The sequence below is a fragment of the Protopterus annectens genome, chromosome 2.part1, assembly GCF_019279795.1.
Source record: "Protopterus annectens isolate FY-2018-M chromosome 2.part1, PAN1.0, whole genome shotgun sequence".
In the NCBI taxonomy this organism is placed as follows: domain Eukaryota; kingdom Metazoa; phylum Chordata; order Ceratodontiformes; family Protopteridae; genus Protopterus; species Protopterus annectens.
Window position 1 is genome coordinate 1,931,394,661 of NC_056729.1, and position 72,089 is coordinate 1,931,466,749.

The following is a 72,089-nucleotide window of genomic DNA, read 5'->3' on the forward strand; positions in this document are numbered from 1 at the left end:
TAATTTTATCACAAAAATATAATATATCACTAAAACATTGGATATTCAATACCAAATACATAACTATACATAATAGACAGCCTCAACACAAAAATGCAATTTTAGTCAACCAGTAGGTTTTAACAATGGTACGTAATATTGAGACCCACATGATAATCTAACAAAAATATTTTTTATCAAAAAAAAAATATGATATTAAAATACATTAACGTATGGCAATTTATATTAAACAGCCCAATAGGTAGATTCTGTTGCCATCCACCAATAGGCTTTAACAATGGCAGCATACAAATATAAGGCCCTCTTCGTTATCTAACACATATATACAAATAATATTTTATTTGAAATATGTCAACATGCGTAGATAAGGCATGAACAATGTAAATTCTATAATAAACCACATGGATGAAGGGCCCATATCTTAGTTCTATAAACATAATTCGTAACTATATATCATATATATATATATATATATATATATATATATATATATATATATATATATTTTTTTTTTTTCTTCCTGGATTTTAAACATGTCTTGTATGTATTATGGTTCCAGCATGTGTTATCCCATTTACCTTTCACTAAAATATATTATAGGTGGTCATTAAGACCCGGGGGAAATAATGCCCCAAGTGAATGATCCATTATTTTTCTTTATGGTTCAAAATACTATGCCAACCCTGTTGATTGCTCCTATCACCAGTAATTTTATCAATAATCATGAGCATAAATCTAGCATTGGTATGTTTCAAAGTGTGTCTGTAGAGAGCATTAGGGCAGGATTCACAAAGCCTCCGTGTAAGAGTTATAACTCTTACACGGAGGCTGCAGTTAAACGGAGTGATGTCAGCATGCTCTGCATATTCATGAGGGCATGCTGAATCACACCTAAGTCTAACACGGTCCGTGTAAGACAGTAGGGGGCGTGTCCGTAGGCTGAGCCCTGCAAGCGGACACGCCCCCAGAAGAGTAAAAGTGCCCAAAGTAAACACCCACGACAGAGTCCACAGAAATGTGAATAAACACAACACAACACATGCCCCCACAGACTATGAACAGAAAATATATAAATGAACATGTTATATATTTTATTTAAATTGTAAAGATGTTTGCTCGTGAGTGCGCTCGTTTGCGCGGGCGTGCCCGTAGCGCAGCTACAGTTAGCAGTCAGTGGGAAAGCATATAAGAACTAAATATGCAAAGTAAGCCAAGAAGCAATAGCGTAGCGGTAGAGACATCAGCTGAAGAGCAGACATTCATGGTTCGAGCCCCCACACCACCAACTTTTATTTTTAGCAATATAAGCACGAAACAAGTCCCTGACAAACATGCACACATATAAAATCACATTTTATGTAAAATGTAATGAAATAGTCCATTTGTTTTGAAGAAATGTGAGGTAACAAAACAATAAAAAAATGCCAGATGTGCCTATAGCTGAGCTACAGTTTAACAAGGTGAGTGCATCTGCCCGTAGGTGAGCAGTGGTTTAACAGGTGCAAAATGAGTGCCTGTAGGTGAGCAGTGGTTTAACAGGTGCAACATGAGTGCCCGTAGCTGAGCAGTGGTTTCACACGCTCAAACTGTGTGCCCCTAGCTGAGCGTACTATGCGTGCTGACAGCCAAATGAGGTGTAAGCCAGCACACCCCGTTTGCACGGAGCTGCGCCCCACGCCAACAAGCTAACCGACGGGCAACGTTGAGCAAGCTGTAACAAAACTGCCTTTACACAGACACACCCCTTAGCCTGTCTAGACAGTCATAAAATATAAAAAGCAGTGGCCAGGTTCGAACCCAGGACACCATGCACCATAGTCAAGGTACTGAACCACTAATCTACAACAGCTGTACTCAGAAATGCAGTAATAGCAAATATATAGGAATGAATAGAAAGTGGAGCATGACAAAGCAGGTTTTGTGAAGTGGATACAATTCCAAAATGGCCAATCACAGATAAGTGCGGGAAAAATGGCATATATAAGCCCCATAGGCGGGAATACACAGCATAAACGATTGTAGAACTGACTTGCAGCCAGAATGTCAGGTGTAGGTGAGGGTAGTTGCTTTCGAGCACAGAGGTGGGGTGTTGAGGAGTCCAGATACATGGTCTGGCTCCTAGTCCACAATCATAAGGCCCAACTCATGCAGGGTCAGGTCCTGTGGGGAGCATATAGGGCTGAGGCGTGGGACCGGTTGGCTCATGATCTTACCAGTGCCACAGGGATTCCAAGGACTGGTGAGCAAGTCCGTCACCACCAGGCGGACCTGAAGAGACGCAAGCAGGACCAATTGAACCTTTGGATCCAGGAGGCCCGGCAAATGCCCAACGCCCCACTACTGAGTAAGTTACATTTAATTATGTATGTAAGAAATTAAATTAGCTGATATTATGGAGATGTGTATTCCAATATTACTTCATTTATATTACAGCTGCAGGTGTCCATTCTGTGAACCGCAGAGCCTATGGCGATAGGCTGGTAACTGTAAAGAAATATAAAAGTATGACAGTTAGCAAAAGAGTGCAGTGTAGTCACTAAGTAATAAAATGTGCAAGTAACAGTGTAAAAGTGTTTGCAAGTATCGCTTGATTACAAAAGTGTGTTGCAGTCTGAAATCCAAACAGAAAAATGAAAATGTCTGAAATAAATTCTGAAATAAAGATGCCCCACCTATAATATCATAGTGCACAACCTGCAGCAGGCTGAAAAGTACAGCTGCAGAAGATGAGCAACTCACATGTGTGAAATATATCCCTGTTGAAATACTGAAACATGACAGAAGTGAGACTGCTGGAAAGGATTGTAATAACTATAGGTAAAACATGTCAATAAAGCCTAGAAGTAAGTACCATCCTGAATAGTAAAATAAAAACAAGTGAGAGGGTGTGAGAAAGAGTTATGAATCCACCAATAAAGTAGTAATAACCCCTGTATAAAGTATACTGCAGTCAGTACAGAATGAAATGAATGTGACAAGTAGAACCAAACTGTGAAATGTGTCCAAAGTGTTGCTGCAGCTGGAATGTGTATCCCAAAATCTGGATATGTTGCTCTCAGTCTGCAATATGCAGATAGTATGATTGTCTGAAATATCAAACATCCACAGTTGTCTATAGCTATATAAAGCAAATGTAGCAGGATGATGTAGCTGAACAAAGCCAGATATTAATGTGTATGAATAACAATAAAATGTATATTGATGTAGCAGTAACAGTCCTATCACCAAAGTGAAGTAGTTATCATATAGGAAACTGTAGTTAGAACAGTAGTGTGTATATATCTGTAGCTATTAGAAATGTACAGCATATGTATTGGTATTCGAAGGTGTTAATAATATTTTCTTCACCCCACCCTATAACCACATATAATCCATTCCACGTGAAAATGGTATGTGCAATCACAATTAACACCCCTGGACATTTGTCCTGATGGGTCCTAAATATTTGCATATCCATTGATGCATCTGCCCTGTTCATACATCCAAACCTGATGGCCTGTTGCCATCAATCAACCCTACATGTTGTTGGACTGTGTATTGCTGTTCAAATTATGCATGTGTTATGCTTGCTGTTCAATGGTGTGAATATCTGGGTGTTTGGTTAATGGGAATACTAATGCATGCTGTTACAACTAATTGCGAATGGTATTGTATGTTACTAACCCAAACTGTCATGACATAATGCAAAACATAGAACGACAGGGAAGGCGGGTTCCAGCGGACCCACCTCTCCCACCTCAGGTGACGAGTGCACCTGGTACTAGTGCCCAGTCTGGACCCTCCTCCGGTGGCCCTGTGCCACCTGTGGGTGGAAGCGCTGCAGGGGAAGGGGCCCGTCCCCCCTCTGCAAGCGTGGCCGGAGGAGAACCACCAATCACCCTCCGTAGCATCCGGACTGTAGTGCGTAGGGAGATCCGGGACTCTGTTCTTGAGCCCCTACGCCAGCTTGAGGCACAGGTGGCACAACTTATGGGCATGCCTGTTGCCCGGCCTACACAGCCCCCAGCACAGCCCCATCCTGGGCAGTGAAGGAACAATGGCAACTGCCCATGGGTGGGGATATCAGTTCCACTGTTGCCATCTGTGGGCTCATGGGCTCTGGATATCCAAACCTCCATCCCCGTCAATTGTGTAACCCCCCCCACACGTGTCATACACCACCCCTGTATGCGTCTTGTTTGTCTTGTCTGTTGACCTACCCAACCTACCTCCTCAGCTATACCGACTTCCTTCAGCTGACATACCACTCTCACCTGAAAAAAAAAAAAAAGGGCACTCTGTACCCACAAAAAAATTACGCCCCATACATAGCTGCCCATTCCGCACATATGTCTACCAGACATGGAAACTATCAATTACAATTGGCTGTACAACAAGTATTATTGTTGTCCTTACACCTCTCTCAGGGGTGGAAGGTATCAAATGTCACACCAAATTACAAACATATGCACAGCTGTTGCTGATGAAGGAATGGGCAGCTATGGGCCTTACCTACATCCCTCCTGCAAAACCCAAGCTTGTTTCCCTATTGTCTTACCCTCTTTGTGACCCCTTTTTCACCACTTTCCTGTCTCCCCATTTTCATTTCTTTCAAAGAAAATAGTGCGGGTTGCACAAGAGTAAGCACGTTTAAGCGGTTGTAAGCGGGTGTGCGCATGTGTGCTCAGAGCTGAACGCCAGTGCACCTGTGTGAGCTCCGCGCAAACCAGCGCTAACCCGGTTACAACTGCTTTAAAGTGCCTTAGTCACTCTGATTGACAGGTCCTGTAGTCAGTTCAAAAGCAAAATAAAATCCCACTGTCAGTCCCGAACCCAGGAACGTGGAAACAGTAGTCTGCATGACTTACCACTAAGCCATGACTCTTATACAAGAACATTGTGCTAAAATAAATATATCATGTAATAGTAGGAATTAATGTAAAGGGAATATAGGATGTGTAGTACACAAACATGTCATTTAGAATTACTGTCAAAACTAGTGGATTTCCATAATAGTAGTGTGTGAACAGAAACAGCCATGCTAGTTGGTAGCTAGTAGGTAATAATGTCACTGTAGCACCTTGCAAGCCACACACATACTCACAGCAGGATAATCACTGCCCATACCCCAGAACCTCTTACAGGAACACATCCAGACCACGTAATAAAATATGTGGAGCAAAGGCCCAAAACCAGGGACACATTACAAATAATGTTACAACAAACGCAGACAGTTCAGAGAGTAACAGGTTCTGCATTTTGTGGGATGTTTGGAAGGGTATGAAGTCTGAAACTTGATTGTTTGTCACTATATTCTGACTTGAGCCCAGAGTGATTTGCCAGAAAAAGCTGTGCATGAGATATTGACCAAAATATGAGGCAGAAATGTGGACAACCTGCAAATATTTGTACACATGAGAGGTCTGACACCACCATATTTGAATAGTTAAGAGCCTAGACATAGTAACAGTGAATGAGTTACAGGGATGCCCCACAGACTCCATGTGAAATGTACAAACAGTAGGCAGAAAGGTATAACAACACATGCCATGGTAACTATGGAGTCCTGAAAGTATGCACCACTTGCATGGCAGAAAAAGTGTAGTAATACATATGCTCATGCTAACCCACAGTCACAACTGCAGCATACCAGACAATTTAATGGGTGTACCCCACTGATATGTACCATTCCATGAGGCAGATAACAGATGAACCTGAGAGTCTCTGGGGCCTGCTCAGCAGCATATTCAAATACCCTAATAGATGTCAAGGCCCACACCATGGCCAGACCACACTGTATGCTGTAACACCCTAGCAGATATAGCAAGCATTCCAAGGTGTGAATCTACATGGAAAATAGGAAAGCCACAGCAGCACACTACAGTCAGGACTCCAAGCAGGCATACAAGTAGTGACTGTAAAGGGCAAATATTTAAGCCTTAGCAACAAAGAGCAAGCAAAAGTGAAAGGAAAGCACACACACACATTAACAGTAGTAGTAGTTGTAGGTGTCAGTGTACATACACAGTTAGTGCAGGAAACTGGAGAAATGAATGTAGGAATGTTAATCTACAACACAGCTGGAAATAGGAGAGAGATACCAACGTTTACACTCACAGAACATTGTCCACAGCATACCAGCATGGTCCCTGCCCTTAAAATCTGAAAGGGCTACGCCTATCTCACATACCTTTTTATAGCACTGTTCTGAAATCACAGTGAGAACAGCAATCAGTACACAACTGGCTGCATGGAATTAGCAAATGCTGGCTAACAATTGGTGCAGAGGCCATCACATGGACATATGCAGATACCTACAAAAGTATACTGTACTCCCAGTCCACACATGCAATACTTTCATTGCACACTGAGGAGGACGTGAGAGACAGACAGAGAGAAAGAGAGAGAGAGACAGCGACAGAGACAAAGACAGAGAAAATTGGAATTAAGCAGACACAAACAAAACTGTTCAGCAACAGCCACCTGAAAGCTGACAACTGGCAAGGGGAGCAGCAGGACAGAAAACCAGACGGCAACACAAGCAGCTGTGACAAACACAGGTAATGTAAAGTAATACTATAAAGGTCTACATACTGTGAACCCTCCATATGTGTCATTGGTCTGTATCCATATGTATATGAAGATGTGTAAAGGGCAGGGGACATACAGCAACTATCAGTGAAGGCTGTACATACATTTGTATGTGAGAGCATCTATGTGCACATATCAATGTAGGTGGACTGTAGGTTGTAGTGCAATGTACAAAGTAGGTTTCACAGTTATGTATGTTTAGCAGTATGTTAGTGTGTGTATACAGTATGGTAGACAAACATGTTGATATACCTGTCTATCATATGGATATGTATGTATGTCAAAGTATGTATGCATGTATATATATATATATATATATATATATATATATATATATATATATATATATATAAAAATATGCATATATGTATACATACATAGAGAGAGATGTAGGACTACATAGACAGATGTAGATAGATAGAATATGTACAAACATATATATGTAATGCACACATACAGATATAGATATATGTAGATACATATACATAGACAGACTGATCTGACTATCTACAGGTATGACTGTATATGACGACCCCAACACCCCCTGTCCCACCCCCTCTGTCACCCTCACCCCCTCTGTGCCCCCCCTCTCCATATCTATAGCAATATATGTACATCAATATATATATGTGTATATGTATACAGACATATATATATATATATATATATATATATATATATATATATATATATATATATATATATATATATATCTATATATATATATATATATATATATATATATATATATATATATATATACATATAGATATATCTATATACATATATATATATATATATATATATATATATATATATAGAGAGAGAGAGAGAGAGAGATGTATATATATTCTGAGTGAGGCACATGTGTACAGATGTATTGCAACAGGTGCCTGGTGACAAAGGCATGGACTGAACACCAGTGTCAAAACCGGAGTACCATACCCCATTTCAAATCACCTACACCAGTAACCACCAGATATGTGATTGGCTGCCCACCACTGCATGTGTCAGGGGTGAACAGGGTCATAAATGTGTACAATAGTGTCCCAATGATATTCACACTGGCACACTATTCCTGGAATACCTGCACATGGTATGTGTCAGCAGACATGGTGTGTCAGCTATGGACATGTAGGTCGGTGTACCCCTCCACACCACATAATGGATGCCATGGTATGGACCTCACATGACAGCTACAGATATGGAGAAGGACACAGTGACATGTACAACACTGTGACAATGCACTCAAACACATTACCAATGCACAGTGACTGACAACACCACAGAGTACACACATATTACCCACATAGAGGTTACGACTCCCGGATTTACATACGTAAGTCACACCCATGACAGATGTCCAACAACCATAGTAACACCTCACACCATCCACAACCTAAATGACTGCTGTGTGTCGTCCATGCCACTGCAATAGAGAGAACATGTGTAGGTAAAGGTTCCTACCCACAGATAAGACATACCCTGCAATAAACCACACAGTGTTAAGAAGCAAGACTCCCCATGAGTACATGTCACACATACCCCTGCTGAATGTTAGTCAGATAGGTAATATGCCATATGAGTTACCCTGTGTAACTGTGTGACAGCAGCAGGTACCATCACACCACATGTGTCACAATGGTCAGGGGAGCAGAACAGTATGCTGCTGTACTCCCAGGGGCAATAGCATATTGTATAGTATTTATTGTAATGTAATGTATTGTGTTGTATTGTATTGGTATGTTGAGGTGCCTCCTTCGTGGAGTGAAACCACTGCTGCTGTGCACCAGTATACATGTACATATCCTGTAGTCAGGCTAGTGTTACATAGCACTTCTATATGTGTGTTTAGCTCCTGTCAGAGTTTATGTAGCATGCAACTGGGGATACCATCAGGCCCCAGTCATGTTGTGTATTCTGCTTTCATGAGGGCGGCTCTCACCTGGACATCTGTGATGACAGGGAGGTTACAGTCAGCTGGGATAACTATGTCTTATTTAGGGGGAGAGGATGGGGTGACACCTGCACTGAACCTGTCTGCCACAATGTTGTCAATATCTGTGGTTTCAGTGAAATATTTGTTGTTGTGTACTAACTATGGGCATAGAAGATGGATTCTGACCAGGTTGCTAACATAACTGAAGAAGGCCTTCTGGTTATCTGTAGTGTCCCTCTTGATTTCCCTCTCAAAGTTGCCCATGGATGTTTGTATGAATGAAAATAGATCCTTACTAGTGCTGCTCAGACATGCCTTCCCTTAATGGAATTATGCTCTGTCTTGCAGTAGCTTCCATCTTTTGTAATACAATCTGTCTATGGCTGGGGTCCACCAGACAGTATGCTGTCCCTTTGTGGAGAGTGTCTTACTCATATATGGGATTGCATGATCCATGCATTCTCGGAGATGTCTGTAGAAAGCATTTGTGTAGGGGTCAGCATTGTGGGTTGTATCTGCCACTGGCCCAGTGGGCTGAAAGGATACCATGTCACTGTTACAAAGTGTAAAGTTTGCATCTGCATTGTTATTCACTATAGTCGTTTGTGCTGGTGGTGGAGGTGGGATATGTATATCCAGGGCAATTAGTGTGTGGTCAGCTCACAGTAGTTGATGATGTAGGCCATACAGTACCTAGATAAAACCCCCCAGAGTGAGGAGGTGCTCTGGACCTGAATCAGTGTTCTGACTGCTGGGGTTTGGTAGTATGTCGTAATGAGTGTGCCAGGTACTGTTGCACAGTTGCTGGCTGAGCACTGATACCTGGCCATTTACATGTGTATCCACCAATAGACAGATAGATGCTATATATGTGAGATATGTTGTATCATAACAGTGAAGTAGCATGTGTAGTATGTGTGCCAGATTCTGCTGACATATATTGCTGATATCAGGTTATTTTCTGTTTCAGGTACATGGCTCACCCGGGAAATCCTGCTTACTCCACAGCTGAGGATGAGGAGATACACCAGAGCCTGGTGCGGGATTATGCAATACTCTTTTCCTGCACCAGCCAGAATCAGCAGGAGAGGGCTGCACTGTGGCAAGACCTGGTCCGTCGGGTAAATGACATAGGCATGCATAATAGGACATATGAGCAGGTATGACATCACTGCAGTGATTTAATCAGAAATGTCCATCAGCGTGCGTCGGATATCCACAGGCAACAGGTCGCCACAGGTGGTAGGGTGGCTACACATCCCCCACTCACCAGACTGGAGGGACTACTCATGAGTGTAGTGGCTCCAGTCTGCCAGCAACAACAGCAGCAGACATGCATTATGATGGAGGGTGGAGCCACGCAGCAGCAAGACAGTGAGCGTGCAGGTAATATGCCATATGTATAGTTGACTGTTGTGTACACTGGTAGTTAATGCATGTGTGAGGTGTGTCCTTGGTTTGTAGATGTCACCATAGTATTTAATGTGCAAGTGTGATATCCTCAATATTAGCAGCTGACCTGTGAAAGGCGACTGTTGTACTACTGACCTGTATCATACTCAGTAACAATGGCACAGTTGTGCCCACTGACATTAGTTTCTTCATGTCTGCAGGTCCCTCCGGTATAACAGCAATGCAGCCTATCCATGCTGGTGAGTGTGTATTAACAATACCTGTAATAGTCTTGATAGTAATAGTACTATTAGGCTCACTTAGTAGTGCTCTTTGTATGCATGTAGGTGTGTCTGTGTGTTGATATCACGCATACTGAGTAGTGTACAATTGTGTGCAACTGTGAGCATGTGTATGTGTGCATGTGTGCATGTGTGCATGTGTGCATGTGTGCATGTGCACATGTGCATGTGTGCATGTGTGCACCTGTGCATGTGTGCATGCGTGCATGTGCAAATGTGTGCACCTGTGCATGTGTGCATGTGTGCACCTGTGCATGTGTGCATGTGTGCACCTGTGCATGTGTGCATGTGCACATGGGTGCATGTGTGCATGTGTGCATGTGTGCATGTGTGCATGTGTGCACCTGTGCATGTGTGCATGTGTGTATGTGTGCATGTGTGCACCTGTGCATGTGTGCATGTGTGCACCTGTGCATGTGTGCATGTGTGCATGTGTGCATGTCTGGACCTGTGCATGTGTGGATGTGTGCATCACTGGTAATGTGTAGACATTGTAAACTGTGTTTCCTGTTTCCCTCCCACAGGTTCTGGTGCTGCTCTGGTGTCATGCAGCAGGGAACCTGAATCAGGTGCCATGGGTACTGATAATGATGACATCTGTGTAATGGCACAGGAAGGTATGCCAGGGTCCGCCATTGGTCAGCCGATTGACAGTACACAGCTGTCGACCCCATCAATGCGCACAGTTATCCTGCCAATACACCCTTTGTCACCAATGTCCCTAGGTGATGGACAGCATACAGTGGGCATCGACCAGGGTAATGTGGTATCTGTGGCACATGCCTCCCCACACAGCAGCCATGGGCATGGCCCAGAGATGGTACCACACAGACAGATGTCCAGGGGTTCTCGTGGGAGCATCCGTGGGCGTACTGCCCCTGTCAGACATGCCCACAGAGGTCTTACAACCTCAGCTATGTTTTGGGCTGTCATGCAGGCACAGTCACGTATGGAACGATACACCAGACAGGGTCTGAGGGAGCTGACAGCATGTCGCACAGCCATGACTGTCAGTATGTGTGACATTGTGGCTGCCATCTGTAATTTCACCGATGTCATAGACAGATGTTGTGTGGACATATTGGACCGGTTCCACAACTACATGTCCATGAGCCAGGGCGATGGTGGACGGTTGAGGCATCGACGTGGGCGTATGCCAGCAACAGCAGCAGCTGGCAGTCATCGCGGACGACAACAGGGCCGCAGCCGCCCCCATAGTGCCAGAAGCAGCACCAGCAATGCTGGGTCTGTGCTGTCATCAGACCTCCCCAGGAGACCAGGTGCACGTGGCACTGGCCAGGCCCGACAGGGATCTGTGTCCAGTCAACGAACACCTGCTTCTGATGACAGTACCCAGTCTGGGTTGGTACCGGATATGGTCCGTAGCACCCCTGCAAGGCACAGGTACCATGTCTGTGGCCAGAGACACTGATCTGTATGACCTGGTAGGTACAGTCTGTGGCTGTCCACAAACACCAGTATATGGCAGCCATGAGGTGGAACTGTGTGCATCCATACACACATGCGAATTGACAACACCTAGGGCTACCGCATACACGCACACACTGCATCAACATTGCCCCACCTTGTACTGCTGTCCCTCACCAACACACATACATATACATGTCAATCGGTGGTATCGGTGGCTGACTCAGGCATACCAAGTTCACACCCTGTGCGTATGATGAAACTGTGCCACCTCCTGCAATCTGTAACATCTGTGCAGGTACAGGTTAACATGTTGCTGATGCACAGGGTGACCACATAGACGTGTAGTAATAGTATCATGTTGTTAACAGTACTGTGTGCTGAATTAATTGTGGGTATATCACAGCATGCCTGATGCATTAAGGGTGTGATTGTCATGCACTGTTGTCTACACCCATGGTAAGTACCATAGTATATCATCTGCACATGTTGGCATACTGGTGGTAAGGATGTCACCAAAAGGCTACATACATAGGTAGCACAGGGGATAAGGTAATGAATGCGGTAACATGCAATGATGGACATGTAAACTGCAAGTGGCATGTTGCCCACACTGGACTCTGCAATGCGGATGTTTGAGGATGTTGATATGTGTGCAGTACTACACGACTGGTACAGGACACACAGGAGCACACTAGCACTGCAAGCTCACATCTCATACCATGCTATGCAGCCCCAACACACAAAACTAACTGTCACAGGAGGGAGAGTCCCCATACATGTCAGGGATACTGTGGTGGCAGGCCAGGTAGCATACATCCTACTAAGTATGGAACCACTGAGTGAAGGCTCAGTGTCTGTTATTTGACATGTGTATTACTGCAGGTATGAGCACATGGGTTTCCATCCAGTTATTGTACATCCTGACAGTACATGGTCTGTACACTTGTGTGCGCTGTGACTGGACCCTAGCCATCTGACCTGTGTATTTCCATGTACATGTGCATAGTGCCTGCATATTTGCAGTGTTACCTACTGGAAGTGGTACAGCTTGTTTGTTGTACAATAGACTACATGCAGCCCTGCTTACTGTAGCCTTGTTTGCATGCATGTTTGCTTGCAATTACCCTGGAATACTGATCCCACCTGCAATGCATAGTTACAGAGCTCCTGTGAACTCCTAGTGACATCTGCATAGCTTACTATATGTATGTCCATGTCTCACTTGACAGAATGTCACTGTTTGTCCTGTTCACATGTACATTGCCTGTGACACATTGCATATGACTTACCTGGCATGTGTCCACGTGAGCAGTCATATATGCTACTGCTAACTAATCACAGGCACTACACCCTCACATATTCATCTTCTGTTGAACCACCTGCTTCGCTAGGGACGGCCTGCACCTGTCACCCCTGGGCTTTCAGATATTGGCAAAGGCTCTTGCTACCCCCATAGTGCCTATGTTAGGCAAGGCTCAAATGACAAACCCACCTTCATAGGTATCACAAGGGATAAGAAACTAAGAGTAATGCTACCCAACGCCAGAAGTCTAAACCTCAAGATGCATGCACCCGAAACTCTCCTTGGCATGGAGAACATCGATATCTGTGCAGTAACAGATGCCTGGTTCAGGGCTACTGAGAGCACACCAGCACTACCAGGTTTAACCTCATACCATGCTTTTCGGCCCCAAAACTTGGAACAGACCACAAATGGAGGGGGAGTATTGATATTCATCAAAGATACCCACGCCTCCAGGTTGGTGGCAAAGCACCAAGCATCAGACACTATCCACGTGCAACTAACAATGGGTGAAACTGCCTTCCAGGTTATAGCCTGCTACAGACCACCCTCCCAAACCCAAGAACTGCACTCGGCCGTCCTGTGAACAGTGGAAATATGAAGGTCTCTCCAAACACCATTATATTGGGCGACGTCAACTTCCCAAACATGGACTGGGAGCATGACTCTAGCTCCAACACCCTAGGCCAAAGATTCCTAGAATATATGAGCTCAAATGCTATGGAACAACTTGTTACCACTCCCACAAGAAGGGGTAACATACTGGACCTGATCATCACCAACATGAGGACTCTATGCTCCAGACCAGAAGTGTATCCCTCACTGGTAAGATCGGACCATAAACTAATCTCACTGGATATTCACATCCCGACCCCACCCCCTGCCCAGAACACCACAGTGAACAACTTCTCTAAAGCAAATTCACACTCCTCAAAACTGAGGTGGAAACCTTCAAAGGCCCCGGGTCTGTGGAAACTACAGACCAGACCTCAGATTCCTCTATAAACGCATTCTATGGACACCTTCAGGAATGCATGGATCATGTGATCCCGAATAAAACCAAGACCCAATCCTCCAAAGGCAGACGTCCTGTCTGGTGGACCCCAGCCATAAACAAACTACACAATAGAAGGAGGAAGCTACTAAATGATACAACAAATTCCCAAATAGGGAAGGCATCACTGATCACTATTAGCAAATAACTACAGGCACTCATAAGATTGTCTAAGGCCAGTTTTGAGAGAAATTGCACAGGACACTAAGGATAATCACAAGGCTTTCTTTAGTAATGTTAGGAACCTGGGTGGTAATTCCCAGATATGCTCAGAGGTAGTCCAAAATGTCACTAGAAACACCAAACCCACAGACATTGCCAACATTCTAGCTGACAGGTTCAGTGCAAACTTCTCACCCCCCTCCACACTGAAAGGGCAAATATGTATCCCAGCTGAGTGCTGCCCCTCTGACATCTCAGATGCTCAGGTAAGAGCCGCCCTCTCCAAAGCAATACACACTGCATAAATGGGATGAAACAGTGTCCCGGGCTGTGTCCTACATGACCTCCAAGACGTGCTACAACCAAACATAAACCTACTGTTCAATCCCAGCCTTACTACAGGATATGTGTCCAAAGTGTGGCGTATAGCAACAGTGGTCCCTCTACAGAAAGGTGGTGCCTCAATGGATCCTGGACACTATCGCCCCATAAGCCACACTAGCTTGGTCTGCAGAGCTATGGAAAGGATCATCATGGACCACATAAATATAGATATTGGGGACCTACAGACACTGGTTCATACCCAGTTTGGCTTTGTTAAGGGCAGATCCTGCCTCTCAAACCTGGTTGATTTCTTTGAAACAGTCACCAAGGCCATTGACGAGGGGAAGGTGGTTCACACAGCCTACCTGGACCTTGCAAAAGCCTTCAAAACAATACCCCACTCGGGAATTCTAGAGAAGCTCACCAGCTTAAATGTAAGTCCCTATGTCACTAGATGGATTGCACACTGGCTCAAGGACAGAACCCACATGGTTAGAATTGCTGGAGCCATGCCAGACTCCAAACCAGTTACAAGTGGTGTCCCACAAGGCTCAGTCCTGGGACCTCTCTTGTTTGGTATATATTTATCGGAGGTACAGGCCAACACTGAAGGACTGTGGCTAACCAAATATGCAGATGACTGCAAACTGGCCGCCATAATCGACTCTCCAGCCGACACAAGCATCTTCCAAAGGGGCATCATAGAAACAGACAACTTGTGCCAGAGCCATGGCCTCCAGCTGAATGCAAAAGTGTGTATAGTCATCCCCTTTGGCAAAAACAAAGTGCCCACAAAGTACCACATAGGTGGTACTCCATTACGTACAGAAGAAGTAATTAGGGACCTGGGGACCCAAGTTGATAGCAATCTCTCATTCGACAACCACGTGGCCAAAGTGGTTAGAAAGACATTGTATATAGCCCACCCCATCATGAAGGGATTCACATCTACATCAGGGGAGGACATCGTGCCTCTTTACTCATCCCTCATCAGGCCCATAATTGAGTACAATCCCCCTGTCGGGATGTACCTTACCAGACACCTGCAGAAACTGGAAAGACCCCACAAGTACCTCACCAAGAGGATCAAAGGGCTCAAACAGATGCCATATGCTGACCGGTTAAATAAACCCCAGCTCTACTCAGTGACATACCGCCTGTTCAGAGGCGATCTGTGCCTAATGTATAACACCATGTCGAACCCGGAATTAATGGGCATGCTGCACCTGAGAATATCCAAATACCATCGGGCTACAAGCTTGAGAGACCTGAGCCTCAGCACTGAAATAAATAGGACATGCTGGAGGGACAGATTCATAACCCAGAGGCTCACTTCACTCTGGAATAAAATCCCAGTCCAGGTTAGGCAGAGTCCCTCATTGACTCTCTTCAAGAGGAATCTTGATGAGTGGATGGGACATTGTAGGTTTACCCCGGGTATCAGTTCTGTGTCACTGTTAGACAGAGGCACAGTATACTAACCTCAGAAAAGGGCATGGCAAGATATATTTACAATGGATGGTGACAGCCAAACACATTCTGGCTAGGTTCTTAAATGCCCTAGGGCAGATTGCCTAGTATGACGCTATGAACCTATGAACCTATGTACCTTGTTCCCCATTGGCCCTATGTGCTGTTAATCACCATGGCAATCACAATACCATGGTAGCATGTTCAAAGGTCAGTTGTCAGTCACCTCTATGCTGTGGAATATGTGGGTCATGTGGCAATGTCACAGCTGCCACATGTACACAGTCAACCCTCTCCCCTACACATGGACGTACAACACATGTATGAGATGGAACCACATAGCCAAACTGGGAACTAAGCACTCTGAACCCAGTACTGGCATAACCTGTCAGGTGGCATGCAATACTACAGTGACTACAATACCAGTCTGATGTAGACCTACACTGACAGCAATACAAGCACGTGAACACACTGGGCCATTCGTGGAGCCTTAGAATAGCATCCTGCCTGAGCAGCACACAGGCATACGTTATGCCTGAACACATCACACATAACACATAGCACACAAATCCTGTGTGCCAGTCACAGTAGACAACACACCTGCCACAGTTGTGTTAGCTACCTTTATTGTCCGGTACAGTGTGGTCATGCTCACCAGGCTGGACAAGGTGAAGGTCACAGTGATATGCCTGTGGGGCACTATGGTCCACCACATAACACAAGCATACAGGTCAGTCAGAGGCATGGACACATATGACTCAGTCATTGTCCATGCCACATACCTTCTCCTGCTGTACTTGTAGGGTGCTGACATCATCAGTGTTTAGAAAGGGGAATGTGCATCCTGTAGTCTGTTCTCCTAGTTGCCAAAAGGGACATTTCCCTCACACACACTAACCCTCTCATTCAAACACACACACTTGCAGGATTCAAACCCCTACCTAGCTATGTTATGACACTCAAGACGGACGCATTAGCGGAGCACGCTATTCGCATTACTGGGAGCTTTCCCTTCTCCTGCTGTACTTATAGGGTGCTGACATCATCAATGTTTAGAAAGGGGAATGTGCATCCTGTAGTGTGTTTTCCCAGTTGCCAAAAGGGACATTTCCCTCCCACAAACTTGCACACACACCAACCCCACTCACACACACTGAGCATTTGCAGGATTCAAACTCCTACTTAACTATGTTATGACACTTGAGACAGACACATTAGCGGAGCACGCTATTCACAATACTGGGCAGTTTCCCTTCTCCTGCTGTACTTATAGGGTGCTGACATCATCAGTGTTTAGAAAGGGGAATGTGCATCCTGTGGGGAGGCAGACACCAAGCACACTCTGGCTAAGCTGTCATTCCCTAAGACAAGCAGCCTAGTGTTGACCTCTACACCCATATGTTTAATTGTCAAATGCACATTATTTGTTGCTGGTAGACTGTTTGCACGTCTTTATTGCCATAGCATTCCCTGTTTGTATGAACAACTTGTGTATCTGTGGAAGATGTTTGCATATGGGAGGGATCCACTATATCACGTATGTCTCTGTAGTCATTTAACTGTGTGCACTGGGCAGATTGCTGTAATGTGGTTGGTTCCTGGAATAACACGTAAAAATACCAGATATGTGTGGCCAACTGCTAAACTGAGATTTGGCCTAAGTGTGTGAGCATGCCCAGTTCAGCCTTCCCATGGCATGTTGTCTGACATATGTCTCATTTATCAAAGTGTGTGAGCATGCCCAGTGTGAGCTTTCCATATGTTGACCTCTGCAGCCCACCACATTTGTGGATGAGTGTGAACTTCAACAAATATCTCCCGTTTATGTGTGAACACAACAGAATTATACTGTGCCTGCAGGGTTTGCATGGGATACTTTGCATACAGTTGTCAACATCCTTTCACACTGACCTAACACTGTAGTACTGTATAGTGTACTGGTTCAGTACTTTGACTGTGGTGGACAGTATCCTGGGCTTTAGTCCTATCACTGCTTTACATTTCCATAGTGAGCACAACAGCCTGGTTAGGGGCCAGTTGTGCACATATGACCATGTTGCATTATGTTCAGATATGAACTACTTAAACCAGGCTTGTCCAACATTGGTAGTGTATTCCACAACATAGGTGTACATTTGCAAACACTAGCGATGTGCCCTAGGCCATTTCTAATGCTAGTCGGAGAGTGTGTTTGTCCTTCGACACACATTGTAAGTGGAGTTTGCCATGACATATGTCATGGTTAGTATACTGTGCCTCTGTCTACCTGTGACATGACAGTGATACCCAGGGTAAAGCTACCATCTCCCATCCACTCATCAAGATTCCTCTTGAGGAGAATCGATAAGTGACTCTATGGGTAGCCTGTACTGGGAGTTTACTCATGGGTGGGGGTGGTTTCTGTGTTATGGATCATGCAGTACAGCTTGTCCTATGTAAGTCAGTGCTGGGGTTCAGGTCTCTCATGTGCATAGCTCACTGCCATTTAGATTGTACAAGGTGCAGCATGTTTATTGATACCAGCTTGGACATGGCTTTATACATCAGGCACAGCTTGCCTCTGGGTGGGCAGTATGGCAGTGTGTGTAGCTGCAGTTTGTTTAATCAGGCAACACATGGCATCTGTGCAAGCTCTTTGATACTCCTGGTGAGGTACTGTTGGGGACTTTACAGTTGATGGAGGTGTCTGCTGAGGTACATCCCACAGGGGCTATTGTAGTCAATTGTAACGCTGATGAAGGATGACTGCAGAGCCACAATGACCTCCCCTTATCTAGATCTGACAACCTTCATGATTAGGTGGGTATATGGTATGTTTCTGTAAATACTACAGCACATGTTTATCCAATGCAGGATATCTATCATCTTGTGTCCCCAGGTCTGTCATTACATGTTAAGTACGTAATGGGTTAACACCTATGTGGTAATTGGTGGGCACTTACTGTATATCCATGGGAGTTGACTATACACTTTTCTGCAATTAGCTTGCTGACATGGCTATGGCACTGTTGTCTGTTTCTATGTGGCTCTTTTGTGGGATGCTTGTGTCAGCTGGTGGATCATATATGGTGAGCAGTTTGTAGTCCTCTGCAAACATGTTCAGACACAGTCCTTCCATGTTGGCCTGTACCTATGGGACATATATACCAGACGAGGGAGATCCCAGGACCAAGCCTTGTGGGATGCCAGTTATATCTGGTTTGTAGTCTGACATGGCTGCAGCATGTCTGACCATGTCTGTTCTGTCCTTGGTCTGGTTTGCAACCCCTCTACTGACATAGGGGTTTATATTTAAGCTGGTGAGCATATCTATAATGAACACGTAGGGTATTGTATAGAAGCCTTTGCAAGGTCCAGCTACGCTGTGTGGACCACATTGCCCTCATCAATGACCTTAATGACTGTTTCAATTGAGTCAAACATGTTTAGGGGCAGGATCTGCACTTAAGAAAGCCACACTGGGTAGGGTCCAGTGTCAGTAGGTCCCCAATATCTTTATGTCTGAGGTACATGCTGATCCTTTCCATAGCTGTGCAGACCGAGCTTCTCAGGATTCTGGGGTGGTAGTTTTCAGTATCCATTCAGGCAACACCTTTGTTGAGAAGGACCACTGTTGTTGTACACTGCTCTTTGGGTACATATCCTGTGGTAAGGCTGACATTGAGCAGTAGTGTGATTTGGCATTCCATTCGTCTTGGAGTCCATGTTGGACTCAGCCCAGGACACCATCTCATACCATGGCTGCTGTGTGTTTTGCTTTGCAGATGCTGGCTGTTACCTCAGCATCTGCAATGTCAGGGGGCCAGCAGTCTGCTGGGATAGATATTTTGCATTCTGGGGGGGGGGTTGCACTGCACCTGTCAGGATTTATGTTGGCAATATGTGTGTGCGTTTGGTATGTTGTTTGTGATATTTGTGTGATTCAGAGCATATCTGTGAATTCCCAACACGGTTCCTACCATCAGTCATGAAAGCCTTGGGATTATCCTTAGTGTCCTGTACAATTTGTATCTTCATAGGTTCATAGGTTCATACTAGGCTATCCACCCTAGGGCATTTGTTAGCCTAGCCAGAGTGTGTGTGGCTTTCGCCACCTCTTGCTGTGTGAATATTATGGCCATTTATGATTTGCTTTGCTGTGCCTCTGTCTGGACATGACACAGTGAAGACCCCGCAGTGTAACTCTACGATCATCCATCCACTTGGCAAGATTCCTGTTGAAGAGTGTCAGTGAGGGGCTCTGTCTAACATGGAGTGGAATTCTGTTCCAGGGTGTGGGGAGCCTCTGGATTATGTATCTGTCCCTCCAGCACATCCTATTTCATTATGTGTTGAGGTTGACATCTCTCACTCTCACAGCTACGATGGCTTTGAGTTTTCTGGGGTGGAGCATGTCCATTACTCCTGTGTTGGGCATGGCCTTGTACAACAGGCATGCAATGCCTCTGTGTAGGCAGTATGTGACTGCATTCAGCTGGGGTGTCTACAGCCAGGCAGCATATGACATATATTTGAGACCCTTTATCCTCTTGGTGAGGTACCTTTGAGGTCTTTCTAACTGCTGCAGGTGTCAGGTAAGGTACATCCCATGTGAGGCATTGTACTAGATTATGGGTGTGATAAGAGAACAGTATAGGGTTACAATGACCTCTGTTGACATAGATGTGAATCCTTTCATGATACGGTGTCCAATGTAGACAGTCTTCCTAGCCACATTGGCAATGTGAGTGTCACATAGGTTACTGTCCACTTGTGTCCCTAGGTCCCTGATTACTCCTTCCATACATAATGGTTTACCACCTATGTGGTAATTTGTGGTACCTTGTTTGGTATTTGGTGGGACATTCATATTGTCCAGTGTCTTCAGGACAGCTGGGTGGGGTTCCTGTGTGTGAGAGTGTGGTCTGTAGCATGCTACAGACTGTACAGCAGTCTTGCCTATTAGTTGCACATGGGTGGACTCCAATGCCTTGTGCATTGTCAGTTACCTGGACGTATGGGTGTCTGTGCTGAATATGGATACTCACCCTCCTTTTATGTTTTGTTCCAGGTTTTGGGGCCATGACGCATGATATGTGGTATAACCTGGTAGTGCTGGTGTGCTGTCAGGAGGCTTGCAGCAGGTTTCTGTCACTGCACAGACATCGATGTTCTCCATACTGGGGATGGCCTCGGGAGCATGCATATTGGGGTTTACACATCTGGCATTGGTCAGCATTAACCTTATGTTTCTTTCCACTTATGTTTTCTAGGGTGGAGGGTTAGTCTTTTCAGCCTTGCCTACGAAAGGCTCTATGGAGGTGTCAAAAGCCTTATCCAATATCCAGACGCCCAGGGGTAACAGGCGCAAGCCATCCCTGGAACAGCTGCGTGGCTTGTCAAGCATGACATCCCAAGCAGACAGACATTGGATCCCCCTTGATATGACACCAGTAAGTGTGCCACTTGTTATAACTGATCATTCCGTGTTTATACTGTGGCATCATTTTTGGTAAGGGTAGGATGCTGCAAATGGTGAGTGTCATACCAGCCTGGACTACATAATCAGAGAGCTCATCTATGTCTCTTTTCATGTAGTCCAGGGAGGTACATCTCAGGTCATTCACACCAGCATGGACTATGACTGCATCATATTTCTACTTGCTTTGGGGTGACCTGCATACTTGTGTTATGTGGCGTATTGTGGCAGCCTACAGGCAGCTTACTGCACCCTTTCCCTTGTTCAGTCTGGTGTGAGGGACAGCAGTGTGTCTCGCTATGGAGTCACCTATTACAACTGTATCAGGCATGTCATTTCTCCTTCTGGCCTGTGACTGTTTGGCACACTAGCTTTGTGTACTATGTGTTGCATGTGCTATGTTTGGAGGTTGTTTGATTGGGTGTCTGCTTTAGAGGCCTCTGTTGGTGTGCTGTGTTTGTAATTTGTGCCTCCGGGAATGTTTTTCTGTGTTTATGTCTTTGGTTTGCAGTTGTGATAGGTCTATGTGGGACTGTGTTTGTGGTGTGTGTGGTTACCTTCTCCTCCTGACTAGTTTTGGGAGTACTGAGTTGAGGGAGCTCAGCCTCCAGTTTGGATAGATGGTTGCATCTCTCACATATATTTGTATTTCTTGGGGGGAGTTGGGGGTTGTCTGTGTACTTGAGGCAGGTGTAACATTGCCTCAAGATTCACAGATTCAACTTGTTGTGGCTGGCCTTAGTGGATTGTATGTGTGGACATATTTTATTGCCATACTACTGATCAGTGATTACTTTATTGTTTATGTTTGCTCTATCATGTAGTAGCTTCCTCATTCTCTTGCATGGTTTGGTTATGGCTGGTGTCCACCATGCCAGATGCCTGCGTGTATGGCATTGTGTCTTGTTTTAATTTAGGATTGCATAATCCAAGCATTCCTGGCAGTGTTCATGGAATGGCTGTATTACAGGTTCTGAGGTGTGGCCCATATTTTGCACCTGCACAGGACCTTTAATGGATTCCACATCAGTTTGGAGGAGTGCAAATATTGCTTTACACATGTTTTCCACTGTGGTTTTCTGGCCAGGGACTGTGGTCAGGATTTGTATATCCAGTGTGATTACTCTATGGTCTGGTTTTACCAGTGAGCAATGCACTTCTCGTCTTGCCATCCAGTACCCATGTTGCTGATTATTACATCCAGTATGCTTACCCCTCTTGTGGGAGTGGTACGTTGTTCCTGGGCATTTTGGTTTATGGATTCTATGAACTTTTGTCCTACAGTGTTGGAGCTAGTATAATGCTCCCAGTCTATGTCTGGGTATTTTCAGTCACCCAATATAATGTGGTTTGGAGGACTTGATATATTCATGTATTCCAGCATAGGCTAGGTGCAGTTCCTGGTGTTGGGACAGTAGTCTGTAGCAGGCTATAAACTGGGGGGCAGTTTTAGCCACTGTTACTTGACCATGGCTAGTCCATGCTGCTTCTTGTTGTGGTACCAACATGGGGGTGTGGTTATCCTTGGCAATTATTGCTAGTCACCCTCCTTTTGTAGCTTGTTCCATGTTTTGAGGCTGTACAGCACAGTATGAGGTGTAACCTGGTAGTGTTAGGGTGCTGTTGTGAGCCTTGACCCAGTTTTCTGTTACTGCACAGATATCCACATTCTCAATACTGGGTGAGTTTAGACTGCATGCATCTTGCTGTTTTGACTTATCCCTTATCTTATTCTTATCCCTTCTGATACCTATGGAGGTAGGTTTGTGTTTTGAGCCTTACCTATTCAGGGCACACTGTGGGTAACAACAGCCTTTGCCAGTATCCATACTGCCTGCACTGATAGGTTCATGCCAGTCATAGCAGGTGGAGCATCATGTCATGCTCAGCATATCATCCCAGGCTGGCACACATTGGATCCCCTTTGACTAACTGTGATACTTCAGTCAATTATTGCACTTGATCATCTCATTGTCATATTGTGGCATGATGCTTGGTGAGGGTAGGATGTTAGTCAGGGTCCTCAGGTGTGCATATAGTACATGGTGTTACATTACTTAACACATGGCATTCATGGCTCAGGTGGTGCTGCAGGGCTGCCTCTGTCGGATGCACATATTACACTCCCTGTACATGTTTGTGAGCAGGTCATGTCATTTTAGGCATCCCTGTTATTATCTGAGTGAGTCAGAGAGGGTATCATTCCCAGGGTTCCTACTGAGCCAGTGTATGTGCTATGCGTTGCCTCTTTGTCAAGGCCAGGGCATACTGGGCATGCCTCCTTCTGCCTACTGGGGCAGGCTCAGGTTGTTCCTCCTCCGAGTCACGCTCTGCCTGTGATGGTCTTGGCAATGGTGGGGGGCTGTTTGGCCTGGCCCTATGCTGGTCCTGCTGCAGCTGTTTTCACAAGATCATATTATGTAGCATAGCACATACCATGACAATTTGGGTACATGTAGTTGGTGTGTACTGCAAGGCTCCACCAGATGTGTCCAGACACCGGAACCGTGACTTGAGCAGCCCAAATACACGCTCTATTACATTATGTGTTTGTGCGTGTGCCTCATTATGGCGTTCCTGTTCAGGTGTGTGTGCATTTCTGATGGGTGTCATCAGCCACGGCTCCAGTGCATAACCTGCATCCCCCACTAGGTGTCCATGCGGGATGTCCCCATTGGCAAATGTATGGTACAGCTGCATCAAATGCCAGATGTGGGAATCATGGTAGCTCCCAGGGCAGCCAGCACACACATTCATTATTATGCCTTGGGCATCACACATGACCTGGCAGTTAATGGGGGGGAAGCCCTTGCGGTTAATGTAGGCCCTACCCCGCTCACCGGCTGGTGCTTTGATGCGTATGTGCGTGCAGTCTATTGCACCCACTACCTCAGGGTATTCCGCTATTTGCTGGAAGAGACGCATATTGCTGGCCAATACCTCACAGGCATTGGTGAAATATACATAATCACCGACTTGTGCTGACATGGCATCCAGGAACTGGTGCAGTACCCTGGAGGCTGATGCCTGTGATATCCTCATCATATCACCAGTTGGTCTCTGGAAGGTACCTGTTGCTAGTATTCTTAGGCCAAAACATACCTTGATTTCCACTGGGATGGGTTCCCCTCTGTTGGTTCTGTGTGTGAGGTGCGGCCTGCACAGCTCCACTATTTCCTGCAGGAGGTCTCTGTCCACTCTATAGCGCTCTACTATCTCCAGCTCATGTAAACCGTGGTAGGTGACCCTGGGCCTGTACACTCTTCTCCGTCTCCACACTGTGGGTTGTCTGGCATCATCTGCATTGTCACCACCATCAGCAAGTCGCCTATGTCTCATTATGACAGCTATGGCAGCTCCTAACATTTCTGCTCTGAGTTCAGCTTTTTCAGTTTTCACTTCTAATAGCTTACTCCTGTCTTGCAGTGTCTCTTGAGAGAAACATCTTGCACTGCTGTTTGCAGATTTTTAAGTGTTGGGCTGAGCTACTATTCTGCCTGTATAATTGCCTGCTTCTAATTGTTTTCATCTGCTAGCTGCTAGCTCCAGCAGTATTCCCTGGTAGCTTCCTACTAATTATGTTGCTTCCTTTTTCCTTTCTGTTTCCTCAGGGGGGAGCAGCGTGTATACCAGCAGAAACACGCTCACAGTGGCTTACACGCGCGCACACATTCTTACACGGTTCAGAATCGTCTTATTCGGGTTAAAACGTGCGCACACATGCGCAAACAGTGTTAAACAGCTACCAACACGCTCCCACATGCTCAGTCTGCCTTACACGCGCGCACACTGTCTTATTCGCGCTTCATGGCGTGCACACGTGCGCATGCACGCCCAGCAAGAAACTTTGGTGTAGGCAACAGTATACACCTTCCATTTCTTGACTTTCCCATGCTTATGTTGTGGCACTCCTCTTTCCATGATATCTGTCTGACATCTGTCATGTAACTCTGACCTCCAATGAACTGCATTTCTTTCTGCCATTCCCGCCTGTGATGTCACCTATCTCCTACTCTGTTCCTCCCCCTGCTGTAACTCTTACACTACTCAGAATGTGCTCATTTGCTATGTGACAGTGGAATTCAGTATCCTAACACTCATTTGCATCAGATTGCCTACTAATGCTTAGTTACATCTCTTAGACTCAGCTTCCCCCCTTAGCAACCACTACACGGTGGCCATGTTGTTTTTGTTCTGCTGGTCCCTGCATTGAAAATCCATGTATTGCATAAAACCCACATTTGTGGGTTTATAACCTTCATTTTTATGTTTTATACAGCACAGCCCGTTTGCGTGGGGCTGCGCTGGGTTTAAACATCGGCGATCGCCAAAAAAAAAATTATATTTTTATTACTTTTGCATCAGGTTATCTTGCCAATGGCCACATATTTGGCCATTGGCATGCTGCCTGACACATATGCACTCTTTATTTGGAGCTGACATGGCTCCACTGTGGTTTTTGAAGAAACGTACTCAGTTGTCAACTGAGTACACTTCTGCAGCTAAAACGGCTCTTACACGGGCTGTTTTGGGCTTCCTGGATCGCTAATCATCCTCATTTGCATGCTATTCGGCTGCAAGTGAGGTGATTAGCTTATCCACGCCCACTCCGTGTAAGAGACGTTTTAGCTGGTCTCTTACATGGACTTTGGGCTGTTCCTGGATCGCGAAGGCTGCATGGAGTCTTACACTACTCTTAGACTCCATGCAAGCCTTCGTGAATCCTGCCCTTAGTCTCTTTTTTAAAAACATGAAACAAACTTCAGGAACCACACAAAGGAAACCAATGGCCTGTAAACTCCCAAAGGAAATCCAACAGCAAACTCAGCTGGAGTACACCCAAAGTAAGCAGCTATACAAGCAGATAAATCCAATAAGCGAAAAACTGAAAGCTGAAAACTGGAAAACTGGAAAAACTCTGGCAAAACTGCTTTATTTAAGCCTTAAAAATATAGCTTTTCGTCAGTCCACAGACTAACTTCTTCAGAAACAATGTATCCAAAAAAGGAGTTTTCAGCTTTCACCAAGGCCGTTGGTTTCCTTTGTGTGGTTCCTTAGTCTCTTTTTTATTTTTGATGTCACTTTTATGTTCACTCATTCTTACTCTGAGTGATCTTGATGTTTGCCCTACATAGAATGCTGAACATTGACAAGTAGCTAAGTACGCAACCCAGCTACTGCTGCAGTTACCATAAACTCTTAGATCATATACTCTACTTGTATTGGCACTAGTGAATTGTTTGAGTTTACTAACCTGGTTACAAGATCCACAATGCCCACATGGAAAAGTCCCCAAAAGTTGGTCTCCAGTCACGGTCATCTGTTTATAAATTGCGCCCCCACTTTCTTTGTCTTTATAGTGGGAGAACAGGGCACCTAGTGTCTTGCCCCATCTATATGAGAACTGACATTTAGGTCCCAAAATGTTTCTTAATTCTTCATTTGTTAAGAGTATGTTCCAATTAGAATTCAAAATGTTTCTGATTACATTATGATTACGTCCATATATAGTAACAAACCTCAGTGTAGGCTCCACCCCTGTAGTTTCATGTTTTTTGTACTGTAATAACATGTTCCTGTCCTGATTTGCAGACCATGTACTAGGTGTAAGTATATCAGATTTGTTATATCCCCTTTCCAAAAATCTATTTCTGGAGATCCAATTTCGCTTCTTCAAAATCATTTTGAGATGAGCTAATGCGTTTAATCCGCAAAAATTGAGATTTTGGTGTGTTGTGGATGGTGTGGCGTGGGTGCATGTTTTTATGTTTCTGTGGATCTTTCACTTTGCTTACAGTGTATGATAATACTTCGGATGCAATTTTAAAGAATTTCTCATCAGGGGTCTGTTAAATTTATGTACAACATAAAACTTTATATATTATTACATGCTGTATTTTCGGTGGAAATCTGTATCAGACATATGATGTACTATCAGTAAGTTTATAATGCCTCTATTACATTAAGGCTATACAGTGATTTGAATGTGACTGCAAATTTGTGTTTGGGATGGACTAAACTATGTTTCCATTGGTTGGCAGTTTCTATAAATATTCATGAATTATTTGGCACCACAAATGCTTTTTCACTGATGAATTGATATTAGTGCACTTTGTTGCACTTTGTTGCATTTATGCTCAAATAAATATTTATTTTATTATTTTGGTTTCAAAGTGTTTATATGCTGCAAATGCTGGCCACTGGTGTTTTACTATGTAATGGTATGGCCGAGCATACTGTACCTGCGAGGCATTTGGTTTCTAGTGTCGTGCGTGGGCTTCGCTGTTGGGCTGCAGCATTTACACTTCTTAGGTTCATAGGTTCATAGGTTTATACTAGGCTATCTGCCCTAAGGCATTTATAAGCCTAGCCCAAATTATTGTGGCTTACGCCACCCCTTATATGAAAAAATACTGTGCCCATTAGTTTGTTGTGCCTCTGTCCAGCAGTGACCCAGAGATGATTCCCGGGGTAAACCTACGATCTCCCATCCACAGGTCTAGATTTCTCTTGAACAGAGTCAGCGAGGTGCTCTGCCTCACATGGACTGGGATTTTATTCCACAGCATAGGGAGTCTCTGAGTGATAAATCTATCCCTCCAGCACGTCCTATTTATATCCGTGCTAAGGTTTAAGTCGCTTGCTCTAGTGGTTTTGGTGGATTTGGATTTTTGAGGTGGAGCATGTCCATTAATTCGGGTTGGACATGGCCTTGTATGTCAGGCACATGTCACCTCTGAGCAGACGGTATGCGACTGAATAGAGCTGGAGTTTCTTCAATCTGGCAGCATATGACAGATTTTGGAGTCCCTTTGTCCTTTTGGTGAGGAACTTTGGGGTCTCTCCAATTGCTGCAGATGTCGGGTGAGATACATCCCGAATGGGGCATTGTACTCGATCATTGGTCTGATAAGTGAAGAGTACAGGGGAACAATGACCTCACTAGATCTGGATGTGAATCCCTTCATGATCAGGTGGGCAATGTAGAAGGTCTTTCTAACCACTTTAGCAATGTGAGTGTCAAAAGAAAGGCCACTGTCAACCTGGGTCCCCAGGTCCCTGATAACCTCTTCTGTGCTTAGTGGATTGCCACCTATATGGTAGCTTGGGGTTACCTTGTTTTTCCCGAAGGGTATGACTATACATTTTTGGCGTTTAACTTCAGGCCATGGCTCTGGCACCAGCTATCTGTTTCCGTGAGTCCCTTCTGAAGGATATCAGTGTCCGATGCACTTTCCACTATGGCCCAGTTTGCAGTCATCTGCAAACTTTGTCAGCCAAAGTCCTCCCATGTTGGCCTGTACTTCTGAGAAGTAGATGCCAAACAATAGGGGCCAAGGACCGAGCCCTGTGGGACACCACTTGTGACCGGCTTGGAGTCTGACACAGCGCCAGCAACTCTAACCCTGTGGGTTCTGTCCTTAAGCCAGTTTGCAACCCATCTTGTGACATATGGGTTTACATTTAAGCTGGTAAGTTTTTCTACAATACCCGAGTGGGGTATTGTGTCAAAGCCTTTGCAAGGTCAAGGTAGGCTGTATGGACTGCCTTTCCTCATCAATGGCCTTGGTGACTATTTCAAGAAGTCGACCAAGTTCAAAAGGCATGATCTTCCCTTGACAAAGCCAAACTGGGTCGGGTCCAATGTCTGCAAGTCCCTATATCTTTGTTTATGAGCTCCATTATGATCCTCTCCATAGCTTTGCAGACTAGACTTGTTAAGCTTATGGGGCGGTAATTACCAGGGTCCAGAGGCGCCACCTTTGTGGAGTGGGACCACAGTTGCCGACGCCACTCCTTGGGCACGTATCCTGTGGTAAGGCTGAGATTAAACAGCTGCCTTATGTGCGGGTTTAATTCCTCATTTAGCTCGTAGCACACAGCCGGGGACACCATCCGGTCCCATTGATGCTGTGTTTTTAGCTTTAGAGAGCAGCTTTCACCTGCGCATTTGAGATGTCCGGGAGGCTACACTCGGCTGGGATAGTTATCTCTCCTTTAGGGGAGAGGGGTGAAGTTTGCACTGAACCTGTCTGCCAGTATGTTGGCAATGTCTGTGGGTTCAGTGATTTTGTATCATTTTGGACTAATTCTGAGCATATCTGTGAGTTTCCACCCAGGTTCCTAACATAGCTGAAAAAGGCCTTATGATTGTCCTTTGAATCCATGGCAATTTTTCTCTCAAAATTGGCCTTAGTTGATTTTATGAGTGCTCGTATTTTTTACTAATAATGATCAGGGGTGACTTCCCTTTTATGGATTTTGTTCTATCATGTAATAGCTTTCTCCTCTTATTGTAAAGTTTGTTAATGGCTGGGGTCCACCAGACTGGACGCTTGCCCTTTGTGGAAAGAGTCTTGGTTTTATTTGGGATTGCCTGATCCATGCAGTCCTGGAGGTGTTCATAGAAGGCATTTGTAAGGGCTTCCGCAGCTTGGGTTGTGGTTTCCTCTGACTCAGGGGCCTTGAAGGATACCACACCAGTCTTGAGTAGTGTGAAGTTTGCTTTAGAGAAGTTCTTCACTATGGTCTTTTTTGTTTGGGGTGGGGGCGGGATGTGGATTTCCAGTGAGATTAGTTTATGATCAGATCTCACCAATGAGGGATATACTTCCGGTGTGGAGCATTTTGTCCCCATGTTTGTGACAATGAGATCTAGTATATTTTCTGTCCGTGTAGGATTTTTTCCACACATATTTTTGGAAACCAGCCTTTGGCAAACTACTTGTGTCGATATATCATTATAGAGGCATCATCTTTTTGAGTCTACTCTTGACTACGTCCCTTCAGTTGTATTTATAAAAATGGGTGTTGATGTTTGGCGTTGGCATTTTGCGATCAGAAGGAACAGTATTGGATACACTTTTTGGTAATTTAAGGATCTAAGCCATTAATTATCTTTCTCTACATTTTTGTTTTATTTTGGTGTGGTGTCGAAATTTGGAACAATCTGGCTGTGTCCATTGGTGCAACTATAACATCGGCATGGTCTTATGAATGACGCTGGGTGGCCATTTTCTGGATTACTTGTTTTTCCAAAGAACAGTACACTTCGGGTAATGTACGGGTCTACCTCTTGCTTTTGGTGTTTAACAGATCACTTTTCTTTGAAACACGAAGTTGAGCATAGAGGTATTATCTTTTCTTGACTGTACAGAAATTAGAACTTACGGAATATCAGGTACTGTGTTTTGAAAAAAAATTTTGGTATCTTATACGAACAAGGCAACAGTTACATCAGGGCTGACTAGCAACGAGGGGACTAGAACTTTATCCAAGTAACAGTTTGAAAATATGGACTTGGAAAAATGAGGCATTTTTGTTCCTTTTTCTGATGGTTATTGCAAAGAAATTATGTATTAAGGAGGCATTGTGGATTATATTTATTTTTTCTTTCTATATTAACCCAATATTCATATTTGGTCAAGTTGAACTTATTCCTATTGAATGTTTATGGTCTGCCAGGTTCAGGCATTATGTGCATAACTTTTAAAAGGGAAACACAGTGTTTTCACTCTACTAAAATTTTGTATGATGCATGATCTATCTTTGAACAGGTAGATTATATATATTTGATAGGGCTGTAATTCGGGCCTGTCACTTAGAGACCAAACTCAAACCGATATTTTTATATACCTTTATTCATTTTTTGACAAGTTTTGAGTGCATTTATGGTTGTGCTATCTTTTGGTATAGGAACCTTCTCAGACTATTTAATACATGCATACATAAAACAGTTGAAAACTGTTATATAACAAAAGTTTGATATAGTGCATGTACCTAAATCCATTCCGTTATTGTGAATATCATATAGTAACATTGTTCTACATATTCCATTAACAGTCAAGGACATTGCTGTTACTAATAAACCAATCATACAGGGAAGAGTGAGATATCTCAAGATCTAGAGATGGGTCAATATGATTACACTAGAAAAGAATATGTGATTGTGCTTAATCCACTGTCTTCTACCTTGGTTGTTCATATTGTATAAGTAGAATAACCTATGATATATAAGCATATATCTTTTAGCAGAAGAAATTAAACCAATAAGAATATTATATAGTTGAATTGTTAGGATCTTGAAGCTATCTACTAGTCATTTTCCTATGCAATATTCCATGTTATATTTTGGATATGTCTTATTTTTTATGGACAGAGTATTTATATAGAACTTATGAATAACTAGAGAAGATATTAATCTCCTGAGATTAGACTATTTTGTTAACATCCAAATCTAAAAGACATAGGTATTGAAATTTATTGTATACAGTTTTCAGACCTGGCTTATAACGTCATGTGTTTTTTGTTTGCTATAGAAACACTGATTTTCTGATACTCTATGGATAATATTGGGAATAGGAACTAACGTCAAACGTATGTGCTATTAGTTTGGGCTTGTGCTCTTTTTGGATTTTGAAACGTTGTTGTTCCCTGACTGATATCCTTAATCATAGTATATCAGCTCTTTTGTATCAATGATCTACCCTTTTCTGCATTTGTTTCCTTATATTAGAAATTGATTAATAAGTGGTTGATTTAGTTGGCAGCTTGATCAATATTTCTGGGCCTAATATACTGATTTGGTCAATTTATTTTATATTTTAGATACCAACAAATACAAATGGATTTGGAAAAAATTCTTCAAGGATTATGTGCCGATCGGGATGACATAGGTGTCGTTGGGATAGACAACATCTCAGGCAGTAATCTGAATGACACTATTAACAATCCATCAGATGGCTGTGATGTGGCTTTCAATAATTTAAGCAAGGGTTTAAAAAACCTTAGAGCCAATATTTGGCACCTTAGATTATTTCGTGCATATATCAATAGGGATATGGCCCCTAGGGGTCTGAGAATATGTTTACAGGCATTGGTTGGTAGATCTGAAGAGAGACTAACCACAGAATGGAACACAGCTTTACAACAAGCATCCATGATGTTTGTCAAAATTCTTGCCTCATATTATGAGAGAATGATTGATATTAACTTGTCAGAAGTTAAAGTAGTCTGTGAGGAATGTAAGAAATATGAATCATTATCTATATATGAAGGCTCAGTGACCAAGCTGTCAAAGGAATTGGCAAACTATGAGAAACAAACAAGGGAGAGGAAAATTAAAAAAATTCAACAGGGATATCACTGATTACCAAAGGGGACGCCCATTTGAATCACATAGGTTGGTTAGATTTATGGATACCAGCCAAGGGACGGCAAGGGGCAGAACTAGAAAGAGACCTATGTCCATTCTCAAATCTAACGATAGATCTTTTGCCAGCACATCAGGGGAGGAATCCTCCTACACGGACAATGAAAGTGTCCAGCCCCAGGAGTCACCTATGCACAAAAAGTCCAACTCGGCAAACCCTTTAGATGTAGAAAAAGGTGGCGGGGTGGCCGCAAACATAAACATGGGAAGCAGAACAGATTCTGTAGAGGGATTGATACAAACACTGTTGAGATAACTGACAATGAATACGAAAATGTTTTGAATTTGTCGGATGTTGCATTGACTGGTGAACAAGAAAAGTTACTAAATAAAGGTCTTGGATTTGTACCAGGCTTTTTCTCTAATGAATACAATATTGTGTCAGATGTTATTAATTTTTGTCGTAACTTGAATCTAAAACTGTTTTATTCAGAACAAACCTCTCAAACATCTCAAAGATCTAATGAATTCAGATTTCAGAAATCTGAATTCCAACCTCCAATGAACAAACATGTGTCTATATTCCAGCAATCAGTCCTCAGGGATTTACATTTTCCACATATAGAATCTCATATTATGGGTCAAAATATTTCTTTATCTGAAAAAATGGCTTTAGAGGAACTGAGAAACAATCATAACATTGCTATATTACCAGCAGATAAAGCAGGGGCAGTTGTTGTTATGAACATGGGTTACTATTTGAATGAAGGTCAGGAACAGCTTTCAAATACCAGATGTTACATGCATATGCCCATTGATCCAACCCCTAACTTTAAAAAAGAGATAGACACTTTCCTGAGGTTGGCAGAAGAAGAAGTAATCATTACTAATAACACGGTCAAACATTTATTAGTAACAGATCCCCAAAAGCAGATTTTATATCTGCTTCCAAAAATACACAAATCCATTTTCAAACCACCTGGAAGACCCATTGTGTCTGGTATCGGTTCCCTTACAGAACCTCTATCAGTGTTCTTACACAACATTTGAAACCATTACTTATAGTGGTCAGGGCCCGATTGCAGGACACAACACAGTTTCTCCAAATCATAGAAGATATTCAATTGGAACCACACTGGCTTATGTGCACTTTGGATGTTAAATCTTTATACACCAGCATACCTCACTGGGCGGGTTTACAGGCACTTCAATATTGGTTGGAACAATCAGGTTTATATCCACCAGGATTCAATACACTACTTGTGTGTATGGCTGAACATGTGCTAAACAAGAATGTTTTTTACTTTCAAGGGGAGTGTTATTGGCAACTTCAAGGTACTGCTATATGCAGATCTTTTTATGGCATACTTTGAAGAGTGCATGATTTACAACCCACTACATAATCTATATATGGTTGAAATTGACATATGGCACAGATATTTGGATGATTGCTGGATGGTGTGGCATGCAGAGTCTATATATTTACAAGAGTCTGTGGAATATTTGAATGACAACATATGGGGTATAGAGTTTACAGTAATATATAACTCAGACATCATTGATTTTTTGGATGTTACGGTTTATAGGAATGATGATCATACCCTAAGTACTAAGACATATAGGAAATATCCACAATATAACACCTTGCTGCATGCTTCTAGCATGCACTCACGTCACACCAACCGCAACATACCAAAATCTCAATTTTTGCGGATTAAACACATTAGCTCATCTCAAAATGATTTTGAAGAAGCGAAATTGGATCTCCAGAATAGATTTTTGGAAAGGGGATATAACAAATCTGATATACTTACAGCTAGTACATGGTCTGCAAATCAGGACAGGAACATGTTATTACAATACAACAAACATGAAACTACAGGGGCCATAAACAAAGAAATAATATAAACCAATGAACCAAAAAACTGTAATGACAAAACAGCAGTCCGAGCTACTAAGACAAGAGTTTAATAATGTAAAGCGCTTTTCGTTTGACTTCTTAGGCAAACTTCTTCAGACAATAATACATTGTGAAAAATAATCTTATTTAAATAACACAGGTCAGTTAAGAACTGCTGTTAGCAATTAAAAAAATACAACTACATTTAAAGTTAAATTTACCCAACATCAAAGACTCAAACACAAATAGAATATCATACCTAATTAAGCACAAAAAATAAATAAAGCATATGTATGCATATACAAAATGTAAGCCTATGTTGATAAATATATAAAATCAACAACTGACATACTAAAACTTTATAAAATATATATATATATATATATATATATATATATATATATATATATATATATATATATATATACACAACATAAATGCTAATGTCTACAGCAAAATTATCACCATTTTAATCCAGACATGTTAAAAAAATCAATCATCTTTTCAAACTCAACAATGTAAGGACACTTGAAATAGAACAATGTTCATTTAAACCAGGAAAATGGTACGCATTAAGTCTTATCTGCCAAAATAACTCATGTTCTTCTAATCTAAGTTGTACTTGGCCACCCCTGATATCTTGGCAAACCTGATCAATAACTATAAATTTAAACTTATGATCAGGAAAAGCCAGTACATGTTTAGCCAAAGCGTTATCTAATTTCTCCTTCTTGATCGCATAAATATGTTCGTATATGCGTTCACGGAGCTTTCGCTCCATCTTACCTACATAACACGCTAAACAATTTTGGCATAGAGTGTTTAACTTCTCATCTGTAATGATTTCACCACCCATGGTTGAATTATTTTCTAAAGGGTACACTTATGTGCCCAGGCAGAAATTTTATGTCGTTAAAACCATTATAGATGTTAAATTATTTACAAGGAAGCTTAATTTTCGATGATGGGAGGTGAGGCATACACTGATATGGCTAATGTTTTCAGAGTACCAAGCACCTTTAATCCACCTTTGCACCCTTTATTATCGACATTTGAACAAATGTGTAAGTTGGATATTAGGCAAAATTTGCTCATAATCCAACTAGTTTGAACAGTAATGTTCACAATAATTTTGAAATTGAATGTCTTGAACATGTAAGATCTAGTAACATACGCATTTGTAAACCTGACAAAGGTGGTGGTTTGGTGATTTTTGATAACTCTGATTACTTTGATCGCATGACACATTTATTGAACACTTCTTCCTATTCTTTGAGCTCTAGATCAGAGACCAATAGGGCATATAGAATAATCAAGGATTGTATAGAAGAAATGTTCATTGAAGGGAGGAATGATCAAGATTTATGCAACTATGTGACTACTTTGTATCCTAGGTATCCATACTTATTTGGTATACCGAAAATCCATAAGGACACTATCAATCCACCCATGCGCCCCTTAGTAGATGGACGCGGTTCACCTACATATGCATGCGCTAAAGTAGTGGACGGGATCCTACAAAAATATATTGTACAGGAAGACCAGATCTGTAAGGATTATTGGTCCTTTTTGACGAAAATTAATGAATTGGACTTCAATGTTCAATATAATTTCCTTACAGTAGACGTCAAAGACTTGTACACAAGTATCCCTCACAATATAGCCATTAAGTGGGTTGGTGAAATGTTAAAAAGAAGAGGAGCTAGTAATAGGGACATTGATTTAATTAATGAATTACTTGATTTAATCCTTACTAACAACTTTTTTATGTTTGGCGACAATTTCTACTTGCAGACAGTAGGTGTGGCAATGGGTTCCCCTTGTGGGGCAAGTATAGCCAACCTAGTTATGGCCTATTGGGAGCATAGTTATGTATTTAACCACCAACTAGCCCAAGAAGGCATTAGTTACTACACCCATTACCTCGATGATATATTTATCCTATTGAACGGAGACGAAGCTTATGGTGATAGGTTGGTTGATTACTTTAATAACACCACTGGGTTTTTAGCCTTTACCTCTACTTTCAAGTATGATGGTATTGCATATCTGGATATCTGGATATTTAAGGACCTTACTTGGTCCTGTTATGTAGCAAACATTTATAGGAAAGCCACTTTTTCTAACTCTTTTTTACATTTTTCAAGTTGTTATCCTACTGTCCAGAAAAGAACTGTTGTCAAAGGGCAGCTCATTAGGGCTGCTCGTATAGTGAGCCATGACCCCGATTTTGTTAAGGAATGTGAACTATTAAAGAATATGTTTTTATGTCATGGCTATCCTGTGAAAATGCTGGATGACCTTATTGAGGAAGTATCGAATAAACGTATTAATAGATTTTATATACCGTTATTACAAGTTAGGAATCCTTATTACCAAGTTATTAATTTGGTTTCTGATAACAACTCCATGAGTCAACACCTTGTTTCCCGTGATACTACACTATTTCCTAGATTTATTACTGCCTTTAACATCGATAGTTGTAGTTGTTGGAATATTATCAAGAAAAACTGGGATCTATTTAAAGTAGATCCGAACGTTTTTATGAAGTTGGGTTATTGCCCTCAAGTCACATACAGGAAAGCCAATAATTTAAAAACAATGTTTGAATATCAACAACGTTCGCAGTCTAGGATTTTTGGTACATTTAAATGCCAAGTGTGTAATTATTGCAAATATATTATTGAATCCAATAGGTTCAAAGTGCGCAATAGACATTTTAAGTTAAGGTGTAGAACTAATTGTAATTCTACTATGATAGTTTATTTAGCTCTATGCCAAAATTGTTTAGCGTTTTATGTAGGTAAGACGGAGCGAAAGCTCCGTGAATGCATATACGAACATATTTATGCAATCAAGAAGGAGAAATTAGATAACACTTTGGCTAAACATGTACTGGCTTTTCCTGATCATAAGTTTAAATTTATAGTTATTGATCAGGTTTGTCAAGATATCAGGGGTGGCCCAGTACAACTTAGATTAGAAGAATATGAGTTATTTTGGCAGATAAGACTTAATGCGTACCATTTTCCTGGTTTAAATGAACATTGTTCTATTTCAAGTGTCCTTAGATTGTTGAGTTTGAAAAGATGATTGATTTTTTAACATGTCTGGATTAAAATGGTGATAATTTTGCTGTAGACATTAGCATTTATGTTATATATATATATATATATATATATATATATATATATATATATATATATATATTTTATAAAGTTTTAGTATGTCAGTTGTTGATTTTATATATTTACCAACATAGGCTTACATTTTGTATATACATACATATGCTTTATTTATTTTTTGTGCATAATTAGGTATGATATTGTATTTGTGTTTGAGTCTTTGATGTTGGGTAAATTTAACTTTAAATGTAGTTGTATTTTTTTAATTGCTAACAGCAGTTCTTAATTGACCTGTGTTATTTAAATAAGATTATTTTTCACAATGTATTATTGTCTGAAGAAGTTTGCTTGCAAACGAAAAGCGCTTTACATTATTAAACTCTTGTCTTAGTAGCTCGGACTGCCGTTTTGTCATTACAGTTTTTTGGTTCATGAAACTACAGGGGTGGAGCCTACACTGAGGTTTGTTACTACATATGGATGTAATCATAATGTAATCAGAAACATTTTGGATTCTAATTTGAACATACTCTTAGCAAATGAAGAATTAAGAAACATTTTGGGACCTAAATGTCAGTTCTCATATAGACGGGGCAAGATGCTAGGTGCCCTGTTCTCCCACTATAAACACAAAGAAAGTGGGGGCACAATTTATAAACAGATGACCGTGACTGGAGACCGACTTTTGGGGACTTTTCCATGTGGGCATTGTGGATCTTGTAACCAGGTTAGTAAACTCAAACAATTCACTAGTGCCAATACAAGTAGAGTATACGATCTAAGAGTCTATGGTAACTGCAGCAGTAGCTGGGTTGTGTACTTAGCTACTTGTCAATGTTCAGCATTCTATGTAGGGCAAACATCAAGATCACTCAGAGTAAGAATGAGTGAACATAAAAGTGACATCAAAAACAAAAAAGAGACTAATGCTCTCTACAGACACACTTTGAAACATGCCAATGCTAGATTTATGTTCATGATTATTGATAAAATTACTGGTGATGGGAGCAATCAACAGGGTTGGCATAGTATTTTGAACCATAAAGAAAAATAATGGATCATTCACTTGGGGCATTATTTCCCCCGGGTCTTAATGACCACCTATAATATATTTTAGTGAAAGGTAAATGGGATAACACATGCTGGAACCATAATACATACAAGAAATGTTTAAAATCCAGGAAGAAAAAAAAAAAAAATATATATATATATATATATATATACCTATATATGATATATAGTTAGGAATTATGTTTGTAGAACTAAGATATGGGCCCTTCATCCACATGGTTTATTATACAATGGACATTGTTCATGCCTTATCTACGCATGTTGACATATTTCAAATAAAATACTATTTGTATATATATGTGCTAGATAACGAAGAGGCCTTATATTTGTATGCTGCCATTGTTAAAGCCTATTGGTGGATCACAACAGAATCTACCTACTGGGCTGTTTAATATATCTTGCCATACATTAATGTATTTTAATATCATATGTTTTTTTTTTTGATAAAAAATATATTTGTTAGATTATCATGTGGGTCTCAATATTACGTACCATTGTTAAAACCTACTGGTGGACAAAAATTGCATTTTTGTGTTGAGGCTGTCTATTATGTATAGTTATGTATCTGGTATTGAATATCCAATGTTTTAGTGATATATTATATTTTTGTGATAAAATTATATCATATATTTACACTTTAGTGTTATTTTGATAAAAGACTGTATATTACTATACCCCATGTTTATATGTTTCTGTGGATCTTTCACTTTGCTTACAGTGTATGACAATACTTTGGATGCAATTTTAAAGAATTTTTCCTCAGGGATCTGTATAACATTAAATTTATGTAAAACTTTATATATTATTACATGCTGTATTTTCGGTGGAAATCTGTATCAGACATATGATGTACTATTAGTAAGTTTATAATGTCTCTATTACATTAAAGCTATACAGTGATTTGAATGTGACTGTAAATTTGTGTTTGGGATGGACTAAACCATGTTTCCATTGGTTGGCAGTTTCTATAAATATTCATGAATTATTTGGCACCACAAATGCTTTTTCACTGATGAAGGCTGGATAGCCGAAACCGGTTCGAATTGATATTAGTGCACTTTGTTGCATTTATGCTCAAATAAATATTTATTTTATTATTTTGGTTTTGAAATGTTTATATGCTGCAAATGCTGGCCACTGGTGTTTTGCTATGTAATGGTATGGCCGAGCATACCGTACCTGCGAGGCGTTTGGTTTCTAGTACAGAGAGTTAACCAATTAATATTGACATCACCAAGAATAATGGTTTCATTAGGAATATGTTGAGAGAAGTATGAGAGAATGTTTTCCAGCAGGGGTAAGTTATCCCCCGGAGGAATGTAGATTGCTACTATTGTGATGGTGGTATGGGTGTTAAGTACAAGGTTGGCTGTTAGTATTTCAGCAGGGGAAAAGGATGGGATAGTTTTATTAGGAGTTGTCAGAGTAAGGTGGTTAGAGTAAACAATGGCAACTCTACCACCCTTTTTCTTTTGGCGGTCAAGGTGCAGTGTACTATAGCCAGGAGGGAGAAAGTCTTTGTCATGGTGTTGGGATTTTAGCCAAGTTTCTGTTAGGGTGATGATATCAGAAGTGCAGTTTGAGATCCAAGCATGAAGTTCGCTAACCTTGTTTAATATACTTCTAGTCGTTATTGAGTAAAAGGAGATTTGTTTGTTTGGGGGGGCAGAGGTGTATAGGTTAGTCATAATTATCAGTGAAGTTGTGTTGAGTGGGACCTGGATTGGGATGAATATCTCTTGCAAGTAGAAGAACATTAGGGCAGTTATATTTATAAACGTTAAAGATAAAATACTTTGTTTTATTTTTAGGGAATGTGGTGTAGGTGGGGGGAATTTTGATTTTAGGAAGAGGAGTTTCAGTAGAAAATATAGAATCAAAAATAGCAAATGAATGATAAGGTTCATAGATTAGTACTAAGCTAACTGCACTTGTGAGCCATTTTAAGCCTAACCAATTATCCTGTGTGAGACTCAAACCCTGCACCTTATGTTTGTAAGGCAAGCACCTTAACCATTAAGCCACCCTCCCAGCCCTAGATATCCCTAGTATGAGGTATTGTAGGAACTTTTGAGAATAGGAGATAACTGGATATTCAGTGAGGTGAGCGTGTGAAGGAGGAGTAATGGAGGTAGTACAAGAAAGAGAGTAGTAGAGAAAGGCGTGATGGGTAAAAGTATTGAGTGCTAGAGTACTGAAATTGGTGATTGGGGAATTAGCAGTAGGATTATTTTGTTGGTAGGTATGTGTGAGTGTGTTGCTTAGGTGATGTTTGAGTGGGGGAGTAGGAGTAATGTGGGTAGTGTAGTTAAAGGAGAAGTAATAGTTTGCTAGTGTAGTGTGGGAGAGGGGAGGGGTCAGTTCTGGTTTGTGTGTAGAACAAGAAGGGGAAATAAGGTGCAGAGTGGGTGTTTACAATGGCTAGGTATAAAGAAAATTATATGGGGGGGGTTGGGTGGAGAGCGAAGTGAGCCCAAGCGTAGCGAAGGTGAATGGAGCGGGGCTTCACCCGAGATGTGAGAATAGATGTGAGAAAGCTCAAAAAACAATCAGTAGCTGTTTGCCTATTAGCAAATGTAAGATATATGTAGAATATATGCAGGACCTTACAGAACAAACGTAATATCTTTAGTGCCTACAATGTGCTGTTTAGCCAGTTCAGAAACCTAGTTCTGTGTATTTGTACTTATGTTAACTTTAGTGTGTTTGGCTCAGCTGGGAGTCAGAAACAACTACTAAAAGGGTATGTGACTGTATATTAAGGAGTTTTGTAAGTAAAGATTACAAGAAATGCTAGCTTGTGAAAGGGAGGGAGGGAGCTGCCGTCCTTGGCCTACAGTTAACAAAATACACTATACACTTAATACAGTGATAAGCCCAAAATACTGCAGAATTCAGGTGCCCTACAATGCTTTTTTTAGTCCTTTTTCTTTCAGGATGATTGTTTCCTTTTATTGTTTAGTGGCTAAGTTCATGAAGTTGCTAGAGCAGGTAAAAACTGCCATGGACCAGTAGAAGTGGAACGGCTGAGGAACCTGTTCGCAGCGGCTGTGGAAATAATGCTTTTTTTAGTCCTTTGCCTTTCAGGATGACTGTTTCCTTTTATTGTTTAGCGGCCAGGTTCGTGAAGTTGCTAGATCAGGTAAAAACTGCTGTGGACCAGTAGAAGGTGATAGAGCTGAGGAAACTGTTTGCAGGGGCTGTGGAAATCTAAAAATAAGAATGGAGAGTAAGAAACAGCTTTAGTTAGTAGGGTCACTGAAGAAGATGGAGGGACGTACAGGAGAGACAAAATACCATAGATGAGAAATGCAAACATGAAATATGAAACAAAAACATTACTATCAGGGTAACAAAATACACCTACCTCTCTGGTTTTTCCCACATCCTACACCACCGGTGTAAACAAGTGGGAAAATTTTAACACTCACAACAGCAAAATGTTAGGGGCTGCAATAGCTATCATACAACCTGTGGAACCGGCTGAGGGTGGTGAGGATGTGACTGCTGCTGACCAACCCACAGTGAGGAGGCAGAGAAGAGTGTACAGAACCAAGGTAACCTACCAAGGGCTACATGAGCTGGAGATAGTGAAGCGCTATAGGGTGGACAGGGTCCTCCTACAGCAAACTGTTGAACTGTGCCGGCCACGCCTGACACACAAAAATAACAGAGGGGAACCCATCCCAGTTGAAACAAAGGTATGTGTAGGCCTAAGAATACTAGCTACAGGTACCTTCCAAAGGCCAACTGGGGATATGATGGGGATCTCACAGGCATCAGCATCCAGGGTATTCCACCAGTTCCTGGATGCCAAGGCAGCATATGTTGGTGAGCACGTATATTTCCCCCTCACCCATGAGGTGTTGGCCAGCAATATGCATCTCTTCCACCAAATAGCAGAATACCCTGAGGTAGTGGGTGCAATAGACTGCATGCACATATGCATCAAAGCACCACCCAGTGAGCAGGGTAGGGTCTACATCAACCACAAGGGCTTCCCCTCCATCAACTGCCAGGTCATGTGCGATGCCCAGGGCATAATACTGAACATGTGTGCTGGCTGCCCTGGCAGTTATCACGATTCCCACATCTGGCATCTGACGCAGCTGTACCAGAAATTTGCCAATGGGGACATCCCACACGGTCACCTAGTGGGGGATGCTGGATAAGCACTGGAGCCGTGGCTGATGACACCCATCAGAAATGCGCAGACACACGAACAAGAACTCCATAATGATGCACATGCACAAACAAGAATCATAACAGACTGTGTCTTTGGGATGCTCAAGTCATGGTTCCGGTGCCTGGACACATCCAGTGGAGCCTTTCAGTACTCCCCAACTACATGTACCCAAATCATCCTTGTATGTGCCATGGTACACAATATGATCCTGAGGAAACAGCTGCAGCAGGAGTAGCAAGGGGCAAGGCCACATAGCCCCCCACCAATGCCAAGGTCTGCACAGGCACAGAGTGACTCAGAGGAGGAACAACCTGAGTCTGCCCCAGTAGGCAAAAGGAGGTGTGCCCAATATGCCCTGGCCCCTGGCAAAGAGGCAATGCATAGCACATACTCTGACATGGGAGGGACCAAGGGAATAGCACCTCTCTCTGACTCTCACATACAGTAAAAGGGATGCCAAACATTGCACTACCTGTGCCTAACCATGTGCAGGCAGTGCACTATGTGCATCTGACATAGGTAGCCCTGCAGCACCACCCTCAATACTGGGACACCCACAAGATAAGGGACTCACAAATGCAAGTCAGGAGGGGGGGTCACATACCCAACAACAGTCACAGCCAGCAGGACAGGTGTAGACAAACACAAACAAATGCCGTACTATGGCCTCTGAATGAGGGGTATGGGTAACTCACCAGGTCTACACGGACAGACTACAGCAGGCCAGGTAGTGGGATGTCAGTTGTGATGGCTAGGAAGTCAGAAACCAATGTGTATGCAGTCAAAAGATAACAACAGTAGTACACCGGTATGGTTCAGAAAGCACGATAGGTAAGACTACTGACTGAAATGGACTACAGGATATACCAGTACAGTCCTATCAAATGTGTACAACTGTCAGGGGTACCCCCCTACCCTACATAGAAATATAGTAACAGTCAGGTGCACCCCCCCCAATCCTGTGTAGAAACATAGAAATAATCAGGTGTTCCCCCTGCTATGCAGACATGTTGCAAGAGTCAATGCCAAATGATCAGTGGATACCCTGCAGACACAGCATGCTACCTGTCAGTGTACAACACAAATGTTAGCTGTGCAGTACAAACCACCGGACATGATCCATACATGCAAAACAGACACCCTTACTGGGCATGCTCACACACTTAGAGAAATTAAGGCAATTTCAGTCATCAACATACTGACAGGTCATACTGGGCATGCTCACACACAAACACATGAAGGCCATGTACGCAAACTTCAGTGGACCAGACACATCTGGCGGTTGCAATTGTTAGTGCAGACACATATCAGTATGCACCGTTCATGTCTTGCACACACAGTGGATAGAAATACAGGCATATATGTAAGGACAACACACCATAATAAGCCAAAGGTAGATGGATATAGATGTGTGGAAAAGGGTGACCGTGACAAGGAGCCATCCACACCTGTGCCACCCAGCACACAGCCAAAGGGCCCCAAACACATCAGGTGCAGATGTCAAACACTGCAGTTACTAGTGACCACTACCTGCCAGCACCACAGACTATGTGGTCCACGTGCCAGCTGTGCAACATGGCTGTACAAGGACATAGTCATCTAGTAGCCCTATACATGTACCTGTGACATAAGACCCCGTGCATGGTCGCTTATGGTGTGTCACCCCTACATGAATGGTTTATGGGCCATGCACACACCAGCCACCCCTAAGTGCTACCCTGACAAGCCTGCTGAAGTTATTCAATGTGAAATACATATTTGGGAGGGTTGCAGCCCAATAATCTCTGCAGCCCATCCCATAACTGCTGTAGTGTGATAGACTAGTTAGGTACGAGTTCTAACCCCAGACATGGCAACTGTGTGTGTAAGTGCATGTCAGTGTTTGTGTGTGTGTCTGTCTCTCACATGACTGTGTAGAGAACAATGCCTTTTAGGCTACTCACACCCCTTACTAGCCACATACCCATCTTTGGCAAAGCTGCTGATGTCACCCACCTAGAGAAGGCTGTAGCCCAGTAATCTCTGTAGCACATGCTGTAACTGCATTCTGCTGTATTGTGATAATGTAGTTAGGTAGGAGTTCAAACCCCAGACGTGGCAACTGTGCCTGTGCATGTCTGTCTGTCACTGACTGTGTAGAGAGCTGTGGCTTTTGGCCACTCACACCCCTTACAATTCACATACCCAATTTTGGCAAGGCTGCTGATGTCACCCACCTAGAAATACACCTCTGGGAAGACTGTAGCCCAGTAATCTCTGTAGCACATTCCATAACTCTGTACCACTATAGTGTGATAAACTAGTTAGGTAGGAGTTCCCATCCCAAACCTGGCAACTGTGTGTGTGAGTGTGTGTCTGTGTTTGTGCGCATGTCTAACTGTGTAGAGAGCAATGCTTTTTAGTCTACTCACACTCCTTACAATTCAAATACCCACCTTTGGCAAGGCTGCTGATGTCGCGCACTTTGAAATACAGCTCTGGGACGATCATAGCCCAGTAATCTCAATAGCACATCCTGTAACTTTGTATGGCCATAGTGTGATTAAGGAGTTAGTTGGGAGTTCTAACACCAGACCTGCCAACTGTGTGTGTGTGTGTGTATGTCTGCATGTCTGACTGTGTTGAGAGCAATGCTTTTAGGGTACTTAGATTCCACATACCCAACTTTGGCAAGGCTGCTGATGTCACCCACCTTGAAATACGCCCCTGAGAAGGCTGAAGCCCAGTAAACTCTGTAGTGCATCCCATAACTGTGTACCGCTGTAGTGTGATAAACTAGTTAGGTAGGAGTTCCAATCCCAAATGTGGTAACTGTGCGAGTGTGTGTGTCTGTGTTTGTGTGCATGTATGACTGTGTAGAGAGCAATGCTTTTTAGGCTACTTACACCCCTTACAATTCAAATGCTCACCTTTGGCAAGGCTGCTGATGTCACGTACATTGAAATACACCTCTGGGATCATTGTAGCCCAGTAATTTCTGTAGCATGTCCCGTAACATCATATGGCTATAGTGTGATTAAGGAGTTAGTTGGGAGTTCTAACCCCAGACCTGCCAACTGTGTGTGTATGTGTGCATGTCTGATTGTGTAGAGAGCAATGCTTTAAGGGTACTCACACCCCTTACATTTCACATACCCACCTTTGGCAAGACTGCCAATGTCATGCACCTAGAAATACACCTCTGGGAAGGTTGTAGACCAGTAATCACCATAGCACATCCTGTAACTGCATACTGCTGGATTGTGAATTAGAATCGTGGTAGGATTCCATCCCCACACATGGCAGTTCTAGATATATTGTGTGTGGCATTGTCTGTGTAGGGAGCAATGCATTTTAGGCTAGTCTCTCACAGTCATTTCAAATGCCCTACTTTGGCAATCCTGCTGATGTCAGTCATTGTGAAATACACTTTTGGGAAAGGACTACTCCAGAAATATCCGTGGCGCGTACTATAAAGGTGCAGTGCTGTAGTGTAATACACTAATTTGGTAGGGGTTCTACTCCTAAACATGACAGGTCTGCATGTGTGTTTGTAACCGTATCCTGTGTGGTGGTGGTTGTGACTGTGTGACACCTGTGGCCAATGTGGAGCGGGGTTCGCATATTTCTTATATGGTGGCCATACTATATATTACAATGTCCACCATACAGGGACAAGACATATGATATGGCTGAGAGGCTGGGGTCCAAAGCCATACCCAGACATGTGACATCAAAGCCAGGCAATCACAGTTAGCAACCCCAGTATTACACAAAGCACACTCTCAGCCCATGTATTATACACACACACATGCCTAGGTAACAGCCAGTGGGTAGTACACTGCATATTGGCCACTGATAGTAACTATGGAGTGACAGCAGTGGACCACAGAGGGCATGTCACCCTGTCCATCTGTCCAATATGCACATAGGTGCAGGCAGTGCACCTCCCCCATGTTCCCCAATGGACACCTGCACCACCTGTCGTGCCATCACATGTGACCCACAGCAGACATAACATGCCTGACAACATGCCCATATGGACAGATGCCACTCACACCAGGGAATGCTGACAGCATGCACTCAATGTAGGTGCAGGGTAAAACTGCTGGCCATTACCAGCTCCAGCCACAGGTGGGCAGGACTGGCACATCTGATGATAATCTGTGTTCACAACATGGGCCAGAGACCCCAGGTATGGTTCCACATGTCCCTGTACATGCATGTGGGAGGTATGCACATCCCAGATGCCATCCATGTTATGGACAAAGGAACACAGACATGGCAAGTGATGCACAGCATTGGCCACACACAATAGTCACCCAGGTGACCGGATGTGGATACAATATCTGCCTGTGTAGGCAAACACCGACACTACATCCCTGCACCACAATGCAGACCATTGTCATGTGGCCTGATGTCAAGGTACACCCATTGCCTAGCCTTGGACAGCCATCTAGTGCAGTCGAACACCACACACCTGTGCAGACATGCACCCATGCATGTCAGTACTGGCACCCTGTGTGTTTATGTGTGTGTTGCATGCTGCAGATGTTCACATCCACACTCTCTACAACCACCATGGGCATACTGCAGCATGCTGTCTGATGTCAGACACCTTCCCATACCCTTCACCCATACAGCCCCAGTATATCCTGTGTGGTGCATGGGATACCTGCACAGTGATGTGATGTGGCAATCCCACAACCGATGAGTTGTACACCTGGGCCTGCCACATGTGTCAATGTGTGTGTGTCCTTGTGAGAGTGTGGTTGTGTTGATGCTAGCGCCTGTTCATGCCAACAGGCGCGTGTATGTCACCTACCATACAACTACTGTATCCCTGTTGCAGATGTCACTCACCATCACATATGTGTTCTGAGTGATCCACAGCAGGTGACCCATGCGGCGCATCCAATAATTGCATCGAACTGTGCTAGCACTACACAGTTGTCAGGGGTTTGATACCCTGTGCTGCTAGGTGTGTGACACAAACATGCTTCAGTTTTACCCTCCCGCCCCTCCCTGACATGTATTTGCCAATGTCTGCATCCCCCACCCCCTCTCAGGTGGACGTGGAGACCTACACCTGCTTTACTTAGGCAGCAGCTTGTGTAATGTAAGTAATGCTCATGATCAGCTGATGACCTCTGCATGAAACGCAGCCCTACCCTAGCTGATTGCATGTGAAACAGCTGTGGTAACATTCCCCTAGCCAATTGCATGGAAACACACTCCAATACCTAGGAACATCATGGTGTTGTTGCCCTTTTCATCCACTGTAAGCAGGAACTAGATCTGTCATGTGGCAAACAGCATCTCAGATGGATTGTGGTGTACCTCTAACAACATACACTGTGGAAACAGTGTAAGAAACAGGAAGGGGATGTGCCCGACCTGACTACTGTATGTGCCGCTATACTGCATTTGGAATAATGTTGCTTTAACAGTGTTTGTGTGGATATGGTTGTTGTACATGTCTCAATACCTGCCATGTCAGTTTCATGTTTATTGGGAATCCCCATCCTGGGCAGTGATGTGTTTGTGGTTGCATGTGTCACCCACAGAGCATCTAGCTGTCAACTGCAGAAGGTAGTGTGAGGATTGCAGTCAGTAGATGGAGAAGGCCGTGATAGTCACAGACGTCCTATCCCTCAAAGGACATATTTTGCAACAACCCTGTAACAAAAGTAAATGCATGTGGTTATCACAGCAACATGTCAATATTGGCCCTGCGCATGTGCTTCCAGCCACACCTCTGTCAACCTTTGTGCATATGTTGTGCATGAAGTGGTGCATATGTGCTGTACACCATAATTTATGGCATCATATCTGAGAACAAGCCACTGATATATCTGACTGCTACACATGTTATGTACAGTAGGGGTTACATTACATGACATTACCTGCACATTCTGTGGATGTTCGTACAGTACTGAGGTCTGTGTACCTATGGTGAATGTCGATAGTGTGTGTAGTGTTGATATGTACATTAGCCTGTAAACAGACTGTGGTAGATGGCATTGTTCTAGTTCCCCTACTATCAGATGTTACATGCTGGCCCACTATGGTACTGTAGCGGCGTACATGTTTGTAGGGCTATACACACAGATGTCCCATACCACAAACAGCCACCAGTCCAAACTGTATAGCAGGCCAGTATATGTAGGGTCAGTCTGTGAGTGGCACATATGAGGATAGTGTAGAACACATAGTCCATATACTGTAATACCATGATAGCTATCCATATGTGGCTGTGGCTGTGTTCACATTGGTTGTGGATATGTACTGTCACACAGGTGTATCTTACCCTGTGCAGTGACATGCCTGTTGAGCCTGCTTTATATGCAGGTACATGTGCATTTCCCCTTAGGAGATGTAGGCCAGTGTTGGGCCAATCTGCCTGCAGCCTGCACAGTGTATTGTGACATGCCTAGCAGCTGAGTGTACCTACCCAGTGGGATGTCATGTGCAGATACTAGCCAGATGTCCCGCTGCTGGCTCTCCCTTAACAGTCATGTATGTCAGACAGGGTAGTGGGATGCAGTGCAGATGTATGTCAATACCTATTGGGTAGTACATGGCCATGGCACCCCTGTACCAGTGGTCATACCATGTCAGCCCAGGCAGGGGTGTGTGAATGCATGACCTATGATGGACATCATATACCAGTCGTTATGTGTTATGCCCATCTACATGGATGTCTACATCTATATTGTCAGGAATGGTACACATGTGTAGCACTAAGGGCTTATGTGTATACCTCTGGACTGTACAGACTATGTCAGACCCTCCACATATATTGGCCAATATCTCTGCTGCTGTCCACAGCAGCATTATATGCTAGCAGTGGTACTGTACAATGATGTCCTTTGGATGTTTTTCAGTAACCAATGGCACACATGTTATAAGCACATGTAACCTCCCACACACACCATGTCTGTAAAGACAATCCCAATGACAGTAGCAATAGTCTACTAGTATACCTGCTATACATACCTGACATCCCCTGCAACTACGACATTGGGAACATACGGGCTGGGGTGGCCTACACTTCATGTCCAGGACATATGGTTGGAATATATGTACATATACTTATCCAGATAGCCAGATATACATGAGTAGACATGTGTACTACACCTAATTAATACTGTCATGGCAACCACCTACTATAGATCCCCACATCATGTGTGTGTGGTCCCATTACATCTCCTGTGTGATGGATATCCGTCTTGTGTGTGGGCAGCAGTGCTACCAACAGCATGTAGCAATACCCCTTACAGGAGAACCGGCACACTCAGGGCAGCCACATATTTGTAGGAGGATCAGGAACTACAGACAGACTGTGAGTAGAGTTGTATTATGCTTTGTATAGTACTGGTGTTACAGGGTGTGGATGTACATACTAGCTTGCTGTGAAATGCAGTCCATCTGCATAGCACACAACTGTGGGCCTCTCCTCATGCCGGCCAGAGCTAGGCCTATCATGTCTTGTCTGTCCACCACACAGGTCTTGTGTCAGATATTAGACTGGCAGTGTGTGTGTTGCATGTTACCGGTACATGCCTACATCCATGACCGTCTCTACCATCAATTCCCTGACTAAGGATATGTTACAGACTATCCTGTAACACCAGCACCTTGTGTAGTGTATGGCAACAGTTGTCCACATATGTGCCTGTATTCCAGCCTCTGTCCATCACCTACATACCAAGCTTTGCACATATGTGATGATGTCGGTGGTTGATCCATAGTGGGCTGGGATTATAACACACTGCCTGTGCTGTCATCAGTCCACTGCCATTGTAACCACCACACATATGGTGGGGCTGGAGCCATATATGTGTGGACGTCACCTACATAATACATATATGACCTTATGCACTGCAGAGCCCAGTGTATGTAACAGTGGTATATGGCCCTGTATAATTGAGTCTAGGGGGGAGCAGCATAAATGACCTAGGCTGCTACAAAATGTGGGAGTATCAGGGCTGAGCTTCCTTAAAGTATCTGGATGTACAGTACCTTATACTTCACCTACATATACATTATTGACATGGATCTGGGTAATGCAGGACTACTGCCTCCTGCCATACAAACTGATCTGTTTGTTTGTGTGCTTGTGATGGTGTCAGTTATGCCATGTTATGTAGCAGTTACAACCCATGTGGTCATATGATGTCTATACCACCTACTGAGTTTGCACAGTGTGTAGATAGAGGCTGCTGAACTACACACCTGCATTACATACCATTGATTGTTAGGTATCCTGTGGCCCAGTGTGTCTTTCCTATTGTACAATGTGAATGTCTTGGCCTGGACAGCAACAGCTGTGAACATTTCCAGGCTACTGTATGACTGTAACTGGTCCAATGCAGCATCATTCCATTGATATAGTTGTCAGTGTCTGAACAGCTATATGGCATGGCATTTAGAACTGTAATAGTACACAATTAAAGGTTTCCATGTCTGCAAATCTGGGGGTGGTGTTTTACCTATGACCTCTCTGTGGGTGTATGTTACAGGCAATGATTGTCATTTGTATGGGTGGCACATACAGTGGCCAGTCATTCAGGGGTCAGCTGTAGGCATAGTGGCTGTTCCATATTGTGTACACCTTCCACTTATGTATCTTACTGTGCATATAACTGCATGTGTATGTGTAGTCACATGTATATGTATATGTATGTATATATACACACATATATATATATATATATATATATATATATATATATATATATATATGATATAGATATATATATATATATATATATATATATATATATATATATATATATATATATATATATATATATGATATAGATATAGTGATATATATATATATATATATATATATATATATATATATATATATATATATATATATATATTTATATTGTATCTGTATCCTGGGAATGTTGATGGCTTCCACATAATACATTACCCATGGGAACCAGACTGTACTGCATGATAAGTTATCAATACAAGCCTGCTTAATATCAGAGCTTTGGCCAGCTAACATCTACCTGAAATCAGCTGGATGTATAAGTGAATTTAAGTACACTTTTATCTGCTCTTTTGCATATAGTACTGTATTTAATTTATTTATTTGTGTTTTTCACTGAATATTAACTCAACTGAAGTTGTGGCTGCCTCTCTACAGAGTACTTTTTAGAATTTCTGTGTAGCCATTGATAGCAGTGGGGGGTAGTTTCAGCTCATCATTGACATTCTGTCTTGCCTTAAATAAGTGGTACATTTTGAGATATCTCTGCTTAATATCAGAGCTTTGGCCGGCTAACATCTACCTGAAATCAGCTGGACATATAAGTGAATTTAAGTACACTTTTATCTGCTCTTTTGCATATAGTACTGTATTTAATTTTTTGTGTGTTTTTTTAGTGAATATTAACTCAATTGAAGTTGTGGCTGTCTCTACAGAGTACTTTTTAGAATTTCTGTGTAACCATTGATAGCAGTGGGGGGTAGTTTCATCTCATCACTAACATTCTGTCTTGCTTTATATAAGTGGTACATTTTGAGTTATCTCTGCTTAATATCAGAGCTTTGGCTGGCTAACATCTACCTGAAATCAGCTGGACGTATAAGTGAATTTAAGTACACTTTTATCTGCTCTTTTGCATATAGTACTGTATTTAATTTATATATTTGTGTTTTCCACTTAATATTAACTCAACTGAAGTTGTGGCTGTCTCTCTACAGTTACTTCCCCACCCACACTCCCTGTTCTTGTTTTGGTGTTAATGTTGGGGCTTTGAAATTGCCTGCCCCTCTTTTAGATTTGTATTTGCATACTCCTTCTGAGCCCATCTCATTTGCTCACTCAACTGAGTGCAGTGAGATCATATTCTGATTTCAGGCACTCCTACTATGTACAAGGAGGGCATTTGGGAAGGACAATCCCTGTAGCCTCTTAATCCTGCTCTGTTCAGTCCCTCAAAAATATATATATATATATATATATTTTTTTTTTATTCAGCTGCTCTTACTGTAACTGTCTTAGTTGTTCTTCTGCGTGCTGTTATCTATTCAGTCGCTCTTACTCTACACTTATTACTGCTTGTTAGTAGCCTTCTAATTTACTGCCTTCTGCACTTGGTTTTTAGTCATTTGTTAATTTAATTGCATTTATTTGAACTGTATTTGCCATAGTGTTGCTACACACTCGGGTGTGCTGGCCTGCTCTACAATTTGAATTGTATTTACTGCTGTTTTAGCTGCTTTTCTGTAACAAAAAAAAAATTCTAAGCTTGCTTCCTGCCTTTCCTGTAACTAGTCAAGTCCAGATACAGACTTGCTGTATCCAGAACTGTTGGTAAGCTTCTGAGCCCCCCAAGCCTTTCTGTGTTGGAGGGAAGCCTTCTAGCTTATCAGTGGGAGTGATAAGCACTAGGTAGCCTATCTACCATGGGAAGAGTGGGTTTTGGCCCTGAAATTGTAGTTCATTGGCTGTTTGGGCAGTTTTTCCATCTTTTTCTACTTTCTGATTAAAAGCCCATTTTGCGTTCATCCCTGCCTTTCCTATAACTAGTGTAGTCCAGGTACAAATGTGTTGTATCCAGGACTGTTGGTAAGCTTCTGAGCCCCCCCCCCAAGCCCTTCTGTGTTGGAGAGAAGCCTTTTAGCTTATCAGTGGGAGTGGTAAGCACTAGGTAATCTATCTACCACAGGAGGAGTGGTTTCTGGCCCAGAAATTATAGTTTATTGGCCGTTTGGGAAGCTCTTCCATCTCTTTCAACCTTCTGATTTAAAAGTCTGTGTTTGCACTTGTTTCCTGACTTTCCTGTTACTAGTCTAGTCCAGGTACAGATTTGCTGTATCCAGAAGTCTTTGTAAGCTTCTGAGCCCATCAAGCCTTTCTGTGTTGGAGGGAAGCCTTCTAGCTTATCAGTGGGAGTGGTAAGCATCAGGTAGCCTAGCTATCACAAGAGAAGTGGTCCCTGGCCCAGAAATTGTAGCTATTGGCTGTTTGAGCAGTTTTGTTCCATCTCTTTCAACTTTTTGGTTTGAAAGCTGCACTTGTGCCTGTTTCCCACCTTTCCTATAACTAGCCTAGTCCGGTTACAGAGTTGCTGTATCCAGGATTGTTAGTAAGCTTCTGAGCCCCACAAGCCTTTCTGTGTTGGAGGGAAGCCTTCTAGCTTATCAGTGGGAGTGGTAAGCACTAGGTAACCTATCCTCCATGGGAAGAGTGAGTTTTGGCCCAGAAATTGTAGTTTATTTGGCCATTTAGGCAGTTTTCCATCTCTTTCAACTTGCTGGCTTAAAAGCCTACGTTTGAACTTGTTCCCCGCCTTTCCTGTAACTAGTCTAGTCCAGGTACATATTTTCTGTATCCAAGACTCTTTGTAAGCTTCTGAGCCCCCCAAGCCTTTCTGTGTTGGAGGGAAGCCTTCTAGCTTATCAGTGGGAGTGGTAAGCATTAGGTAACCTATCTACCACAAGAGGAGTGGTTCCTGGCCCAGAAATTGCAGCTATTGGCTGTTTGGCCAGTTTTTTCCATCTCTTTCAATGTTTTGGTTTAAAAGCTGCACTTGCGCTTGTTTCCCACCTTTCCTGTAGCTAGCCTAGTCCAGATACAGAGTTGCTGTATCCAGGACTGTTGGCAAGCTTCTGAGCCCCGCAAGCCTTTCTGTGTTGGAAGAAAGCCTTCTAACTTATCAGTGGGAGTGGTAAGCACTAGGTAGCCTGTCTACCATGAGGGGAGAGGTTCTTTGCCCAGAAATTGTAGTTTATTGACCATTTGGACAGTTTGTCCATCTTTTTCAACTTTCTGGTTTAAAAGACCACATCTGCGCTTGTTTCCCATCTTTCCTGTAACTAACCTACTGGGTAGCACTAGAAAGCCTTAAACTGATATAAGCCTTCTAGCTTAGAAGAGAGACTTTGGAGTAATTAAGTATCAGTTTTCTGTACTTTCTTGCTGTACTTAACTGTTTTCTGCCTAAACACAGATTTTCCAGTGTTTATTGTGATTTAAAAGCTTGTTTTTTTCACATATTGTACTTATTTGACTGCCTGCACTTTTAAAAAGTTTTTTGTTTAAATAATTTGTTTAACTGTTGTAGGCTACACACTAAAGTGCAATAGCATTTTCTGATCGTTTGTAGTCGATTAATGCTGTTTTAAGTGCATTTTTTACTGTTTTTGCCTTATCTTTAAAAAACAAATCCTTGTTTCCCACCTTTCTAAGCTAGTATAGTCCATTTTTCAGGCTAGTGCTGAATTCAGGACTGTGATACTAGTTTCTGAGTTGCACATACCTTACTTGGATAGAAGGAAGTTTCTCTGTTCACCTGTGAGAGAGGGGAGCTTTGAGCAACCTATCTGTCTCTGGAGGAGTGGTTCCAGCCCAGAAGTTAGTAGTTTATTGGCCATTTTGGGCTAATTTCTATCTCTTTCATTTCCCTACTATAAAAACTGCATTTGCACAGTTTTGCGTACCAGGCAGTGCCGGTTAGCTACTGTTAAATTATTCCCGGCTCCACTAAGTCTCCTCTTCAGTTTTTCCCTTGAGACTAGTCTAACTCTCAACCTAAGCACTCACAAACCATCTTACAGCCCAGCACTTGCTCAGACCTAATAGCAAGCACTAATATACCCTGACAGTGATTGCCCAGCAGGACAAGGCTCTTTATTCACCCCTAACCAACCAAGCAACTAAGCAACTCACCCTACTATTCAGGCAGGACCAAAGGGCAACTTCAGATGCACTCTCCAGTCCAGCTGGTGAATTTGGGTATCCTGATGCAATGTTACAACAGCCTCATGTACACAGACAACCCTCTCCTCTTACCACAAAACATTAACATACGCAAGAGATGCAATTATACAGCCAAACTGGAAGCTAAGCTGTCTCCACCCAAGACTGGAACAGACAGTCAACAGGAGAAGATTAACACTTGCACCACACCTCCAGCCACACACAGACCTACTAAAACAGCACTGGCAAATAATACACATAAATACACAAAATCATACTCGGAGGCTCTAAATAAAAACCTGTAAAAGCATCAGAGACCTCCAAAGCAGACATCCAAACAACCTGCACTTCCTGTCACAAACCAGACAACACATAAAACACAAAATCAGTGTGCCTCACAATCACAGCCCTTAAGGCGAAATAACATACCTAACACACTAGTAATAGGTGACTCTATAGTCAGGCACACTGACGTCCCACTCACTAGGCTGGACAAGCAGAAGGTTACTGTTAGCTGTCTGTCAGGAGCCAGAATCCGCAACATAACACAAGCACTCAGGTCACTCCAGAACAAGTACAAATATGACTCTGTCATTGTTCATGTTGGTGTGAATGACCTGAGACGTACCTCCCTGGACTACATGAAAAGAGACATGGAAGGGCTCTCTGATCATGCAGCTGAGGCTAGTATGACCCAGACCCTGAGTAGCATCCTGCCCTCACCAAGAATGATACCTCAGTATAAAGAAAAAATTATCAATTTCAACAATTGGCTAAGCTTCTGGTGTCATTCAAATGGGACCTAGTATCTGTCAGCCTGGGACTGCATGCTCAACAAGCCGCGTTGCTTCGCAAGAGATGGCTTGCACCTGTCACCCCTAGGCTTTTGAATACTGGCCAAGGCTCTTGCTGCCCCCATAGTGCCTTTTTTAGGCAAGGCTCAAAAGTCAAACCTACATCCGTAAACAGCACAATTAACAAAAAAATGAGGGTTATGCTATTCAACACCAGGAGTTTAAATCTCAAACTGCACGCGCTTGAAACACTCCTCAGTATGGAGAATGTCGACATCTGTGCAGTAACTGAAACATGGTTCAAGGCTCCAGGGAGTACCCCAGCACTACCGGGCTACAACTCATACCACACGTTTCGGCCCCAGAACATGGACCAAAACACAAAAGGAGGGGGTGTATCCATATTTATCAAGGATACCTGCACCTCCAGGTTAGTGGCACAGCATGATACCTCTGAGATCATCCATGTACAACTAACTTTGGGCAAATCTGCAATGCAAATTGTGGCCTGCTATAGACCACCCTCCATGACCCAGGACCACCACTCCACCTTTCTGGAGACACTGAAAAACATGAAGGTTCTACCAAACACCCTGATATTGGGCGATTTCAATTACCCTACCATTCACTGGGAAAACTACTCGAGTACAAATTCCCAGGCTCAGCGCTTCCTGGAATTCATCAATTCAAACACCCTGGATCAGCTGGTAAACTCCCCTACCAGAGGTGAAAACATATTGGACCAGGTCATCACCAACATGGGCAACAAGTGTTCCACACCGCAGGTCAACCTGTCACTGATTAGATCAGACCATAAACTAATCACTCTGGATGTCCACACCCCACCACCACCCCCAACTAAGGAAACCACAGTAAAAAAACTTTTCTAAAGCAAACATCACCTTACTGAAGACAGAAGAGGTAAGTTTCACAGCCCCTACGCTAAAGGATAATGCTGCCCAAGATGTAGAAACCTTTACAATTGCACTCCATGAGCACCTACAACAATGCATGGATCGTGCCATCCCTAGCAAAACCAAGACTCACTCCTCTACGAGAAGGAAACCAGTTTGGGGGACCCCTGCAATAAACAGGCTATACAATGGAAGGAGGAAACTAGTTCAGAAAAAAAGCAAATCCCAAGAAGGAAAGATATCCCTGATCAGTATCAGTAAGAAACTAAGGTCTCTCATGAAATCATCTAAGACTAACTTCGAAAGAAAAATAGCTAAGGATTCAAAAGATAACCAAAAAGCCTTCTTTAGCTATGTTAAGAATCTAAGTGGCAACTCATAGATATTCACTGAACTAGTGCAAAATAGCACAAAATATACTGAACCTACTGATATTGCCAACATCCTGGCAGATAGATTCAGTGCAAACTTCACCCCCCTCTCACCTCCAAAAGGGGCCACAACAATCCCGGAAAAGTGTAGTGTCCCAAAAATCACAGACGCACAGGTGAAAACATCCCTTTCAAAATCCAAAAACATAGTGTCAATGGGACCAGATGGTGTCCCAGGCTGCATCTTGCATGAACTACAGAACGAACTACACCCCACCTAAACACGCTTTTCAACCTCAGCCTCTCCACAGGCTACATGCCCATAGAATGGTGTGCAGCAACGGTTATTCCTCTCCACAAAGGAGGGGCCACAACTGACCCTGGTAACTATCACCCCATAAGCCTGACTAGCCTGGTCTGCAAAGCTATGGAGCACATCATCATGGAACTCATTAACAAAGACATTGGGAACCTCCAAATACTTGACCTGACCCAGTTAGGCTTTGTTAAGGGCAGATCATGCCTACTAAACCTGGTTGACATCTTTGAGACAGTCACCAAGGCCATAGACGAAGGAAAGGTGGTTCACACAGCCTACCTTGATCTCGCCAAGGCTTTTGATACCATTCCCCACTCAGGTATTACAGAAAAACTCACCAGCCTGAACATAAACCCCTACATCACGAGATGGGTTGCCATCTGGCTTACAGACAGAACTCACACGGCAAGAATAGTGGGCTCCAGGTCCGACTCTAAACCAGTCACAAGTGGTGTCCCGCAATGCTCAGTCCTGGGACTCCTACTGTTCAGCATATACTTCTCAGAAGTACAGGCAAACACAGGAGGACTATGGCTAACCAGGTTCGCCGATGACTGAAAACTGGGAGCCATAATTGACTCTCTGGCTGACATGGACATCCTCCAAAAGGGCCTTACTGAGATGGATACCTGGTGTCAAAGTCATGGCCTCAAGTTACATGCCAAAAAATGCATAGTCATTCCATTTGGGAAAAACAAAACACTCACGAATTACCACATAGGTGGCAGCCCCCTTAATACAGAAGAGGTAATAAGAGATCTGGGGACCCAGGTAGATAGTAATCTCTCCTTTGACAATCATATAGCCAAAGTAGTTAGGAAATCCTTCTATGTGGCCCATCTAATTGCTAAAGGGTTCGCATCCAGAAATAAAGAGGTTATAGTGTCCCTCTACTCATCACTCATTAGACCCATCATAGACTACCATGCCCCATTTGGGATGTACCTCACAAGACGCTTTAACAGCTGGAAAGACCACAAAAGTACCTCACCAAGAGGATTACTGGCCTCAAACATATGTCCTATGCAGCCTGACTGAAAAAGCTCCAGCTGTACTCAGTGGCATATTGCTTGCTCAGAGGTGATCTCTGCCTGACTTACAAACCCATGTCCAACTCAGAATTGATGGACATGCTCCACCTAAAGAAATCCAAGTCACTGCGAGCCACGTGCTCTAGTGAGCTAAATCTCACCGCAACAATAAATACAACATTCTGGAGGGATAGAGACGCCCCATGCTTTGGAACAAAATTCCAAATTACATCAGGCAGAGCCCCTCACTAACACTCTTCAAGAGAAACTTTGCCGAGTGGATGGGTAACAGAAAATACACCCCTGGGATCACTTCATTGGCTCTGCTTGATAGAGGATCAGTTAATTAATCAATGGGGTAGTGAAATCAGACACACTCTGGCTAGGCTTATAAATGCCTCTGAGCAGATAGCCTAGTACCTACCTATGAACCTATGAATCTAAGAAGATCATACAGGTGGGATGTAGTACAGGTAACATTGTGTGCCCATGTTGTCACAGGCCCTGGTTATGGGATCTCCAACACTTGGTAGTGTATTGCAGGGCAGACGTGTTTGGCTTGGGGGATGCCTATTTGTACAACTCGTATAGTGTGTGGTACCTCTCAACCCCATTAGCGTAACATGTAGGCTGTTATAGTCCTCTCCCTAACAGCTACATGTGCCTTGCAGTACCAGCACACCAGTGTTGTACCAATGGGTCAGTAGGCATGGGAATCCCATTGAGGTCTGCCATGTGTCTGTATGTGTGCATGTGTGCATATCTGTAGGGTGCACCATTCCAAGGCCACATACTCCTATTGCAATACACATTGCCACACAGTAGTGCAGATATTGTTGTTGTCGCCCATAAGTGTGGCAACACAATGCAACACCCTACTATGCCTATGGCATGTGCATCACATGCATATCCCTGTGGTAACACTGTTGTGATATGCAATGGGTTGTTTTGGCTTTGTGGCCAATGTGTAATAGTGGGTATGTTAGAGTATCAAGATAGGTTCCAGTGTGTACAATATCCAGTGTGGGATGTGGGTGCTGTGTACACTGTTTTTACACCATGGTACACCTGGTATATGGCCCATGTACCACTCTCTGGTGGCCACTATCACCATCACCCATACAGGTAACAGATAACAGGATACAGCCCAGTTGCACATGTGCAGTGTGGAGCCTACCTGTAACACATTGGACACATGGACTAGTTAGTTAACAACAATACAACCAAGTCTCTAAGATGTGTGTCTAACTATTATGTGTCAATCAATGTGTATATGATGGTATGACACACTATGTATTCTCCATATACAAACATTACATCCCTCATTACCATATTGTACATGTCTGTTTATGGTCTGCATGTAACATGTGACCTGGTACACACCTCACCCTACAGATGGTATCGTGTGTGCTGTGACAGCCACACAGTTCAGTAGCACTACATACCTGGGTAGGGATCTAGACACAGTGTCACCAAGTAAGGATGTGTGTGTATGTGGATGGGTTGACATAAGGGTGCAGATCATACCTGTACCAGCAGGCCACCAGTCAATTTTGCATGGCCAGTAACTGTTATACATACCTGTGGCATGTGTGCAGCTGTACACCAGATATGTCACGGCCATGGTTTCACCACACTGACATACCCTTGTGGAATATGACTGCAGACCATCCTCCTGCTGATACATTTATGCCTACAGCACAAATGGATAACAGTATGGGGATAACAATTGGTGTTACCAACAGCTGAGATGCATCATAGCTGCATGGCTACACTACCTGACATGTATGGGTTACACATTACTCCTGGCAACTTCTTACAATGCAGTACATTTCAGCACTCTATTACTGTCACCATGTGCATCAGAACCATATTAGCCTGCCCCTGCATTGATGTTATGGATGACAGGGATGTGGCACAGGTATCATTATATGCACAGGGTATGTGAAAGTCATCTTAGCTGCATGGCTACACTACCTGACATGTATGTAGTACACATTACCCCTGACTACATTCTACACTGCAGTACATTGCAGCACTCTATTACAGTCACCATGTGCATCAGAACCATAATAGCCTGTCCCTGCATCAATGTTATGGATGACAGGGAAGTGGCACAGGTATCATCATATGCACAGGGTGTGTGAAAGTCATCTTAGCTGCATGGCTACACTACCTGACATGTATGCAGTGCATATTACCTCTGACTACATTCTACACTACAGTACATTGCAGCACTCTATTACAGTCACCATGTGCATCAGAAGCATAATAGCCTGTCCCTGCATCAATGTTATGGATACACTCACTGATGTGCTGTGGTAATTCCCCATTGCATTTGTAGTGCTGCATATGTGGGTAGCCGGTTACCTATCTGCTGCTGGCAATGTGATGTGTATACCTGGTATGTACTTCACCTCTCAATGCATGCTGCATGCTACAGACCTTGTTATGCTATCAGCTGTCCTGTGGTCCCATACCAGACAGGTTGTCCTGGTGTCCCATGTCTCACTCCATGCACAGCACAATCCCAAGGGGAAGTACTGCCATGTGGTCAATCCCATTATCACTTGTGCACACATGGACACCCACACACTCACACACACAAACACACACACACACACACACACACACACACACACACACACACACACACACACACACACACACACACACACACACACATCTACACTAATAACCACCGCTATGAAGAACTAGTACTATAGCACAATAAACTTCAGTAAACTACAGTGAAATAACAATCCGACTGTGAAATAAATAAAAACACTGAGGCTCAGGATAAATTAAATTAAGCTTTCGTTCTATTATGATTACAAGAACTTCTTCAGAATTACAATGCAAAACTTTAGAGTGAATGTTACATATAGAAAAAGTATCATGTGAGAAGGCAATAACCAATAACAGTGCAGCAGCATTGCTGCGATAGTTATATAAATTACCCAATGAGGTGAACAGTGGTTTTACAAAAAGAGCAGTACAAATGTAGATATATACATCTCAGGCATATTTATAAACTGTGTAGTGTTTTTTCAAAATAAGCAATGAAAATGCAGATACACATTTAAAAGCTGTGTATTGGGTTTTCAAAACTAGCAGTGACAGTGTAGATATATACATCTGACATGCATTGTCCACACTCCACTAGATTGCACTTACAAACACAATTCACACACACACACACACGCACACACACACACACACACACACACACACACACACACACACACACACACACACACACACACAAACACCACACCCCTACATGTGGAGTTGCACAACATTTGTACACACAGTCCTCCCATTACCCTTATGTCAACATGCATTACATATGGTGCTCAACAGCATGCAGTGCAACTATAGTGACTTCATGCTAGTGGCAGTACACATGTGTGTAAGGCATGGGCTGTGTTGATAGGTGATGGCCCTTCCCCTTGTTAACACTGCACCCATGTACACAGCATTACTGTGGACCTGTTCCGCACCCTGCCTTGTACTGTTCACCATACCTCGCAGGTGTAGAAACCATTGCTGCATATGTAGTACTGTGTCAGTATTGTCAGCTCCACTGCTCACAGCCTGCCCCTATGTGTTATAGCAACTCGTACCTGGGATGATATGTGTACAGCTATCATTTGTGAATGACTGATGTCTGCGTTACAGATCACAACATCACAGTGCATGTATGACCAGTACAAGACTATTACACTGACAACCAGCGGACATTACCATGGCTGTGGGGGGTGCACTACACATGTCCCAGACCTCTGCATGGTTGCAAGGTCTACTCATGTGCACATCCCTTGGAATGTACACACTGCTGTCATGAGTGCTGTGGGGTCAGGGTTATATCTGCCATGTTTACTTATCCTGATTGTGTGCAGCTCCAGCCATGGTGATGTTGATTCACACATGTCCCTACTTAGGCCATGTGTCCTGCCATACTCCACATCCCTGTGGATACATTGCACATTGACTGAATGTTAGTTATCTTGCATGTGTCTGCTGTACCCTTCCGATACCCCAGAATGGTCTCTACTGTGATGCAGTGCATTTTACAGCAACAAAACATGAATGTGTACAGCATGCAGTGTGGGTAGGTGTGGTAGATGTGTGCATGGGATGTCCCATAGCTATTACATGCACAGTGTATCATCATGTATGAACACAAACCATACTCACCGGCTACGGGCTGCTGCCGTGGTGGTATCCTGGATGGACCTACATAGGAGTGTGAGAAAGTTGATGTCAGTGGCCACAGCTGTTGCATTCATAAAAGGTGAGTGCAGCGTTACGTTACATCAACAGTAGAAATCCACAATATTACAGCTTATACACAACTGGTTATTACTACTACACAGCAGCAGACTATGTGTATGATGTGCCTGTACAGATGCAGATGCATACACAAGAGTGGTGTACCAATGTGCCCTGGGCCCTTACCCGTACGCTCCTCAGCTGATGTGTCATTGGCACCCACCTCCATAATGTGCCCTGCCAGGAGTTTTTGCTGCAGGTGGGCAGGTGCCACAAGGCTGCTGGAAGCTCCTTCACATGGGTGAGGAGTGGATGGGTGAGTTACCCCCCCATTGCGAGGTGGTCCCCCCTTAAGGCAGCTGCACACCGATGTACATGGCAAAGCAGGTCGGTGAAATGATGCCGGACCTGCTCATAGCTGCAGTTATGCAGTCTGACATCATTGACCCTGTGGACTAGCTCGTTCCACAGGGTGGTCCTCCCCTGCTGGTTGTGGGCTGTCTGTGCTGTACCAGGTGGTCGATAATGATGTCTGTCTCAGCAGCACTGTATGTGGGAAGATGACTATGTGACATGTTCCCTAGAAGACATAAAGGTGGAAACCAGTCTGAGCCACCCATACAGCAGGGTTACCATAGTTTTTAATACAGCGATTTGTCTCCCCACACCATATCAGCTACAAAAAAACATTCACAGAATGCAATTGTTATGTCAACTGCTTACCTACCATTGGGACATGTTATATTGTACCAAGCTTTGTGCTATGTGTATGTGCCATGCTTTGTGCTATGTGTTTGTAGCCATGCTCCCTGTGGGGACACTTATCTTTGCTGGCCTGTTACAGACTATTTCACCTGCATGCCATTGTCAGTGCCACTATATATGTTTATAAATATATATATATGTCCATATAAGTGTAGATATATGTTGTATGTTGTTGATATACCTATGTCTATATGAGTGTCTTTGTATCTGTACACATACATGTCACATTTTGTATCACACAGATATTTATCTGTATGTGGAGTGCATACAGACATCTGGTCCGCATTCTGTAACTGTCTTTCATTCACAGCTGCACTGTTCTGGCTTGCTGCAACACAGACAGGTGTCACATGTGAACACAGACTAACATTAGGGTGGCATATATGGTGTGAGATTGCTGGTATGCCTATTATACACCTATGGCATTTGTACATGCTACATTGTACATTAACATGACAGTCCTGCAAGTGGTGTGCTCTGACACCCATATGTCTATAATGACGCCAGTACTTCCACCACCAGCTATTGTCCACACTAACATAACACACACAGGTATTATGGCTGACATCTTTGTCATTCATTGCTGATCAGCACAGTTGGCGGGTATGTCTCACTGCCTACAGGGAAAAACAGTATTGTCCAGAGCAGTTGTTCAGCGGAACATCATTACAGGGACAACTATAGATGGCACATATCAAACATTCAACATCATATATCCTATTAATCTATACCACATACTACATTACATTACATGCAGTTATGTTTTACATACCTTTTTCTTTTTTGGACGGGTGTGATGCCTTCCCGGTTGTGGCTTGTAGGTTTTCTTTTTTCTCCACTGTGTGTGTTTCGTTTTATGTCACCATTTATTTATTTTTTTTCATTTTTTTCTCTCTCTCCCTCTCCACTAGCATGATTGAGTTGGTTTGAATGGGTTGCATCATGTCTTTTGTAGGTGATGCACATGATCAGGTGATAGGCTCTGTACCAATCAGTGTGCAACAGTTGCTAACTGCGTGCAGCCTGCTGTGTAGTGATTCAGTTAGCCACTGTCATGGTAACCCAGTACTATAAATTGCTGACTCATGTGGGCATTGTCCCTTTACCTTTTCAGTATAGAGGACAGCCTTCCTGTATGTGGGCAGCAGTGTTACAGACGGCAGGTTGCAGTACCTCTTACAGCAGGACTTGCAGACTCAGGCCAACTACACAATCGTAAGAGGTTCCAGACCTGCAGACAGAGTGAGTAGTGTTGTTATGTGCATTGTATATTGCTGGTCTTGCAGTGTTTGCATGTACATAGTAGTTTAGGATGGAATGCAGTCTGTCTTCATAGCTCTCAGCTGTGGGCCTATCCACATGATGGCCAGTGGATTATCTGTTTGCTTTTGCCTGTGCACCACACAGGTCTTGTCCTAGATATATCCCTGGCAATCTGTCTGTTGCATGCTATCAGTACATGGCAACATCCATTTCTGTTCCTGATGTCTTATTCCTGCATAAGGGTATGTTACAACAAATCCTGTAACACCAGCAATTTGCAGGGTGTGTAACAGCAATATTGTGAGTATGGCCCTGTGTTCTTGCCTCTGTCCTACACAGATATGTCTGGCTTTGTCCTGCTGTGATACGGTTAGGGTTTTTTTGGTAATGAACTGAAAAGAGTGGTGGTAAGTAAAAAACTCCAACCTTGAACGCCAAACAAATCCTAAAATTTTAGGATTTTTTAGGATTTGTTTGGCGTTCAAGGTTGTTTTTTTTGGTAATGGCCTATCATTATTTACTGCTAGCATTCCTGCTATCATCCCAGTCATATCGTGGACTCCCACAACATTTGTTGGTCAGGGTCCATACAGGTGACAGATACATAGACATTACCACAGGTAATAAATTCCCCCTAGGCCTGACTGCAGGGTGCAACTGGAGGCTGCTGAACTACATCTGTTATTGTTTATTGTTACTTATCTTGACGGCAAATCCGTTGTCTACAGTTGTATGAATTGAAGGACTTGGCCTGGACAGCATAGTATGTTATATGAGTCTAGTGTTTACTCTACATAATACAGAGAGAAGATTTGAGAAAGCCAACCCACTTAGGTTCTTCCTTCCTCTCTCCTTGCAATTTACTAACAAAAAAAATAAATAAATAAATAAAATGATCTGCTTTTATTGTATTTGTGTTTCCTCCTACTTTATTTTGCTTTTGCCTCTTCTTAAAAGTACTCAATTTTAGTTATTCTGCTGCACTTATTTCTGCTTAGTAGTAGCCTGTTTACATTGTAACTGTTATTCTAAGTCTTTTGGTTTAAGCACTTGGGCTTCATACCGGTTGTTTTACATGAAGAACGTTTGCAGTCTACACTGTTGTGGGAGGAGAGGCTGGATTCTGCCCTTCTGAGCTGGGAATCTTTGGTCATAGGCTTATTGTGCCTGCTTATTCTAACTGTTTCTTTCTGAAATTGGTGCGCCTTGTTACTGTAGCATAGGACTAGATTCAGGCCTGCTGACTCTAGCTTTGTTTGTATAACTTGAGCACTGATCCAGGCCATCTTTTTTGGAGAAGGTTTCCCTGCACCCTAGTACCGGGAGTATGCAGCTAGAACTTGTCTGATTGAATAGGGCTCAGTCTTGAGTTTTTTTCTGGTTAATTGGGTAACTTGTTTAAATCAGATTGTTTGTTTTCTATTGTTTTATATATATATATATATATATATATATATATATATATATATACATATATATAAAACTGCACTTTATTCATCTGCTTTTACTGTATTTGTGTTTCTTCCTACTTTATTACTAGGGGCATTGACTACAACTCTGAACTGAGATATTTAAAGTGTTTTTTTGATTGTATCTGCTTTATTTTCTGAAAAAAAATATGTATATGTATATATATATATATATATATATATATATATATATATATATATATATATATATATATATATATACTTGTTTCCCACCTTTCTAAGCTAGTATAGTCCAGTTTTCAGGTTAGTGCTGAATTCAGGGTTGTATTACAAATCTCTGTGTTTGCCCATACCTTGCTTGGATAGAAGGAAGTTTCTCTGTTCACCTGTGAGAGAGGGGAGCTTTGAGCAACATATCTGTCCCTGGAGGAGTGGTTTCTCTTTCATTTCCCTGCTATAAAAATGCATTTGCCCAGTTTTGCATGCCGAGCAGCGCCAGTCAGCTAGGGTATAACTATTCCCGGCTCAACAAAGTCTCCTCTTCAATTTTTTCCTTGGAACTAGACAAACTTTCAGTTTAAGCACTCAAACCACTCATTTATCAGCCTGGCACTTGCTCAAAACTCATAGCAAGCACTTATAAACCCTAGCACTACAGAAGGATAAGGGTCCCTATTCAGCCTTGCCAGCCATTCAGTAAAACAGTTTACTGTACCTATCCAGGCATGTCCAAAGGGCAGTTTCAGGTGTACTCTCCAGTCCAACTGGTGAATCTGGGCTTTTTGAGGCAATGTTACAACTGCCTCATGTACACAGACAACCCTCTCCTCCTACCACCAAACACTAATACATGCGAGAGATGCAATTACACAGCCAAACTGGAGGCTAAGCTCTCTCAACCCAAGACTGGATCAGACAGTCAAAAGAAGAAGGGAAATACTGGCATCATACCACCAGCCTCACATAGACCCATTAAACCAGCACCGGCAGAAAACACACGTAAATACAGGAAAACATACTCGAAGGCTCTAAATAAAAATCTGCAAAAGCAACAGAGCCCTCTAAAGCAGACATCCAAGCAAGCTCCACCCCCCAACACAAACCATGAAACACATACTTCACAAAACTAGTGTGCCACACAATCACAGCCCTCAAGGCAAAATAACATACCCAACATACTAGTAATAGGTGGCTCTATAGTCAGGCACACTGACGTCCCACTCACTATGCTGAATAAGGAGAAGGTTACTGTTAGCTGCCTGTCATGTGCCAGGATCTGCCACATAACACAAGCCCTCAGGTCACTCCAGAACAAGTACAAATGTAACTCTGTCATTGTCCATGTTGGTGAGAATGACCTGAGCCGTACTTACCTGGACTACATGAAAAGAGACATGGAAGAGCTCTCTGATCATGTAGCCCATGCCAGTATGACCCTTTCCCTGAGTAGCATCCTGCCCTTACCAAGAATGATACCACAGTATAAACAGAAAATGATCAATTTCAACAATTGGCTAAGTTTTTGGTGTCATTCATAGGGGATCCAGTGTCTGTCTGCCTGAGATGACATTCTCAACAAGCCATGCTGCTTCGCTAGAGACAGCTTTCACCTGTCACCCTTAGACTTTTGAATACTGGCCAAGGCTCTTGCCTCCCCCATAGTGCCTTTTTGAGGCAAGGCTCAAAAGACAAACCCACCGCTGTAAATAGCACAAGTAACAAAAATCTGAGGGTAATACTACTCAATGCCAGAAGTCTAAACCTCAAAATGCACGCATTCGAGGCACTCCTCAGTATGGAGAAAATCGATATATATGCAGTAACAGAAACCTGGTTTAAGGCTCCAAAGAGCACCCCAGCACTACCAGGCTACAACTCATACCATACATTTTGGCCACAGAACTTGGACCAAAATACAAAAGGCGGGGGAGTATCCATATTCATCAAGGATACCCACACCTCCAGGTTAGTGGCACAGCACGATGCTTCAGAGATTATCCATGTGCAACTAACAATGGGCAAAACTGCAATTCAAATTGTAGCTTGCTACAGATCACCCACCATGTCCCAGGACCCCCATTCAGTATTTCTGGAAACACTGGGTAATATAAAGGTCCTACCAAACACCCTAATATTGGGTGATTTCAACTACCCAAACATTAACTGGGAGAACTACTCAAGTACTAACTCCCTTGCCCAACATTTCCTAGAATTTATAAACTCAAACACCCTGGAACAACTCATCAACACTCCCACGAGAGGTGACAACATATTGGATCTGGTCATCACCAACATGGGTTCCACACAGAAGGTCAACCCCTTGCTGATTATATCTGACAATAAATAAATCACTTTGGATATCCACATTCCACCCCTACCCCCAGACAAGGGAACCACAGTGAAAAACTTTTCAAAAGCAAACTTCACATTACTTAAGACGGAGGTGGAAAGTTTCAAAACCCCCATGCTAAAGGATAATGCTGTCCAAGCTGCAAAATCTTTTACTAATGCATTCTCCAGGCACCTACAAGAATGCATGTATCGTGCTATCCCAAGCAAAACCAAGACTCACTCCTCCAAGAAAAGGAAACCAGTCTGGTGGACCCCTGCCATAAACAAGCTATACAATAGAAGGAGGAAACTAGTACAGAAAAGAGTAAAATCCCAAGAAGGGAAGACATCCCTGATCAGTATCAGCAAGAAACTACAATCCCTCATAAAATCGTCCAAGGCGAGCTTTGAAAGAAAACTTGCCAAAGACTCCAAAGATAACCACAAGGCATTATTTAGCTATGTCAAGAATCTAAGTGGCAATGCTCAGATCTGCTCAGAGTTAGTGCAGAATGGCACAAAATACACTGAACCAACTGATATTGCCAACATCCTGGCAGACAGGTTCAGTACAAACTTCACCCCCTCTCACCCCCAAAAAGGTCCATAACCGTACCAGAAGAATGTAGAGCCCCTGAAATCACAGACACTCAGGTTAAAATAGCCCTCTCCAAAGCCAAAAGCACAGGATCAATGGGACTGGATGGTGTCCCAGGCCGCGTCCTACACAAGCTCAAAAATGAACTAACCCCTCACCTAAATACACTGTTCAAACTCAGCCTCTCCACAGGCTATGTACCCATAGAGTGGTGCACAGCAACGGTTATTCCACTCCACAAGGTGGAGTCACAATAGACCCTGGGAACTATCGCCCTATAAGCCTGACTAGCTTGGTCTGCAAGACTATGAAGCACATCATCATGGAACTCATTAACAGAGACATTGGGAACCTCCAAACACTGGACCCTACCCAGTTTGGCTTTAAGGGCAGATCATGCCTCCTAAACCTGATGGACTTCTTTGAGACAGTTACCAAGGCTATAGACGAGGGAAATGTGGTACACACAGCCTACCTAGACCTCGCAAAGGCCTTCAACACCATTTCCCATTCTGGAATTATAGACAAGCTCACCAGCCTGAACATAAACCCTTATGTCACAAAATGGGTTGCCAATTGGCTCACAGACAGAACCCACACGGTGAGAGTTGCGGGAGCTAGGTCTGACTCTAAACCGGTTACAAGTGGCATTCCCCAGGGTTCATATACTTCTCAGAGGTACAGACAAGCACAGGAGGACTATGGCTGACCAAGTTCGTAGACGACTACAAACTAGGGGCGATAATTGAAACACCATCTGACACAGAATACTCCAAAAGGTTCTCACTGAGACAGACACCTGGTGTCAAAATCATGGCCTCAAGCTAAATGCCAAAAAGTGCATAGTTATTCCCCTTGGAAATAACAAAGTACCTACAAACTACCACATAGGTGGTAGTCCCCTAAATACGGAAAACATAATAAGGGATCTGGGGACCCAAGTAGATAGTAATCTCTCCTTTGATAATTACATTGCCAAAGTGGTTAGAAAATCTTTCTATGTGGCTCACCTAATCACAAAAGGGTTTGCATCCAGATCAAAAGAGGTCATTGTGCCCCTCTACTCATCAATCATCAGACCCATCATAGAGTACAACTCCCCATTTGGGATGTACCTTACAAGACACCTGCAACAGCTGGAAAGACCACAGACGTACCTCACCAAGAGAATCACTGGCCTCAAACAGATGCCCTATGGCACTCGACTGAAGAAACTCCAGCTGTACTCAGTTGCATACCACCTGCTCAGAGGTGATCTCTGCCTGACATACAAGGCCATGTCCAGCCCAGAATTGATGGACATGCTCCACCTAAAAAAAACCTTATCCCCTCGAGCCACATGCTCTAAGGATCTAAACCTCACCACAACAATAAATAGGACATGCTGGAGGGATAGATTCCTGTCCCAGAGACTTCCCATGCTTTGGAACAAGATTCCAATCTACATTAGACAGAGCTCCTCGCTAGCACTCTTCAAGAGAAACCTTGACAAGGGGATGGGAAACAGAAAGTTTACCCCGGAGGTCACTTCAGTGGCTCTACTGGACAGAGGCATAGGGAACTAATCTAAGGGGGTGGTGAAAGCCAACACATTATGGCTAGGCTTATAAATGCCTTTGGGCAGATAGCCTAGTACCTGCCTATGAACCTATATATCTGCACTGTCTGCATCTACTGTTTTGTGTAAGCCTTGCATTCCTCACTGATTAAATAAGTTAAATTCTATTTGCTGTAAGTAATGGCATACATTATTGTAAATTACACAAATAAAGGTTGTCTGTGTTTACATACCTGTGTGTCATCTCATGTCCTTTGAATTGTGAGTGGGTATATGTGTAATGTATGTATTCTCTTTGTGGGAGTGGTTGCCACAATACACATGCCACAGGTACCAGTTACAGGGCTTGTGGCTGAGGAATATACTTTGCACCCAGTACGTCCACACTACTTCTACATATGTATGGCTACTGATACCTTTTGTCTGTGTATATGTGCATGCTCCTATATATCACATATATCTTATATATATATATATATATATATATATATATATATATATATATATCATATAAAACTCGATATATATATATATCTGTATACCTGAACATACTTGTCAATGTATAGATATGTGTGCATATCTATACCATTGTAGTGTACCCCTTCCACATTGTACATTCCCTATGGTAGACTGACTTTTCTGCATGATATGTTACAGATATTGCCCTGACGTACAGGTGACTTGGATTACTGTTGGAGAATTGTAGCTGTGTTGTTGAGTGTCCTGACGTCATGTACTGCATGTGCTGGATAGTGGATTGCACAGCATATCCGTTAGGGCTGGGGCGTTGCATAGCAGTGATTACCAGGTGTGGCTCATTTGTGCCCCCAGCCCCCTTAACTGTGCTTATGGTCTGGTATGTTGTACTGAGTGAATCAGGAGTTTGTTCACATGT